This window comes from Rhinichthys klamathensis, unplaced genomic scaffold (genome assembly GCF_029890125.1).
Source record: "Rhinichthys klamathensis goyatoka isolate OS25496 unplaced genomic scaffold, OSU_Roscu_1.1 h1tg000338l_1, whole genome shotgun sequence".
Classification (NCBI taxonomy): domain Eukaryota; kingdom Metazoa; phylum Chordata; class Actinopteri; order Cypriniformes; family Leuciscidae; genus Rhinichthys; species Rhinichthys klamathensis.
In genome coordinates, this window is record NW_026606852.1 from 2495572 (window position 1) to 2567660 (window position 72089).

General features: G+C 41.6%; 1 protein-coding gene across 1 annotated transcript; it reads left to right on the forward strand.

The window, feature by feature from the left end:
* Nucleotides 1–27040: 27040 nt before the first annotated feature.
* Nucleotides 27041–58149, forward strand: sfrp5 (secreted frizzled-related protein 5). The gene is made up of 3 exons (XM_056272432.1): nt 27041–27856; nt 38250–38327; nt 56984–58149. The coding sequence occupies exons 1-3, from the start codon at nt 27331–27333 to the stop codon at nt 57310–57312; spliced, it is 933 nt and encodes a 310-aa protein (XP_056128407.1). The 5' UTR covers nt 27041–27330; the 3' UTR covers nt 57313–58149.
* Nucleotides 58150–72089: the final 13940 nt, after the last annotated feature.

The window sequence follows — 72089 nt, forward strand, 5'->3', positions numbered from 1 at the left end:
CAAGATTCCATACCTGAGCACCTTTGCAAAGGCTTTCTCCTACTCGCTGGAGAGTTAATGCTCTCAGCAGCAGTGACTGATTTTGTGATTTACTGAAGGATCGGAGGCTTCTGTGTGGAGTGAGTGTAAGAATCACTGGATATACTGGAAACTGGAAATCTACAACACTGGAAAACTGAAACATCGAAACAGTGCAACACGGAAAAAGCGACCACTGAAAAACTGGGAACACTGGACCTTTTACGAATGGAAACAGGAAAATCCATTAAAAAAACACCGGGTCCCTAAAACAGTTACTGAAACATTGCAAACATTGGAAACATAAAAATACTGACAGACTGAAAGGCATAAAACATTGATCACTAAGAGACTGAGAACAATCAAATCACGTGAAACAGAAACCGAAAAACACTGGATCATTGAAACACTGGAAACATTCAACTACTGAAACTCTGAGCCTGTGTCCAAAATCGCCGCCCTATACTCTATTCCCACTATTTGAGAGGACAGTCATTTTGTAGCGGTGTCCTAAACCATTGTGGATGTTATCAAGTGCACTCCCATAATGCACAGTAATAACAAGTGTACAACCGATGTACGCTCAACGGCTACAGAATACCCATAATGCACTTTGAGGCTGTTGCTGAATGAATTCCATTTTAATTGATTATTAAATATTTTGAATAGGTTTGTACATGGTAGTTCCCTTTCAAGGGAACTTCGAGCTGCGTCAAACGCTGCGGGAACGCCCCTGCGTTGTGCGTCATGAAGCACGTATGGAATCAGCCCAATGGAGAGATGAAACGTCATAGGCGGGTGACGTCATCGACCAGGAAACTATAAAGCACCCCAAAAACACAAGCGCATTAGCTTCTGTGCTTTCAGTCGCGCTACATGTGAATCTGTCCCTGTGTGATATTGTCTGTCTTTACATACCCTGCACCACACAAACAATTTATCCTTATATTGAGAGATATGGCGGACGAACAACAGTTTAGGAAGTGTGTTCCTCCCTGCTCGCGTTATTTAACGAGCGGGGATACACATGATCTTTGTGTTGTTTGTTTGGGAGCTCAGCATGCCCAGTCTGCTCTCGAGGGGGCAGACTGTGAGCATTGCGAGCGTCTGCCGTTAAGGACGCTCCGCTCCCGCCGAGCGCTCTTTGAGGAGAGCGGTTCGGTGCGTGCTCCCCGCGGTTCGGGTCCCGCTTCTGCCGAGGCAGAGCGGCGGCGCTTATCGTGGGGATCGCAGATGGATCTCACAGCGGGGTTTGAGACGGGCTCTGCCTTATCTCTCCCTTCACCTGTGAGATCCAGTGCCTCAGTCCCGGGTTCGGAAGCACGCGCTGCGGTTTCTTCCGCTCGGGCTGAGGCACCAATGCTGCAGCTATCCAGTTCTGAGGAGCTGGATGTTGTCAGTGTTGAGGGAGATGTGGAGGATTCGCCACCCCACACTCCCGAAAGTGATGAGCTTATGGAGGTTTTAACAAGAGCTGTTGAAAAACTCAATATTGAATGGCCAGTGACTAGACAGGAGTCTGTTTCTAAATCAAAGTTGGATGAGAGATTTTTGCCGTCACGTGTGCAGCCTCCACGCCGGTGCCTGCCGTTTTTCCATGATCTCCACACCGAGGTGTCGAAATCATGGAGAAAACCGGTGTCATATAGAGTGTTTAGTCCCCAGACTTCAACATATGCAAATATAATGGGAGCCAAGGCTCATGGTTATGGTGCTTTGCCTCGTGTGGAAGAGACGCTTGCGAGCCATCTCTCCCCCGAAGCAGCATCATCTTTTAAGGCACCGGCATTACCCACCAAGCCTTTAAGAAACACCTCGGCTTTGGTGGGTAAAGCATATTCGGCAGCAGGTCAGGCTGCGTCATGCCTGCATACTATGTCAATCTTGCAGGCATACCAGGCTGATCTGCTAAGGGACGTGAGTGAGAGTGAGGAGGTCAGTACTGACGTAGTTCGCGAACTGCGTCAGGCTGCTGATCTATCCCTGCGTGCCACCAGAGAATCGGCCAAGCTAGTGGGTCGTTCTATGGCAGCTCTGGTGGCCGCAGAAAGACATTTGTGGTTAAATCAAACCAATATTAAAGAGAAAGAAAAAGCTTTTCTTTTAGATGCTCCTCTCTCTCCCCTGGGTTTGTTTGGTGATGCTGTAAATTCAGTTATCGATAAATTCCAGGAAGAAAAGAAACAAACTGCAGCTTTTAAAAAGTTTCTTCCCCTGAAAGTTCACGTCCCTGGGGCTGCTGGGCGGGAGCAGCCCCGGCCGTCTATGAGCTCATCACATAGAGCGCAGCAGAGGCAGAGTGTCGCGTCTCGTGCTCCCCCTGCTGGACAGTGGGCTCAGCCGCCCTCTCAGCCGAAGCCTTCTAGCAATAGAACTGATCTGAGGACAGTTATATTGGCTAAGAAGGCTTCGGCTAAGAAGAAGTCCTGACGCCAAGGCGTTCAGGATACTGAGGGTGGTCCCCACCGAGGCGGAAAGGTGTTCACCTCTTTTTACGGTGCCCATTCCTCCTCGGTGCCCTCAGGGGCTCGTTCTGCCAACCCCGCCTTTATGCCGGGGCACAGACGATCCCAGCGAGCGCTTTCCCGAGGGACGCTCGCTCCCTCTGAGGAGGGTCTCAGAGCGGTCAAACCAGTTGTTCCCTGCCGGTGCGCCGTTACAGGGCGCTGCGTTTGCTGCTCAAGTTACACCAGAGGCCAGTCTCGAGAGACTGGTACCCTTAGTAGAATTTCTGGCAGAGTGGAAAAGCCTTCCAAAAATATCTCATTGGGTCCTGCAGACAGTAGAAAAGGGTTATGCTATCCAGTTCACGTGTCGTCCACCAAAATTCAGAGGGGTTCTGCACACAGTGGTGGGCCCCGAGCAGGCTCTGGTATTGGAACAAGAGGTGAAAACGCTCCTTCAAAAGGAGGCTATAGAACGGGTTCCTCCTCCCAGTTTGGAGTCAGGTTATTACAGCCGATATTTCATCGTTCCAAAGAAGGATGGGGGGTTGCGCCCAATTTTAGACCTGCGCATATTGAATCGCTCAGTAGGGAAGCTAAAATTCAAGATGCTCACTATCAAGCAGATCGTGTCTCAAATCAGATCCGAGGACTGGTTTGTCACGATAGATCTGAAGGACGCGTACTTCCACGTTTCCATCCTTCCACAACACAGGAAGTTCCTGAGGTTCGCCTTCGGGGGCGAGGCGTACCAGTACAGGGTTCTTCCGTTTGGCCTAGCTTTATCTCCCCGCACTTTCACGAAATGCATGGATGCAGCACTAGTGCCTCTGAGGCTTCAGGGCATTCGTATTCTCAATTACATCGACGATTGGTTGATTTTAGCTCAGACGGAGCAGATGGCGGTTCGGCATCGAGATGTCGTCCTCGCTCATATCAGAAAGTTGGGGTTGAGGCTGAACGCAAAGAAAAGTGTATTATCTCCTTCCCAGAAGACCACTTTTCTGGGTGTCGTTTGGGATTCGGTCTCGATGCGGGCGCGACTCTCTCCGACCCGCATCGCTTCGATTCTCTCAGCTGTGAAACAAGTGAAGCTAGGCCAGCTACTCACTGTGAAGCAGTTTCAGAGACTGTTGGGTCTGATGGCAGCAGCGTCCAACGTTATACCTTGCGGCCTGTTGTACATGAGACCGCTACAGTGGTGGCTCAGGACCAAGGGATTCTCCCCGAGGGGAAATCCGCTCCGCACGTTCAAAGTCACGCGGCGCTGCCTTCGTGCTCTGGTCATGTGGAGAGAAACTTGGTTCCTATCCAAAGGTCCTGTGCTGGGGGCTCTTTGTCGTCGCATAACGCTAACGACGGATGCTTCCCTCACAGGGTGGGGGGCGGTCATGAGTGGTCGCCCAGCCCAAGGTCTGTGGCAGGATCATCATCTATCGTGGCACATAAATTGTCTAGAGATGTTGGCTGTGTTTCAGGCTCTGAAATACTTCCTAACAGACCTGAGAGGCCATCATGTGTTAGTTCAATCAGACAACACGTCGGTGGTCTCTTATATAAATCATCAGGGGGGCCTGCGGTCTCGCCGGCTTTACAAGTTGGCCCGTCAGATCCTCCTGTGGTCCCAAGGGAAGCTACTATCTCTGAGAGCAATGTATCTTCCTGGGTATTTGAATGTGGTAGCAGACTCCCTGTCGAGGCAGGGGCCGAGGCCAGGGGAATGGAGACTCCACCCCGAGGTGGTGGAGCTCCTTTGGTTGAGTTTCGGTCGCGCCGAGGTGGACCTATTCGCTTCCAAGGAGACCACGCATTGTCATCGGTGGTTCTCCATCACTCATCCAGCCCCCCTGGGGTTGGATGCTATGGTGCAGCCGTGGCCGAGGTCACGTCTGTACGCCTTTCCCCCGATTGCTCTGTTACCAGGAGTTCTGGAGAGGGTCCGCCGGGACGGGGTCAGTCTACTACTAGTAGCCCCGTTCTGGCCGGCCCGAGTATGGTTTGCGGACCTGATTTCTCTCCTGGACGGTTCTCCTTTGGAGCTCCCGGTCAGGAGGGATCTACTCTCCCAGGCGGGCGGCACGATACTTCACCCCCGCCCAGAATTGTGGAAACTGTGGGCTTGGCCTCTGAGGGGGCCCAGCTCATAGACTCCGGTCTCTCAACCGAGGTTGTTGAGACCATTCTTAACTCCAGAGCTCCATCCACGAGGAAGCTTTATGCCTTGAAGTGGAAACTTTTCACTTCTTGGTGTGGAGAACACCTGCAGGACCCAGTTAACTGCCCAGTGGGTGCAGTGCTGGAATTCCTGCAGGAGCGCTTCTCCACAGGGTTATCCCCCTCCACACTAAAGGTGTATGTGGCGGCACTAGCTGCTTACCACGTCCCTTTCAGTGGAGTTTCTCTTGGGAGACACCCGCTTATAACTCGTTTCCTCCGTGGCACTTTGAGGCTGAGGCCAGCAGTTCGTACGAGGGTGCCGACTTGGGATCTGGCCATTGTATTAGAAGGTCTTTCCCTAGCTCCTTTTGAACCTATCGAAGAAGTTCCCGAGAAGTTTCTCACTTTTAAGACTATCTTTTTACTTGCTATCTCTTCACTAAAAAGAATCGGAGATTTGCAGGCTCTGTCGGTTTCACCCTCGTGCCTGGAATTTGCACCTGGCATGGTTAAAGCTTTTCTGCATCCTAGACCAGGTTACGTTCCTAAGGTCCCTACTAATATCGTTAGACCTACGGTTCTGCAGGCTTTCTGTCCTCCTCCATTTATGTCATCGGACCAGGAGAAACTTAATTCACTCTGCCCTGTTAGGGCATTAGACGCTTATGTCCACAGAGCTGCCCTGTGGAGGAAATCAGAACAACTTTTTGTATGTTTCGGGCCACCCAGGAAAGGGTGTCCTGCGTCTAAACAGAGAATGAGCAAGTGGGTGGTCGAGGCTATCTCACTTGCTTATGAGTCGGCTGGCCAGCCTTCACCTTTGGTTGTCCGAGCTCACTCTACCAGGAGTATGGCTGCTTCTAAAGCTCTTTTGTCGGGGTTTCCCTGAGTGATGTTTGTGATGCGGCTGGATGGTCTTCACCGCATACTTTTATTAAGTTCTATGACCTAGACTTAAGCTCTACCCCTGGGGCACAGGTGCTCTCGTCCTCTGTGCGCTAGTCTCACATGACGGTCATTTGGTCCTATGGCGACGTGGGTATTCGCGTTCCCGCAGCGTTTGACGCAGCTCGAAGTTCCCTTGAAAGGGAACGTCTCGGTTACGTATGTAACCCTAGTTCCCTGACAGGGAACGAGACGCTGCGTCGCTCCGCCATACTCCCGGCACTCCCGTTAGCGCTTCCTTCAAGCCTATCAGAAGCTAATGCGCTTGTGTTTTTGGGGTGCTTTATAGTTTCCTGGTCGATGACGTCACCCGCCTATGACGTTTCATCTCTCCATTGGGCTGATTCCATACGTGCTTCATGACGCACAACGCAGGGGCGTTCCCGCAGCGTTTGACGCAGCGTCTCGTTCCCTATCAAGGAACTAGGGTTACATACGTAACCGAGACGTTTCCATTACAGAGTTCCAGATATATCTTTTCATAACTAATGGAGCTGCTAGTTTGCTAAGTTTCAGATGATTATTAAACAGCAAGCAGTGTCCAGATTCACTCACTCATTTTCATTCTCTCCTTCAAGTGGACTATATTAAGAAATAGTGAATCTATAGTAGAGTAAAGGGGGAGATTTCTAACACAGCCTGATCATACATTATTTCAGGACAACTTGTGATACATTAACATTTTGACAACTTCCAACTATAAAACATGATTAACTAACCAGTAGAATTAGCAAACTGAAGACCAAAATGGTTTATCTCAGCTAATCAATAATCTCTGAATCATGTTTGCCTCTTGAGAAACTACTTATGTGTCTCATTAAAAAAAAAAATCACTGGCAATTAATTACAGTAATCAATCACTATAATAACGTACTCGGTTACTAACGTAACCTCGGTTCTCTCTAGAGAGGGAACGAGTACTGCGTAATAGCTTACGCTAGGGGAAAAACTCTTTTCCACGAGATATTGAAGCCAAAAATTATCCTTAATTTTTCATTAATGTAAAACGCTTTGCAGCAGCAAGCAGACATAGGCGAAACAGCTCGCGCGCCTATTGGCTGCTCTAGCGGCAAATGCAGCAGCCTATCGAGAGAGACTCTGCGTGACGTAATGACCAATGGGGGCAATTCGCGCCCATATCGTCACGTCCCGCCAGAAAGGGCATGGTCTCACCTTATAAATATGCTCGTTAGGCTGGTACAAGCTGGTTTTCATCGCTGAAGCGAACCAGAGCGTATTCCAAACACGGCAAGATACGCAGTACTCGTTCCCTCTCTAGAGAGAACCGAGGTTACGTTAGTAACCGAGTACGTTCTCTTACGAGAGTATCTCTCGTACTGCGTAATAGCTTACGCTAGGGGAACACAATGCAACACGCCGTGCGTACAGGGATCCGACACCAAAGTCCCAAGGGCCGAAGCCCAGGGCTCATGTAGTGCATAATCACCATAAACTCACATAGAGTGGAGGAAGAGAGGCTGGAAGCGTCATTCCCTATAAAAAAGCACCCAGCGGGGCTATCCTATGACAATAAAACGCGCAGCCAGGGTGAAAGCTTTCAGCCTGATCTGGGTGACCATACGTGTGTCAACACTCATGGAGCTGCAGTAAACTCAGCTTCTGGGCCGCACAGCGGGGCAGATAGCACTGAATTTTAGACCGCCAAAAGCTTAGCTTGTAAGGCGGGTACCTCCAAGTTATAGTATTTTATAAATGTAGACGGCGAGGCCCAGCCCGCGGCCGTACATATATCTTGCAGGGAAACCCCGCTCGACCATGCCCACGAAGAGGCCACGCCTCTCGTGGAGTGCGCTTTGACACCCAAGGGGCACTGTAGGCCCTTTGCAGTGTAAGCGAGCGCAATTGCATCCACTATCCATCTGGATAGGCTCTGTTTTGAGGCGGCAAGTCCCTTGGAACGCCCACCAAACAAAACGAAAAGCTGCTCCGTCTGTCTGAAAACAGACGAGCGCGACACATAAGCTCTCAATGCCCTGACGGGGCAAAGGAGACTCGTGTCCTCCTCCTCACTGAGAACCGGAAGGGCGGACAGGGAAATTACCTGGGCCCTAAACGGTGTATTGAGGGATTTCGGCACATACCCGTGCTTAGGTTTGAGAATGACCTTCGAGTCATTAGGCCCAAACTCCATACATGACGCGCTTACTGAAAGCGCCTGCAAGTCCCCTATGCGCTTCACTGAAGCGAGAGCCATGAGAAACACTGTTTTGAACGACAGGTGTTTCATGTCCACCAGCTGGATTGGCTCGAACGGGGCACCTTTCATGGCCTCCAGGACCGTGGAAAGGTCCCACGTCGGGACTGAAGGGGGCCTGGGAGGGTTCAGCCTCCGAGCTCCCCTAAGGAAATGCACGACTAAGTCGTTTTTCCCCAGCGACTGGCCAGACACCGGTTTTGCAAACGTTGCTATGGCCGCCACATATACTTTGAGCGTGGATGGGGTCCTGCCCTTATCCAGTAGCTCTTGAAGGAAGGAAAGCACTTCCGAAACCCCGCATTCCACTGGTGAAAAGCTCTGGGCTTGACACCATGCAGAGAAAACAGACCATTTCGAGGAGTAGAGCCGCCTGGTAGACGGAGCTCTAGCCTGCGCGATCGTGTTTAACACTCCTTCTGGGAGGCTAGCGGGTACCCGTTGATGGCCCATGCGTGCAGGGACCACAATTCCGGGCGAGGGTGCCGAATCGAGCCCTCCGCCTGAGAGAGGAGGTCTCTCCTCAATGGTACAGGCCATGGGGCAGTGCTGGTCAGCTGCATCAGGGCAGGGAACCACGTCTGGTTTGTCCAGAGCGGAGCTACGAGCAGCACTGGGCATCCGTTCTCCCTGATTCGTTCCAACACCTGAGGCAGGAGCGAGACAGGAGGAAAAGCATATAGGGGGCAGCGGGGCCAAACATGAGCCAGCGCCAAGCAGTTTATGTGAAGGAGCTTTTCCCGTTCTGACCACAGGCCAGCTAGCGGTCTGCCCTCGAGCAGTGCTCCCCACCCCGAGGTGGAGGCGTCCGTAGACACCACCTTCACACTCGAAGCGGTCCCCAGACTCACACCTGACTGGTACCAGTCGGTTATTTTCCAAGGTTCCAGAGCTGAAACACACTGTAGGTCGACCCTGAGGCGAAACAGACCCGCTGTCCATGCCCTGGGTGGAACCCGCGCTTTCAGCCACATCTGCAGTGGGCGCACAGAGTATATAAAAGGATATAGAACGCCGGAAAGCGCAGCAGGTACGGCAGTTGAAGGCGGCGAGGCCAGCGACTCCAGAGCTCGTCCCGCTGAAAGGCTTGCTTCGACGGCGCGGCTTCTCACTCCGGATCCAGCGATGCGTGTGCGTCGCTGAAGAGATGAAAATCAGCTTGTACCAGCCTAACGAGCATATTTATAAGGTGAGACCACGCCCTTTCTGGCGGGACGTGACGATATGGGCGCGAATTGCCCCCATTGGTCATTACGTCACGCAGATTCTCTCTCGATAGGCTGCTGCATTTGCCGCTAGAGCAGCCAATAGGCGCGCGAGCTGTTTCGCCTATGTCTGCTTGCTGCTGCAAAGCGTTTTACATTAATGAAAAATTAAGGATAATTTTTGGCTTCAATATCTCGTGGAAAAGAGTTTTTCCCCTAGCGTAAGCTATTACGTAGTACGAGAGATACTCTCGTAAGAGAACTTAAACTGTGTCTTAATGTAAACAGTTATTTCTCTTTATTTAAAACAAAGATGTATATTCAGATAAGTAGGATAGCATCAGCAAGCTTGTAACAGTAAAATGAACATATTAGTCAATGAATGAGGCATTTATATACATTAGTCAATGCTCAAGTGTTAGAATAAAGTCTGTTTACAGCCAGATTTAATGTCCTGTGTCACTCAGCTCCCCCCACGGCACTGCTATCGATTTCTCCTGTGAATGCAAAATGGCACAGTGACATCAAAATCAACTTTCTATATAATACATTTGAACACTCTTATTTTTCAAAACACATTGGAATGCAGAACCATGTATCTGGAAGACATTTTGCCATGGAAACAAAACATCTCATTAAGTTTCATTGTGTTTGACAGCTTTTGGATGACATGGTTAAATCCCCCTTTTTTGAACAATTATTAAATGGAATTGTAAATGAAGTGCTGAGGAAGACCTAAAGTCTAAATGGAGGTGAAACATAAATATGAGCTTAAAGACTGGATGAACACGGACTCTTGTGCTTATAGAAGTTCAGATTCCCTTCTAATGAGGGTGTCTTTCTTTCAAACAGAAGGCTTATATAATAACTCATGGGTCATTTTAGAAAAAGACAGAATTCAGCAGCATCAGATTTAATAAAATCCTTCTAGAGGGAAAACGTTTGGTTTTACTCTCCAAAAACACTGGACAAGCTTAAGACTAAACTATTCCCTTTTGCCTTTTTAGCTAGTATTAGACCTGATTACTTTTGGACATTTTGTATTCAAACAAGTGATAATTAGTTTAAGAAATCAATCTTCAAAATATATTTTGGATGCTAGAGCGAAACACAGCATTGATCGTCAAAGCCATTCTTGTTGCGCCATAGTCATCCGTCCATGTAGTTTATTTAAATTGGTACTTCTTTCAGGATTCTTTGATGAATAGACAGTTCAATATAACAACATTTATTACAAAAAAAGGCTTTACTATCACTTTTGAATAAATTTAATGAATCCATGTGTATTTTTAAATATTACACTGTAAAAAAAATAAAATCTTTAAAAAACGGTCAATGACTGTCAGCTACGCCTGCCAAACAAAAACCATTAAAACAAGTAAAATATCCTAATTTAAATAAGTGCAAAAAACTTTTACAGAAATTTTCCTCAAATGTTTTACAGAAAAACAGTTATTTTACAGCTATTATCTGAATTATTACGATCAAACACATTAACTGTAAAAAAAAGAAATCCCATAAAAAACTGTCAATGACTGTCAGCAATGGCTGCTATACAAAAAAACATAAAATTAATGTAAAATATCCTAATTTTAATAAGTGCAAAAGATTTTACAGAAATCTTTATTAAGCTTTTTAACAGAAACACGTATTTCACATATATTTCCTGATTTTTTTTTTTACTAAAAAACATGCAGTTAACTACATGCATGATTTACTGTGACTATCCGTCACTGCATCAGCATCTACACCGTTACTATCTGTTAAATAAAGCAACACACAGCATTTCATCAGTGTTTCTCTGCTCAACCTGGACTGAAACACAGTTACTGTCTGTTAAATAAACCAACACAGCATTTCATTAGGGTTTCTCTGCTCATCCTGGACTGAAACACAGTTACTGTCTGTTATATAAAGCAGGCACGTGCACAGGTAGGGCTCAACCTGTGCAGAGCACATGCCCTTTTTGCCGAAGTGCCCTTTTTTTTGGTGATGGTGTTTTTTTATTTTTATTTTTTTTATATATAAATTAATGCTATTGGTCGCCCTTTAAGTCTATCTGTCTGTTTTAAAAATATTTAGCCAATGAAAGATCTTAAAAAGAGCTTGTGTAAATCTTGTTCGATCCTCAAACTGTCAGTAAAGCTGATAACTCCGCCCCCTCTATCGTGACTGAACCGCACAGCAGACAGCAGCTGAACGGAGTTTTGCAAGGGTAAACAAAGATCTTGTTGTTTGAATAAGTACTAAACACGTCGCTATAAAAGCTCATATTTTATTTATTTGACGTCTGACTAAGATATGTGGGACCTGAGAGAGAGGGCTATGCTAGCATTTGCCATAGTCATAGCCAATACATAGCCTACACTTAAATAGCCTGTGCATACAGTAGCATTTCATTTTTTATAAAATGCGATTTTGACCAAATGTATTTTACAACAGGAAAAACTGAGCGCCTATATCAATCTAGTTGGTAAGCTGTTGATGAAAATGTAATGATGCCGCCGGCGCCGTTTCCATCGGAAAATCATAAGCACATGCGCGCCCCCGCGCTGTTCGTACTGGAACTACACAAAGCGACGAGTGATCCTCGTCACCTAGGTAACATATATTAAATTATGGTTAATTCAAGGCTGTTAATATGCACGTATTCGCGGTCTAATTTTTGAATCTATAGTATTTTATACTCTCCGGTCATCCTCACATGTGTAAATGTAGTAAAACGTGGTTTTCACTTCTGATCACTTCTGCAGAATGTTTATCATGCAGAATGTAATTCATGATTTAATTCATTTCAAGGCTTAATATATTTGATCCAAAATAAGCAAAAACAGTAATATTGTGAAATATTTTTAAAATTTAAAATTATATATTAAAATACTATTTTAATATATTTTAAAATGTAATTTATTTCTGTGGTCAAAGCTGACTTCAGTGTCATGTGATCCTTTAGAAATGCTTTTCACTGCAACTGTACTTTGCACACTATTTTATAAATTTTTTCATTGCTGGCTTATTTTATGGGAAGTATAGTGAATAAGATACCTTCAAGAGACCAACATTCCTGATCCTCCACAGTATCAGGTTTTTGCCATCAACTGCAACTGTGGAGAGATCCTTTTCCAAAATGAGGTTAATTAAGAACCAACTCCAAAGCCTTTGCTCAGAGGAGAGACTCTCAGACCTTCTCCTCATAGCCATAGAGAGGGACAGCCCAGTGGATCACAGTGAAGTCATAAACATCTTCAAGCATGGCTCACAGAAGGTTGCTGTTGCAATTAGGTTTAAAGAAGCCCTGAAACCCTGTATATCTATATTATCATTATGGTTGTTATTAATAGTGAATAAATCTAAAGCTTTTGAGACTATTATTTTGTATTGAATTTGTCATGAAGATGTGACCATTTCCTCCTTTTATGTAGGCTTACTAAATAATCTTGATATTAAAAAAAGGGAGGGGGGTGCCCTTTTTCAGTTTCGGCACATGCCCCTCAAAAGGTCTGTGCACGGCCCTGATATAAAGCAACATGCAGCATATCATCAGTGTTTCTCTGCTCATCCTGGACTGAAACACAGGCTCTACTCTTCACCATTCACACAGAAAACAGACAATACAGAAACACTTTACATCCCAACAGAACATTAAACACTAACAGATCTCTCAAGATCTCTGCATCCTCACTTGTTACAATCCAGACTTTATTTATTTCATACTAACATTCTTATTGAGAATTAACAGAGGTTTAGAAGTTGATGTTTTATTGAAAATAATAAAGTTTGATGTCACCATGATGGAGATCAGTGTTTGCTTTGGTTGGGCTCTTGAGCCTATAGTTTTAACATTACTTTTTCTCTGGCTGTTTTAACCGTGTGTCTCTGATACATATTTGTTATGGTAGGAATCCAAGATAAACTCCGATCAGATGAAGTTGGTCACTTTATAGTGATAATAGTCTTCGTAGTTGCCTGCTTTATTGATACCACCTGAAATGTAGTATCTGGTTAAGTTATTAAATATTAGTTAATGTTGCATGCCAATCCTGTTGTAGAGGATTATGCAGTGCTGTGACAGTCAGATTTTATGAAGTCGTTATACAGAATTTTTTTTGATAGGATCATACAGACATCAAGAATCAGCGTATGAATCACAACAATGGTGACAATGAAAGAAATTCTGATCAACTTTGAACTACTATAAAGTCACAAAAAGGCTGTGTTGATTGTCACCATTGTTGAGATTCATATGTTGATTCTTGATGTCTCTATACTCCTAAAAAAATAAACCAGCTCAAAACATTTTCTTTATAATATTTTTTTTTTTTTTCAGTTTGTTATAATACTGATGCCACAATAATTTAAGGGTATGATATTAATCATAGACTTTGTATAAAACTAAAATCCCTCTCTATATAATGTAATCTCAGCTAATATATTCAGAGACTTGATTGTCATATTTTATCCAGCATTTATTGCCATAACAAATGTGAATCAAAACACTGTTAAAGCAACCAGAGATAAACTAAAGTTAAAAACGCAAGGGTCATGAGCCCAACTAAAGCAAATACTGATCTCGATCATGGTGACATCAACTTTCTGTTAAAGTTTTTTGCACTTTATTTAAATTAACATATTTTACTTTAATTTTATGGTTTTTGTTTGGCAGCCGTAGCTGCCAGTCATTTGACCCTTTTTTATGATTTTTCTACAATGAAGGTATTTGATCATAATAATGCAGGAAATACATGTGAAATAACAGTGTTTTTTTTCAGTTTATTTAAATTAGAATATTTTACTTTAATTTTAAGGTTTTTGTTTGGAAGCTGCAGCTGGCAGTCATTTGACCCTTTTTTACGATTTGTTTTTTTAAATGAAGGTATATGATCGTGACAATTCAGGTAATACCTGTAAAATAACAGTTTTTTTCAGTTTATTTAATTTAGGATGTTTAACTTTAATGCTACAGTTTTTTGAGGAGCTGCCAGTCATTTGACCATTTTATCATTTATCAACTGTTTTGTTACTGTTTAATTACATATTATATGTGTAATTTCACATAGATTTTAATGTAATTTAAGAAAACAGAAAAATACTGTATGAAAAATACAATCAATTATCTGTATAAAAAATGTGAATTACTGGAATTTGTCATTAATGTCACAATACCTAAAATAACAGCTGCATTTTTATTTTACAGATATTATTTGTAATTTTACAGTGTTTTGAGTACAATTTAAAATTAAAGAAAATGATCGTCAAAAAAATCACAGTTATTTTCTGTAAAATCTTGATTTTTTTTTTTAGTGTACTTAACACAAAATGTTCAAATGATAGTGTATCGTGGTTTCTAGTTAAGCAGCTCAACTGTTTTCAACATTGATAATAAGAAATGACCACCAAATCAGCATATTTGTGTGATTTCTGAAGAATTATGTGACACTGAAGTCTGGAGTAATGATGCTGAATATTCAGCTATGCCATCACATAAATACATTATATTTTTAAAGATATTAAAATAGAAAACAGTCAAATTATGAATTATTATATGATTGTTTTTCAGGTTTTTTTCATCAAATAAATCCATCCTTAGTTTGTGTAAAATGCTTTCAAAAGCTATTCCAAACTTTTGACCGGTTTTAACCCATCAACACACAAATCCCAAGTGAAAAAAAAAAGAAGAGTGTCAACAAGGACATTGGACATTCTTCTGAGAGTGTCAACAAGGACATTGGATGATCTTTGCGGTCTCTGGGTTAATTCTTTATCTCAAGATATCTCATGGCCTGCACGAGATTTAAGAAGGACATTTTATGGACTATGTGTCCATTCCCACAGGTCAGAGAGAGAGATCTTTGATAAGATAAGCATACTTCCCAAACATGAACTTCTATATGATTACAATGTTGGGCACAGATCCAGCTCTGATGGGGGGGGAAGTGTGTTTAGCTTATATTGCGGTGCTCAAGTAATTTTTTCATGAAGAGCTCTAAATTAGAACTCCGTCTCAGTCATGGTCCTGCTGAGATACGAGACATTGACTGATGCTCTCACTCAACAATAAGAGATTACATTACAGTTTCAAATCCCAGAAATGCTCCATTCTGTTGGGAATATGTTTGAAATTTCATCAGATAAGAGAGACCTCAGACCGAGCAGTATGGAATAACCATGTTATTGTGACGAGTACAAGGCCTCAGCGCAGAGACTAGCTCAGGCTAGAATTCCAAATGTGACACTAAATTTCATCTTGTAGATTTAACAAACTGTCCACAAAATACATTAACATATGTAGGGTCCAAAACAGAACTAGGAACAAATTTAAATGATTTTTTTATTTAATTTTTGTTTTAACTGCATTTCTCAGAAACAAAGCTAAATGTGTTTGTTTGTTTTTCTGAATCTTTGAGTCAGTTCTTTTCAGTGAATTGGTAAAATAGGTTAGCAGAACGTTCTCAATCGGTTCATGATCTTGAGAGGGGTTTCTTACTCCGTAAATCAGTAACAGTATTACAATCCCTGAAAGAAAACCTATGGCTTCCAGTTGATTTTAAGCCCGATTTGCAAATCGTTGAGCTCGCCGACAGGTCAGGGTGTTATCGTGTGCAAATCCCGGGGGATTAGCGGGCGTTGAACGCTCGCCAATCTGTTGGTATGAAAGAGCCAACAACGCTTCAAAGACGCTCGCAGACGCCTCGCAGATGCGTCGCCGAGCCCAGAAAAATATCTAGCATGCTAGATATCCAGAGCTGTCGCACGACTCAAGCTCACGTGATGTCATGAGCTACAGCCAATCAGAGCAAGGCATGTTCGCGCGTGTTGTGTTCTTCTTCATCTTCTTCGCTGGGTATTGGCGCGCGTGCTGTTTCGCGTCATTTCCGGTTCGTTTTATCGCGTGATTTTTCGTGACAATACGTGGTTTGTAGTCAAGATAGAATCGTTGGGTGACAGAGTTGTTGTCAACTCGTGTAGTGTGTTACCTCCTGTTGAGGATCAATCACGTTGTGTCGTGTGGTGTGAACTAGCTCAACAACTTGAACACTCCTGATTTCACAGAGAGCAAGTCATGTAGTGTGAACCGCACAGTTCAGCCCGACGTTTTAAAATCATGTAGTGTGAACTAGGCTTTAGCGGGAGTGAGAACCCCTCTTAAGGCCGGATTCACATATAGCGCCTAAAAACGCGTAGAAAACGCTGGGCGCGCCGCGCCGCATTCTCCTTTTTCCAAAGCGCTAGGACGGTTGCGCTCTGGTTGGTTCTTGTCACGTGACCTACTGTGCGCTTATGGTGCGCTTGCGGCATTCTGAAAAGTTGAGATGTTTTTATCTCGATGCGGCGCGGACACGCATGGAAAAAACGAGCCCGTCGCACCGCGACCATGTCGCTTCCATTATGAGCGCGCATACCGCGCGCCTACATTTGAAATAACGAACTTGAGCGCGCAAAAGACACGATATGTGAGCGTACTCTAATGCAGCTGACTACGCCACCCTGTTAAACAGGGAAATATTAATACTTATAGGCTAACTGCCTACAAAAAGGACACACAGGAACGTGGTTTCAAAAGGAGGGTCTGAGACATGGATACAAAAGTTCAAAAGCTTTATTTCAAAATTTTCAAGCATGAATCTTAAAAGATTATTAAAAGACTGTAGGACTGGGGCTAGGATATGCAAACATTGAAGACACTAGAAAACATGAAAAAGGAGACCGAGGCTTATATGGTAGGTAAACTAGTTTAATGAGCACAAGGCCCCTATCATCACGAAACTCTTACCACCAGGTGCACAGATCTCACTACACCACACTCTAAAAATGCTGGGTTGTTTTAACCCAACTTTGGGTCAAATATGGACAAAACCAAACGTTGGGTTAAAAATGTAATTAAAAAATGTAACCCAAACGGTTAAAACAACCCAGCATTTTTTAGAGTGCACACACACACACACATAAGATCAAGCATGAACACACTGCACTCCGTGACAGTCCCACCACCGCACACAAAGGCCAACTATCGGACTGCCCTGAAGCCTCGGCTCCCTCATGTTGTCGCTCTAGTCGCCAGCACACACACACAAACAAACACACACACACACACACACACGAACACAGAGTAACGTAAACACTCCCATAAGGCACGGAATTACAGGAGAACGCTGCAGGAGAAATGAAGGCAGCCGCCAACCAACCACTGCAACGATTGACCGCAAGGAAGCTGCAAGGCGGAAGGGAGGCAAAAAAAACCCGGAACGGGCGGTCTACAGGCAGTGACGCACAAACGGTGCTCTGACACACAAGCGGTGCCTTAAAATTCCCCTTTTTATACCCACTAAAGATATGTGATTGGACAAATTGCACACCTATGGCATGTTAGAAAACAAACACCACGCTCAATGCACCGTTTATCCCACTACACCAGGAATGAAGAACACTTGCATGTGCAACTAGTGAACAGTGAATATAAAGAAAACTAAAACACAAAAGTACCAAAAATCAACTTTCCAAAATGAATAAATAAATTACAGAATTTGAATTTCAGTTCATTTGAATTATTCCTTACATTCAAATTACTATGCATTCTGTTTGAAATGGAAAAATGTAATTGGATTTTAAAAGGAAATCTCAAATAAATTCTGAATGGCACACAACCCTGTTCTAATTATATATTTTATTTTAAATAGCTTGTTGTCTAAGTATGTACCTACTTTCTCTAAACAATAACCTTTAGCGTAGCCAACTTTTATGTATGGAACAACTAGCTATATATTTTGAATAGCATATTCAAAGCTGACTAGCACATAGCAATAGCTTAAAAGCGTCATTCTTTGGATAATGTCCACTGAAAGTATTTGATTTTACATGTTTACAGATCATAAAGCATGCCTGTGTTTTAAATATTGCTCAGAGTATTCTCCTCTAAAGGTCCATACATCAACCTCTGCAGTTGCTGCTCTTGGAAAGTGCTGCATTTTGAAAAGGAAACCGATCAATGAAACACAACGAAACACAAGGCCACACATCCTGAAGACAAAAACATCATCCTGAAGGTGGCCAGTTTAGCAAAGCAAAGGGAAAAATAAAAGAACATTCACATTTTCATCAATAAGGTCCTGTGTCTTCTGAACAGAAGCTGTCAGAATGGAGCTTAGAACAGCCATTAGAACAGTCTGGTTTGGTTTGAGTCCAGTTTCCTGCTGGTGTTGAAGAAAAACTACACCGAACACTGGCTCTCGGCACAGCAGCTGTGACTGATCAAATGCCGTATGAAAGCATATTCGGTAATTATACGTCAGAGTTCCTATATTAATGTTCAAGGGGACAGATCCTGTTGCACACCCCTGGATTATGTCAAACTGGCTTTAGTCAGTCTTGGGACATAATAGATTCAGTAGAAGTTTATGACTTCATATGCAGTAACCTGTTCTGGAACCTGACAAAATCCAATTTCAACGTATGCAAAATATCTGCCCAGCACATGAACCTTGCCATAAGGAGCAGCCGTCTCTTAGTAATGTCAAGGCCTGCTAAATCCATCCTGTTTGTCTGAATGCTGTTGACCCTCTCTTGTGGTTGGGATGTGTGTTTGATAATCACATATTTTCGTAGTTTGGCCAAAGTGTTCAAGTTGGTTTGAAGACTGCAAGTTTTTAAGACTTTTGTTTACTCAATGGGACACTTAAATTAATAGACAACAGGCTTTGGTGAGTGTGCTTCGTTTTACAAAATACATATAATCTCTACAGTCTCTGCACCAATAAAATGTGCAACAATTTATGTTTTACAACAAAATTCTAAATTAATTTAACTTACACTGGTAAGGCATGTCATGAAATCGGGGCACATAAGTTCCTGAACACAAGGAAAGATGGGATACGTGTGCATTAAGTGTACCTAGAACAGTCAGACCTAGAACAGTTTTGCGCAGTTACTTCCTGTTGCGTGCCTGTGCTCTCAATTGGCCAATACAACAAATGTGGCTATTAGGACAGGCCAATTCCTGTCCAAGAAATGCAATTTACATAACAATTACCAACATGTAGATCACTTTGTTTTCAGTGCAATTTAGGGGCAGGTTTATATAAAATGGTTGATACCAAAATAGACCAAAATTGCACTCAATTGACTCCCCAACTCATTGTCTGCCCAAAAGAATATAGATTATTTCACAGATATAAGTGGATTTTACATTTTACATGGGTTAACTTGAGTGCCTCAAAACTAAATATTGGTCAAACATTTTATGCTAATAATCTGGCAAATCTATCAAAAATAACTTATTGTATAACTTACTAACATTGCTTTTCCAGTCAGACTGGACCTCAATTACCAGAAATTGCATAGATGCCAGCCAATCAAATTGTAACTGCATATTTTCAGATGGTCACCGTGATTTTGCCAAGTAAGACATGGTCCTGGATCAACATATTTTGTTGATCCTGGATCAACATTCCTGTCCCAAAATGTAGTCCTTACCCAATCCCTACCCCTAAATCTAACCCTACCCATAACTTTTCCCTAAAATCAGAGGGTAATGAAAGGTGAATAGCACTGATGTTTAAGTACTTCACCCTGGTTCTAAGCCTAAACTTGACATAAACTGTAAACTTGTCCCTCAAATTTGATTGGTTGATTGGAAAGTTGATCCAGGATCAACAAAGATATTTGATCCCGGAACATGTGGTACTTGGTGAAATCACGTTCACCATTTTGGTCTACTTCTTGCCAGTTTTCTGTAAAATATGCAGAATATGGTTAGTGAACACACTTGTGGGTTTTTCTGTCTGGGGCTGAGTCTATTTGTTCTTGTGTTGAGTGCATGTTTGTGACTTAAAATGAAAGTGCAATTTGAAATCTTCCTCACAGCTGCATTCTGGCTCCTCAACCACACGGGCAACCGCCTGATCTTGTTTCACCTGGCAGCTACAGGAACCCGAAACACTGCACGAAAATTGAGAGTGAAAAAGACGAGGGTGACATTAGTAATACAATAGAATGAAAGACAACATATGAGATCTGGCAGACCTCTGGGAATCTGTAATTGTTCAGCAAACAAGGAGATTTAATTGCATTAGGGCACTTAATGGAATATGGCTGCAAAGTACAGAATGAGCATGTCTCCCTAAAAATGTTGTAACACCTTTCGAACAAGGACATGTGAATTCTGTATGAAAATATAATACTATAAAAAATCCAAGAATTTTTATTTTTTTTTTTCATTCACATTCACATGTCATGATTATGTTCTGTGTTGAGTTTCTTTTGGTGACTTTTTCAGTTTGCTCTGTGTCTTCTTAAAATTGAAAACCTGACTCTCCATTTATTCCACTCCAGAAAGGGGTTAAATACAATTGTTATTTTTTTATTTCTTATCCATGTATGATTATATTAATTCCTTTGAATTACCATTGTATATGAAACGTGCTATTTAAATAAACTTGCCTTGCCTTGCCTTACCTAGTTAATCTTTGTCCAGCTGTTCCTGTTCAGTTCCCTCATTTAATATGTATATACTCCCTGTTCTGTCGTTTATTGTCTCGGATCAAGTGTCGTATTTGTCCTGTTTTTCAGTAAACTCTCTCTGAAGTATTCCCAATCGTTCATATTCCTTATTCCTCAACCAAACGTGACACCATCACTATCAGCAGGCTGCAGGGAAATAAACAATGATGCACATTATAGGGGAGTTGGGGAGTTATGATGTCTCTAAGAAATAAAAAATAGATATACACAAAAATAAAGTCATTTGTTCATATACTTCCAATTTGATATGCCGTATAATGTCTTTGGTGGAACACAAAATTAGTTATTTTGCAGAATGACTTCTGCTGCTGTTTCCCATATAATAACTTTGGACGTTAGCTTTAAAGTTTCAAATTGTCAAAAAAACAATGCATCATGATTAGTGGTTCAATGCTACATATTACATAAAGGACATTTTTTTAACAGCATTTTCAAGCTTATTATTTAATGAAAAATAAATAAATAGCATATTTTCAACTTCTGAATAGACACCTGCACACAGAAAATGTGTTCACCTGAGGAAGAATTGTTTTTATTAATAATGAAATTAACTCTTTATGAAACATGCATCATAAAATGTAATCATTTTATTAAAATGATTCAATAAAGTACTCATGTTCTTCTCCGCTGGAATAGAGGAACGTGTGAAAGTGGTCAGTGTGGATCAGTATGGATATAGGACACATAGGTTACACATAGAGTAAATAATTCACATGGTTTGCACTCTTGTGTGCTGGCATACTCTTAGGAAAACTATGAGTCATATGAGAAGAATCTTGAGGAGATTCATGAAGACGAGTCGCCAAGTTCCTTAACACCTCGTGGAGTCGTTTCTCCACATGGGTAACACCACATACTGAGCAAATACAAACAGAGAAGAAGCTAGCTGCTGATCTAAAGATATTGAATGCTGTATAAGGTCACATGAAGACTACATGCGGAAAGAGAAGAAGAAAATGAAGAAAACTGAATGGATAAATAGCAATAGCCAAATGCCAAAACAAGACTAGAACCATTCAAAAGTTACTGACTCACTCTCCCCCTCTTTGCTTTTTAAAATTTTCATATACATTTGATATACTTTACCTTTATTGATTAAAAATTATTCTGTATGCATATTTTATATAATAGCACAGAGAAATAGCAGAGAAATCTACATATTAACTGACGTATTGGATAAGGTTTGCTGAAATATCACACCTGTCCCTGTGACAGCGATTTGACATATTCTTTGTTCAGCCAGTCAGAGACTTTGAGGCACATTCTGCCAGTCAATCATCTTGTGCGTTTACAGACCAGCTCATATAGGCTACAGAAACCGGTGTTCTGAAATATTCGATGTCTAAGGTTTTCGAAGACACAAAAACAGTTTAAAATATTAGACCCTCGGCTAACTGTTACCTTATTTATGTACAACAGTTTATATGTATTGTGATATAATGTAGGCCACATACTTTTGAGCAAACATGAACAGTAAAAAAAAAAAAAGAACCTGAAACAAATATGTGACCAAAAACAGTTTCTATGTTCTGAGGAGCGTGCACTAGTTAGGCTAGCAATAGCAAGCTAGGTCTGAAAGCATAAGATCCCACTCTCCCTTCAGAGTGTCTCAAAAGCCACGCCTCCTCCAAAACACATAAACGAGTCTGCAAAGCATCAGGAAATGAGAGACTTAAATTACTTCATGTCTCAATCTCTAGTTTTACCAACTGACTGCTGCAGACTCATTTCGACATTGATAGTGTTGATATAAAAACGCATAAATCCGAGTCTGAGGACGTGAACAGCTCCATGTATAACATCACGGGTTGCCATTGTAATGAGGGTTATGACATGGCGTGAACGCAGCATAAGCTCGTTGTTTTGGTTCAGGATGAACTGTAAAAGGGGGCTGCTGTTTGTTTGCAGTGCTCTGTGACTGTCTGTCTACAACTCTGCATAGCATTACGGAGTGCACTGATGATGTGTGATGTCTGTGCGAGCAGGGTGCGCGGAGGTACTATATTCGGTAATATAGTAAAAGGTAATTCACTTGGCGGCCATATTCGCGATGCCTCCCGTCATCTGTTTTGGGCATTCCAAGACCAAGTTCTATCTATTTGAATGAGGTAATCCTGAAATCTCAAAGTCTTAATTAAATAACATATTTCAATTCAGCAACAAAATCTGTAATTACAAAATGGCAACCCGTGACGTTCCACCCAGAGCTGTCCTCAGACACAGATTTCACCTTTTTCAAGACGCGTAAAAGCTTAAACATTTACGAGTGTTGATGGGTTTATGTTTTAGATTTATTTGATAGCATTTATTTTAGACTTTGAACAAAAAAAACTGTTCAAAAAACCCTTTGACTTCAGGACGATGGAACTTGAGGTAAAAAACAAAAACAAAAAAACATTCTCATTTCTGAGTTTTAGGACTCATTCCTGCTGCAGTCTATTGAGCCTAGAGATCAGACTGCGACATGTAAATTCTCATTTGGTTGTATAAATTTGCAAGTCAGAGTTTACCAAACATTGGTACACAGCAGTAGTCAAAGCTTTTCCGCATGTACTTGCATTTTTTGTCTCCCACATTCACATGTTTATGGAAGTGAAGGGAGTACTAAGACTAGAGTTAAAGTCTTTTGGTGGAGTTCCTGAATAGCTAACATCGCTTACACCACCTTTAAAGCCCTCTTCGTTCCCCTGCTGTAATGGACTGTTATGGCAGCTGAGCCACGGGCATCCTTGCAGGGCATATAAGATGATTAAGAAAATCCTCTGGAGGGAATTTGAGTCAGCGTGTTCAAAAGCCACATTCTGCAGAAACATTTTGCCAGCGAGACAGTTGAGGAAAGTCTGAAATTGTCTGAATACCCGTTTTGTTTCAACACTGCTGACAGTTGCCATGTGAAAATAAGGCTGAGACATTCATAATTACACATTAATCAATTGACACATGCTAGACTATTAGATATTAGAGATGTTACCCAACACAAACTGCCATTTGGTTTTCAATAGTTAGTTTGTTTTTATAAGCAGAAGCAACATGCAAACTAGCATTAAAGAGTGATGGATTGATCTGTTGGGACTGGGTGTGTGTTTCCTAAATATCTTTAGCTTATGATATGTCATTTGGAAACCTCATTTAATTATGAGAATATTACATAAATGCTAAATGTGCACAGAAAATAGTGTGATTTAGTACAGTACGGCAATTCTTCCACTATAAGTGCCGACAAAGTAAAACAGATGCCAAGCTGAATTTTGGCATATTTTATTCTATTCAGGAGATATTCCAGAAAAACTCCTTGTGCGAGTCCTCTAAGCCTTTTTATTATTAATTCCTTTGACATATAAAACTCAAAAATACACAGGATTCCATACTTCATTTTCATCTCTTTCATTGTTTTGTTTCTCATGTGGCAGCTCGGGCATGTCAGTGGAAGTTTCACATCATCGCCTGCATGTGCAGACCCCCAGGACTCCCGGACCCCTCCATCCTCTGTAGAACCTGGCTTTGAGGGCCCTTTATTCTCTGATCTGTCCCTTTGAATTCTTCTCCATGACCACAATCTTTTCAAGGGTCTCTTAAAGACCCGCCTGTGATTGGGGGAAGCACAATCCAAACTGAAGTGCGTTTCCCGCAAGCATGCCTGACTCCAAGGCTGCCTTGCAAGTGTGGCGTCCCTTCAGCTGTGCCAGGCAGAGAACCCAATACAGTGAAAATGTGATCTTGCATTTCCAGGGATAATAAATAAATAGTTTCACAGTCCGGTGTGTCCAAGTGGTTTATGTGGAACTCATTTGCCAGCGAAAGTACTTATTTTGGTTCTTTCCCGAGTCAAATCCGCGGTAAGAAATGTACCCCTGTATTTCATCACATTTCAGCGACTAAGTGATTTTATAACAAACTTCCCTTGAAACAGTGTCATTGGACATGCGTTTTGTGATTCAGTCCTTTAACTTTAAGCGAAAATTGTAAAACCAAGAGGCCTACAGGAAATCAAAGAGAAGAAAATTGGATCTTTTAAATCAATTTTTTTTTCTCTCATTTTAAGGCACAGTGTTTCTTTGTTTTTAATTTGTCAAAAGCACAAAATAAAAATGTTTATTTACATGCTTAAATTAGATTTTGAATCCCAGATTTTGAATGTGGACCCCAAAATCTGTTCAATCCCGAAACTCCTATAGTTTTCAGATGTATAAACATGTTATGCTTATCTTCGTCTGAAAATATTTACAATTCTTTGATATCCATAAAACACATTGCATCCTTTGTAAAATTTCCCTCTTGAAATATATATACATGACAAACCAAATGATAAAGTCTCTTGTTAAAGCAGTAATGCATGTGGCATCTGAAGTGCTCCATAAGTTAATGCTTTTATTGGCAGATGTGAACAAACATTCAGCTATCACTGTCATTCTGCCAGGATTGTGTGCCCATCAAAACCAAATGAGATTATAACTCTGTCCAAGAGCAAAGAAATTCCCTCTAAAACAGAAAAACAATCTCCATGGATATTATTGTTCCCATCCTAAATAAATTCAGCCCGGTCTGTACACATATTTCTATTGTGCAGTGAGTTAACATTTACATATTCTTTTAAAATAACATTTACTATGAAGAAATAAACATCCCGTGCCCTCATTTGACCAAAGCATTCTCTCTATTCTTCAGGTTTTCCTTGCCCAGCTTATCAGGAATTTACTGAGCATATCTGGGCAGTGGGCCACCTCTCCAGAACCCTGAAACCCTTTTAATAGTCACTTCAAATCCTTTCTTTAAGCATTTGGCTGAAAGTTCACTTCCAGCGGTGCTTGAACTTAATCTCTAAATGCTGAGCCAATCACAAAGCTGGAGAAAGTTGAAGTGTAGAGTTGAATAGCCAATTAACACAGCCCTGCATGCTGATGAAGCCTGAAGGAGGAGTTTGTCTTTTACTGAACTAAAATAAAAAGCATGTCTATCTAATGAGAACCTGCTCACAAAGCAGTTTCCACTACCTACATCTAAGGATCTATATTCCACTACCCCTCATTATTTATTATTATATTGGAATCAAATCAAGGCCATAACACTTTCATTGACGTTTTACAAAATACCTCATTGACCCCGATAATGGAGAAAGAAAATAAATGGCAATTGATTAAATTGCTACTAAATAATTAAAATAATCCAAATTCCTTGCATATGCAAATATGAAAAATGCCCTCAAATGTATGTATGTAAATAAATAAATACATAATTAAAATACCCAAAATGAAAAACTTAAAGCACTTTCCAACGTTTTTTGGGGATCTCTTGATATCAGTTTTATGTGCTGATTCTCTGAAATGCCTCATGGATACAAAATATCTATCAGAATATTTTCCCCAATAACATTCCTCATCATCACTTTAATCTCATTTCTATCCGCTGTGGTGATTATTGATTTGTAAGGAGCGTAAAATTGTGCCTCTTTCACACAATCTGGGCAACACAAAACAGGACTGAATGAGTTTAAATTTCGAGAGAGAGAGAGAGAGAGAGAGAGAGAGAGAGAGAGAGAGAGAGAGAGAGAGAGAGAGAGAGAGAGAGAGAGAGAGAGAGAGAGAGAGAGAGAGAGAGAGAGAGAGAGATTATTGTTCAGTCCCACAGAGATCAGTCCTGGCTCAAAAATTTGATAAACTTTGTAAAGAATCAACAATGGAGGCCTATAAGATCAAATTTCAACAGACTTTCTACAAAAATAAGGATTTCTGTAATTTTTGCAGCATTTATGCAATGGTGTGGAATCCACTGCCAGCTTGTAAAACTCCAAGAAGTAAACATTCAAAGAGCCTGCTAACTGCATTCTGTTTGCTTTTTAGATTTACCTTAACCACCGTTTGCTATGTCATTTGTATGCCGCCTCTCTGATGGACTAATCTTGGCCTGTTTCCTTTTTCTCTCCACTGCAGCAATGTCTAAAGATAACTCATCAAAACCTGGCTAAGTCGAAAATATATGTAGTTTAATCACAAAATGCGCCCTCACAATATGTATAAATCTTGATAAGTGCTAACAGATAAAGATCTGTCAGGAAGGCTTCTCAATTTGGGCGGCTGTAATATAGCAGTGCGGCCCCCTGCTGCTGGGTGGCTGTTATGGGTTGAATTTTGGGCTCCACGGTGTGACAGCAAATGATATAAGGAGACAGAGAGAAAGCCAGTTTCTATTCACATCCAGCGGCAACATTAGCATATCTCAAACAGCACATCCCGAATGCCCTGACCACCTGTAGATGAATCTTTTTTTTGCCTTCTGATTATTTCCTAATAAAGTAGAATGTGAAAGGCCGGAGCTGATGCTATGTGTGGAAAATCTGTGTGTCCTCAGAGCTAAAGAGAAATTGAATGAGCCCAGCACACTCCACGCATGCATTGTGGTGCAGGACAGCGCGTGGTCTGCCTGGAGAAGTGTCTGCGAGGGGGGTGGGCTACAGGGGTGCCGCCCACTGAGCAGCAGTTGGCTGTTGCTGGGAGGGGGTGGGGCTTATGGTGGACAGGGGAAACCAGTGGGAGGTGGGTGGGCAAGCTTACTCAGGGGTTGTCAGCTCATAGGGCCCTGAGTCCACTGTCTTTTTATACACTAGGTGCACTTGAGTCAAGCTAGAAAAGAGCTCAGCTCTGAGATCTTCCACTATTGCCTGCTAGCAGGAGTTTCTAATAAACTGCAGGACAACCAGAGACGAGAAGGAGGGAAAACCCAGCACAAACCCAGTCTTTTTTTTCCCCTTCTCAAACACAACAAAAAGGATTACAATTTTTCTTTTTGATCTGATTCCCCCCATTCCCCCTCTGAATTACAGCAGAGCTTTAGGAGGATGGCAGAACAGAAGAGGCAGGTGTCTCTGACCCAGGCCGTGACCCTGGCGTTGGTTCTGCTCACCTCAGCTGCTTCGGCAGAGGAGTACGACTACTACAGCTGGCAATCGGACAATTTCCACAACGGCCGCTTCTATGCCAAGCAGCCACAGTGTGTGGATATCCCAACCGACCTGCGGCTCTGCTACAACGTGGGCTATAAAAAGATGCGTCTGCCCAACCTACTGGACCATGAGACCATGCCTGAGGTCAAGCAGCAGGCGGGCAGCTGGGTGCCACTACTGGCAAAGCGATGCCACGCTGACACGCAGGTGTTCCTCTGCTCCCTTTTTGCTCCAGTATGCCTGGACAGGCCCATCTACCCATGCAGGTCTCTGTGCGAGGCGGTGAGGGACAGCTGCGCCCCAGTCATGGAGACCTACGGCTTTCCCTGGCCAGAGATGCTACAGTGCGAGAAGTTCCCCATCGACAACGATCTGTGCATTCCCATGCAGTTCTCGGCGGGTCACGCCACTCAGACTCCAGGTAGGACCTGCAAGAACACTGTGGTTTTAGATATAAAGATGACTGTTATTGATTCATTCAGTGAAAATCCAAAATGAATTTACACAAGAAAGGAATGCAACACAGATGTGACAAAACTGTACCTGTAAACAAAAATTTGGCAAAAATAAGCAAGAAAAAAACAACTACAAATAAAATTTTTACAACAAAATAAATAAATAAATAAATTCACGAGAGATGCATGAAAAATGTCTTTTTTTTTTAAACAGAACTATCTTAAGTTTTTTTTTTAATAAGTGATAACCTATAATAAGCATCAGTTCTTGCTGATTTTAAAACCTCCCCTTTTTGCTTAAAAAGTACAAAAATTATAATCACTAAGTCTCCATAGATCTATACAATAAGGCCCATTGGTGGATTTTCTCTTGCTTTGTTTAGCCTAGAGCTCTGGAGAAAGTAAAATTAGGAAAAGCTCTTGGAAGGACAAAAACCTTTCACTATCTAAAGCAAACATCTCATGTGGAATGTGGAGAGGAGCGTTCCTGCTGCGCCCTGCCTCTCTTTGTTTAATCGTGCATTTAGGTTTCCAATTAGCCAGGCAGCCAAACCCTTTGGATCACTAATTAGTCGGCAAAGTTGTACATTACTTTGTCTGACTGAAACGAGAAGGACTATTGTAATAGAAAGAGGAAGATCAAGTGAAGAGAAATAGCCTGGAGTGTAGTTAATGCTCAGTTTGAGGATGGTGTTAAACCATATATGCAGGACAATGGATTATCAAATGAATTATTTTTTAATAAAAACATGTGGTGCCAAAGAAAAAAATAAATAATAAAAAGAACTCAAACAAATCTTATTCTTTGTCAGTTTGTAAAATACCCTAATTTTCTCAACCATTTGTAAAGATTAATGCAACAAGTGATGCACAAAAGGCAATTCCCTATACAAAACATTAAGACATATAAATGCATTACTGTATGCTGTGTTCAAAACGAATCACATTTACTGTACAATACAGCTTTCCTTTTATTTAAATATGATATATAAATAAAAATTAACATAACACTAGGACTATTACCAAATGGTGTCTAATGACATTTTCATTCAAAAAAGTTGGGTAGAATAGAAAACTTATGTTTACTTAACCGATTTTTGGGAAAATCTGGGGACATCCTGAAATGTAAAACTGTATCAAACATAAATGTTTATTTATTTACATTTTCTAATGGGGTAAGATGAGATGTTTGGGTTAGTCTGTAGTCATAATTACCTTTATATATATATATATATATATATATATATATATATCCATTTACAGTAGTAAACATGCACACACATTCTCTTTTCACTGCTAAGATTTGATGGATAACAATGTTCTCAAAGAAGGAAAAAAAGAGGCTTTTGAAAAAAATGTGACTCCACAATACTGTTTTCATACTTCAGAATTAAGTAGTTTGGCTTCTGTTAGAAAAATAAGCTCCTTAAAATTGCAGCAAGCTCAAGAGCAAGCAGAGTAAGAGTGGGACCTTCGAGACAATATCAATTACAGCCATAGCTGCTCTGAAATTACATGATACTGAGAGTTTGAAAACTAGCAGAACTAAGTAAAAAGCTCTCTGCATCGCAGCTGGATGGGAAAGTAGCTCACGGGCAAGCGTTTACAGCGATGTGTGTTTTGGTGAGCGTGCACATCGACGTGAAACAGGACTCTAGAGATAACATGACAGCACAAACCCTCGTTTGACACGGCAAGTCGCTCCAGCCTGCAGCCGTCAGCTCCGGCACACAGGGACATGAAGAGCTGTTTTTTTCCCCCTGTGGTTTGAGGTGAAATCCTGGGACGGGGCCCGTTCACAGCCAGAGCCACAGACATGTTTGACGGGCTGTTTCTGGAGATACATTCCAGTAAATCACATTGGACAGTGCAACAAAAAGCCTCTTTAAACAATATTGTTCATTCTACAAATAGAAGACTTGTTCTTAATAGACAAATAGCCAAAACAAGAACCCTTTTTATTGGCTCCTCTAAAAAATCCAGCATACATCCTGTTTTATGACATATTTACCGCTTAAAATCTGTGATTATAAAGTTCAAATGAATTTAAACCTGAATTGAAATACTTTAATTGCTAAAATATTTTCTCTCATCCCAGTTTAATATGCAGAGACAACTATGTGGTCATCATGATTTTGCCAAATAAGACATCTGTTGAACCGGGAACAACATTCCTGTCCAAAAACATAGTCTTAACCCTATCCCTAAACCTAACCCTACCCTACCCATAACATCCCTAAAACCAGAGGGAAATGATAGGTGAATATGAACGGTGTAGAAGCCTCTAAATCTTGCTGTAAGACTAAACTTGACATTGAACCCTATCATACACCCCGCGCCACGTTGTTTAAATAGCAAATGCATTTGCGCCCATCGGCGTGCTGGTCTGAAAATGTGTTCAGGCGCATTGTTGGCCCGTAGCTATTTTGAGGCAACTGAAATAGACTGCGCCATTGACCAACTGAAACATGGTGTAAAGTCAATGCCGCAATATTTTTTTACTCGTTGGTAATGTGCGCCTATAGGCGGGTCCACAATGCGCGTACACTCTGGTTATTACACACACAGGGATGGCCAGCGGCACACAAACTAGCCAAATATTAAAAATAAAAGGATTACAATGTAAAAGATTAATATTGTGCACATAGAGATATGGTGGAATCCGGATAATGTCCCGTCGATGGTCTTCTTGCGCTTTAACCTCGTGCACGAGCAGATCCGCTTGCTCTCTGGAGAAGTGTTCAGTCTATCCGCTTGCAAATTCCGCCATGTAAATAGCGAATCCGCCATGGCGCGAGTGCAACTGGCTTTCAAAGGGAATGGGTAATTACACTCTGATTTTTTTTTTTTTTGCACGTTACGCCCAAAACACACCCACTACGCCCCATACACACCCATTACCATTACATTAAGAGAATAGAGACAACCCTTTTAGACCATTTCCTGTCGTTAAACTAGCAAAAGTCAATTCTAAGTGCAATTGTGACCTGCACTTTAGACCATGAGCTTAGATCGTTAAAATAGGGCCCATTAACTGTTAACCTATCCCTCTAATCTGATTGGTTGATTTGAATCATTCCAGGATCAACAAGGATGTTGATGGTGAAATCAGGTTCACCCAACTGCATTCGTTCAGCAGTTTGGGGCGGGGCTATTTGTTAGCTGACCAATGGCAGAGAGGGGGAGTGTCTGTGAAACCTGTTTGAAAATCATTAGTTTTGCTGCTCTAGATTTTTAGAGTCTCGTTTTATTTAAAGAACAGAACTGAGAAGAGACAATTAATTAGGCTAAACATAGAAATGAACAAGATAAAACAATTCTACCAGCTCAGATTAGAGTGAATGTGTAATCCATTGTTTGCAGGGTTCTGTTGAATGCAGAGGCGCTGCTGCCTTAGGGGCGGCTTGGGGAGACATGTAAACCTGTCTCTGTCTCCGCTCACTGCACATTTAAACAGACATAAATCACAGCAGTTTTTCATCCTGATTAATGTTTTATGTCCAAAGTGTTGCTACTCATAACTTCATGGGTCCAAATGAGCCATAAAATTATGACCTGTGCATAGTTTAAACAGAGCATTTTCCCCATAAACTGTGATGCAGAAAGTCAGCGATGCAGAAATCACTCGGATACAGAAATACCTGTAGTCTCTGAGGAAACAGTAAGGACTTAAACATGTACATTCATATCCATGATGACAAACTGTGGGAAGGTCTTAGTGACAGATTGCATCACTTACGGGTTTCTTGTCTTATTAAATATGAGATCTTATTCAAGTACTTTAAATGAATAATAGGGTTGACTGGTGCTAATTGTCTCAATTCACGAAAAACTCTCAATTTGGGTATATTTTTAAACATTAATTTCTGTATAGGTAGACATACATAAACAAACAAGCAAACAAAAAAACTATTGGACATGTTCATCATTACTGCACAGGAAAAAAAAAATCTGTTATTTTTTGTGACAGCATAGTGGGGCATGTTGTCACACTATATGGAGTGTGTAGTCACAACGAAACCTGACAGTCAGCCATTATAGATTTTGTGTCAAATTTCAACAATTTCGTAAACAGCGTAGTGTGGTGTGAAAAATTTAAAAGGTAGTATAAATAATAATTTTAGGTAATCATTTATGAAAAATACCCTTGTTGTGGCTTTCCAGTTTCAAATTATACTTTCATTAAATCATTGACTCTTGCATGAATGTGTGGTTTGAGATACAGCCTTTGTGACAACTTCCTTGTGTGGCCACTATAAAATAATCTGTCTACTCTAAATAAAAAAACTGAGACGGACAGACAGACAATTTGACCCCATACAATCAATAACTTAATTGGCTTTATTCAAGTTTTACCCACAAAATAATGTCAACCTGAGTACAGTAGGTTACATAACTTTTAGGTCATCATTTTTTTGGTCAGTACACTTGAATAAAAAAACAACTGATGTTACCAAATGAACCACATTTTTAGGTTACCTGACAAAAAGATTTACAATGCAGACACTGCTTTAGAACTAAAGCACTCTTGCTTATTAAAAAGAATTCTTTCAGAAGCAGTTCTGTTGAGTCCTTACACATGTTTCAACGAACACAAGAGAGTATTCAACGGGAAATTTAAGGGAATAGATTACAAAAAAGTATTGCTCTGATATCACTCAATCTCTGAATTGGCACTTCTTGCAGAAACTCGGTTTGCAGAATTACCCTCGCTCAGTCTCCTGACACATGCTTTGGCTCAGTTTCTACCAGGCATCATGCCAGCGAGCCACCCTGCAAAACAGAATAAATCGTTCTGCTGTGCAAATAAGACATTTCAGCTTCAAGAATGCAGCTCACGACGGCCTGCGAGTACGAAACAAAAGTTTCCTCCACAGCACGCTCAGTGTGTGCAAGTCACCGTCCACGTCACGTCTCCGTCCCGCTGAATGCTGAATGTATGGGAATTTCTGCTCAGGGACCAAATGACGGTTAAAATGTACAGAGGGGTTCAACTCCCCACGACCTGTGCACTGAAGCCTGGTGAACTTTGACCCCTCCCCTCATTATCTACCGCTATGTCTGTGCTTGAGGCTGGGGTGATAAACTCTGACCCTTGGTTTTTAACCTGGAAGGGGGAGTCTGGAGACGAGCCATGTAAGCTCTTGTTAACAGATGCTTTTGTTTTGTGAGCTCAAGGGAGAACCTGTGCTGAATATATGACAAAATCAAATTCGTCACCTCAGAGATCAGATATAACAAACGTCATTGTGTGGTTGATTTCAGTGGAGAACTTCAAGCTTTAGCCAATCTGGTCATGGTTTGTTCCACCAGACCCACCCCACAGAGTTCGAACAGAGCTTTCTATATTTTTAGCTGTACACATTTTCACATGCCACATCCAGCATTCTTCCTCGGTTAAGCAGATTGATGATGTGATAGAAGCCCAGAAGTTTGGAACTGGACAATGCACCTGACACTTATACCCGAATGTCAAAACAACCATTATCAGACATCAAAGAAGAGATGGGGTAAAATTTTCTTCCAAAATTGAATAATAATAATAGAAAAATCTTTACAAAAATGATTATATATTTTACTGTTCAAACGTTTGGGGTCTTTTGGGGTCTAAGATTTTTTAATAATTCTGAAAGAAGTTGTTCGTGCTCAGCAAGGCTGCATTTTTTTAAAACAGTAATACAGTAATATTGTAAAATCGGTGTCATTAGTGTCACATGATCCTTCAAAAATCCTTCTAATAAACTAATTTCGTGATACATTTTTTTTCAGCATTCTTTGATGAATGTAAAGTTGAAAAGAATAGCATTTATTTGAAATAGATTTTTTTTAAACAATGTAAATGTCTTTACTGTAATTTCTGATCAATTTAATACACACTTGCTTGAACACTTTTAGTTCTTTAAAATAAAATAAAAAAATAAAACACTTACAACTAAAGCAAAATTCAGATTTAAATAATGAATCAATACAAGAGCAATCCATCTTCCAAAACGTGTTCGTCTTACCCTGATTCACTACGGTAAGCCTATTATAAGTGTTTATGTTTTAGACCTGTCGGGGTGGTTTTCGCGGGAAATCGCGTACTTGCATCACTCAACCATGCGTGTCTCGTCATATCCGTAAATAGAGAAAAGTTGCTCCGGCTACTTTGACGCGTGTATGCTGTGGGAGTGGTAGAGGTTAGTTGTTACAATGAGCGAGTAAGGCTGACATGGAGCTGCTATAAATCTCCAATCTCCAGGGAATCACCTGTAAAAAAAAAAAAAAAAAAAAAAAAAAAAAAAAAAACAGAACAGATGACACTCTGCCAGCAAAAAGAGAACATGGCAGAGCTTGTAATAAAACGATAATAAACATTGGCTTGGATTTTACAATAAAGTTGTGTAAACTTCTATAGTGGTGAATGAGAGACTATATTAAATATATGTTTCGTGTTCCCATTTGCTCAAATAGCAAAAGAAAAACTCCACAATAGTGTTTTCACAACTTTCAAAACAGAAAAAAAAAAGAGAGAGATTACCGGTAGCTGCGTTTCCATTACCCTTCAAATTGCGCATTGAACATATGCCCAATGGAGACAAATCAATTTCCCTCCCATATATTGCAACAATTTTTTAAGCTCACACTAGGTGGTTATTCAGGCAATTTGAAAAAATGATTTTTTTTTCTGCATTGAAAACTGCATTGGAAACTTTTTTTTTGCATTTACAGGTCACCTGGCGTACGTAAAAGTCGATCATTCTTTAACGATGGCGCTGTATGTTTGGACAGAAGACAAGACAGCTCTTAATTAAACTCATAAAAGAAAAGAATAACACGAATACTGGATTCTAAACAACAAAGACATACCACAATTTATCAAGACCTCGAATCAGATAGGAGGGAGAAACACCTGGCTTTCCTAGCCATTAAGGGAGCAGAAACTCATTTGCATTTAAAGATACATGCACGGAAACAGCATATCTTTGGCCAACCTTAAAAACATCTCGGTTACGTATGGTAACCCTCGTTCCCTGAGGAGGGAACGGAGACGTCTTGTCGGAGGAGTTCCCGAATGAAAGGGAACTACCATTTCAACATGCTATAATAAATTACCTGTGGGGTATTTTGAGCTAAAACTTTACAGACACATTCTGGGGACATCTGATATTTATATTACTGGAATATATTTATAAAAATGGAAAAAATAGATCCCCTTTAACTAAGTTTAAAACTACATTAATTTTCCCATATGAGCATGTGTACAGGATGTGTGTTATACAGTACTTTAAGCCCACTGAACAGAATCCTAACCCCAGTAGGTGGCACGATAAACATCTGTATCTCTACAGTTAAAAATAAGATCAGCAAATAACTATCAGCTCCAAGAAGGTCATGTAAAGCTGTTTGCATGTTCCAGTGAATATTTTCACTGTCAAACTGCTGAGAAGAATGTTTTCACAGTGTCCTATTAAAAGCTTACCCCTGCATTTGTCTTCGTATGTTTGCAACGAGTGTAAAATATTCTGGTTGACATTCAGACACATCCTGTTGTGGAGAGGCCACAAATATTTTCCCCTTAGACTATAGTCCAGGTATATGTAGGGCATACTGTACACACACTATCTGAAGGGACGTGATTTCACAGTGATGAACCACTGAAAGTTTTAATCTTGTTTTATAACTTCCCTTTCCTCGGTGATGAAATAAAACTAGCAGCTGCCAAACCTCTCCCTCTCATGGCTTCAAACACTGTGGATTAAGGTCCATTAGCACTGGCTTGCTGCCCCTACATGAGTCCAGCATTGAAATGAAACAGAGTTCTACTCGCTGCACTAAACCAAACACCATATCAGAGCTGTTAGGATAAACAATCACATGAGAGTTTAATTTTACCAAACCAATCATTTTAGTAAATGTGAATCATTCCCAGCCTTTATTGGTTTGTTTGAGTCTTCTGTGATTAATTGACTGCACTGAATATTTCAGTAAACTTACTGTATCATTGCTACTGACCTCAGATAACAGTTTATCTCATCAATGACCACCAATACAATCTCAACCAATATGACACAGCAGCACTGACTCAACCAATGACCAAATTTGGGGGCGGGGCTATCTGTTTGTTAGACCAATGGCTGACAAAAATACATGTAGTCAGGTTCATTTAATCATTATACAGGTAAATTATATTTCTGACTAGAATAAATTCAAGTTACCGTCTGAAGCATACAGTATTTTTGTCACAGTCTTCGTCTGCACCTGTCTGTCTTAGTCATCTTCACTACACTACCCAGAATCCTCCTTGTCTCCACACCTGTACTCACTCCCTCATTATCCACCTGTCCCTCGTCATCATCATCTGTGTCACCTGTCTTCACCTCGTTAGTGTTCATTTGTCTCTGTATTTAGTTTGCTTCTGTTCATTCAGTCTTTGTCGGTTGTCGTCGATGTATAGTTGTATTTGTGTGAGTTTTGTTTGCCTGCCTGTACCTGTTTGGAGTTTGTTATCAGTAAATGTTTGCATTGGAGCCTTCTTGCCTCAGACTCTTCTTCAACCCGCACCACAACCCGTGACAGAACGACCGACCAAACAAAAGATGGACTCGGCGGGCCATACCCTAACAGACTACCTCATCAGGATCCTGTTTGAGAGAGGTCTCCGCATCACCATCACCCCAGTGATGCCTCCAACCATCTTCGCCACGCCGTCCATTTTCACCCCGGATCCAGCAGAGCCCGCTGATCCTGCGCCAGAGCCCGCTGATCCTGCGCCAGAGCCCGCTGATCCTGCGCCAGAGCCCGCTGATCCTGCGCCAGAGCCCGCTGATCCTGCGCCAGAGCCCGCTGATCCTGCGCCAGAGCCCGCTGATCCTGCGCCAGAGACGATTCACGTCCAGCCTGCCCAGCCAGAGACGATTCACGTCCAGCCTGCCCAGCCAGAGACGGTTCACGTCATGCCTGCCCAGCCTGAGATGATTCATGTCATGCCTGCCCAGCCTGAGACAGATCCGTCCTGCATCAAGCCTTCGCCGCTGGTCCCGTCCAGCCCAGAGCTTCCTTCGCCGCTGGTCCCGTCCAGCCCTGAGCTTCCTTCGCCGCTGGTCCCGTCCAGCCCTGAGCTTCTTTCGCCGCTGGTCCCGTCCAGCCCTGAGCTTCTTTCGCTGCTGGTCCCGTCCAGCCCTGAGCTTCCTTCGGCGGCTGGTTCCGTCCAGCCCAGAGACCCCTTCACCGCTGGTTCCGTCCAGCCCAGAGACCCCTTCACCGCTGGTTCCGTCCAGCCCAGAGACCCCTTCACCGCTGGTTCCGTCCAGCCCAGAGACCCCTTCACCGCTGGTTCCGTCCAGCCCAGAGACCCCTTCACCGCTGGTTCCGTCCAGCCCAGAGACTAGTAATGACTCTGTCACTCTCCCCATTAAATTTTTTGGGGGGGGCCATAGGGCTCCGCCATGGCCGCCCGAAGGGCCTCCATCGCCATGGCCACCCGAAGGGTCCGCACCGCCATGGCCGCCCGAAGGGCCTCCATCGCCATGGCCGCCCGAAGGGTCCGCACCGCCATGGCCGCCCGAAGGGCCTCCATCGCCATGGCCACCCGAAGGGTCCGCACCGCCATGGCCGCCCGAAGGGTCCGCACCGCCATGGCCGCCCGAAGGGTCTCCACCGCCCTGGCCACGCCCATGTCCTGCTCCGCCCTGGCCACGTCCTGCTCCGCCCTGGCCACGTCCTGCTCCGCCCTGGCCGCCTGCACGTCCTGCCCCGCCCTGGCCGCCTGCACTTCCTGATCCGCCCTGGAGGCTTCCCGTCCCAGTTTGGCCACGCCCTGGCCAGCCTTCAGGGCGCCCGCCCCCCCACCCCATTGATGTTCTACGGCGCGAGGTCGCGCCTTGTTGAAGGGGGGCGTTCTGTCACAGTCTTCGTCTGCACCTGTCTGTCTTAGTCATCTTCACTACACTACCCAGAATCCTCCTTGTCTCCACACCTGTACTCACTCCCTCATTATCCACCTGTCCCTCGTCATCATCATCTGTGTCACCTGTCTTCACCTCGTTAGTGTTCATTTGTCTCTGTATTTAGTTTGCTTCTGTTCATTCAGTCTTTGTCGGTCGTCGTCGATGTATAGTTGTATTTGTGTGAGTTTTGTTTGCCTGCCTGCCTGTACCTGTTTGGAGTTTGTTATCAGTAAATGTTTGCATTGGAGCCTTCTTGCCTCAGACTCTTCTTCAACCCGCGCCACAACCCGTGACAATTTTTAGATTACCTAAACATTAGTCTACTTTAAATACCAAAAATGGTGTACTTATTGTAAATGGCTACATTTTATGTTTAATGGTTCTTTATGAGACACTAATTTTTAACCATCTTTCCTTCTTTACCCTGTAGTTTCAAAAGTGTGTCCACCCTGTGACAACGAATTGAAAGCAGACACCATAATGGAGCACTACTGCGCCAGTGATTTTGGTAAGATATTAACTTTTATTAAGACATCACATTTGACAACTTAAATAACTCTATAGTTGTGATCTCTTCATAATGGTCAAAAATTGTAATGAAAAAAATTTATGAGAAAGTCTGCGGTTTGCTTGTATGGGAAAGCGGCCACTGTAATATTTAGGCTGAACATAAATGTGACATCATGAGAAAAAACAGATACAATATGAGGTTGCTCTGCTATGCATCGCATTAAATATACTATGCAAATATGTATATAGCAACTCAATGCAATTTATATATTGATGTCTTTGTATGTGTAGACATGGGCATCTATATATATAGCATGTTTTTATGGTTTTAGTGGGTGATGCCCAGATCTAGTTAGACTAATGTTGTGCAAAACCAGCCTCAGGTAACTCAGTATCGATACTAAATATCGTAGAAATGAAATAAACTGGCTCAGGAAACTTATTAAATGAAACTAAGAATGTCAATTTTTCAATAATTCAATGTTAATATTTGTCATTCAGAGTTGACCTTACTTTTGTTAAACATCCCATCGTGCTTTATCATTAAATTACAGAAGTAAAGTTAAAATGCAAATTTGACAAATGTATTAAAACATATTTTCAAATTAGAGAAGTTGAATGCAGTTTGAAATATATCAAATTCCACATAAATAATATGCAAAACACCTCAAACATGCAGCAAAGTGACCTGTTTTCAACGCATGGGTCACATACATGAGTTCATATGGAATTGACATCCAGTTTTTAAATGGTGCTGGAGGATTCCTGTTCTAATAGTTTTGGATTTTTTATGGTTCGTATAAAAGTGATGTATTCTGACTAGAGGTCCATTGATCTGTCAAATGTGAATCTCTAGAATGAGTCTCTGGCATTGAATAAAAGAGTTTCAAGGTTAAAAGTCATTTGAAAAGCCTTCCCTATAGAGGGCAGAGGATTATAGCACAGTAGAGTCACACATACGCCTGACTTATCTTTGGCTGTGAGGCCTGTTTCTCTTGGATTTGCATGTATTTTCCTTGATAACTTTGACAGATGACACTAGAAAATATTGTTAGTAGTAGCCTGAGTGTATGTTCTAGATTTTCTACATTAAAGTCAGAAAATGAAGTGCAGACATCACAAAGAGAGTTAAATTTTTTATTTTTTTTTATCCTCTAGAAAAAAGAGGTGCTTTCTTAAAGGTGCTCTAAGCGATGTCGCGCGTTTTTTAGGCCAAAACATTTTTTGTCACATACAGCAAACATCTCCTCACTTACCGCTGGCTGCCTGTCCCCTGAACACACTGTAAAGAAACGCGATCTCTGTAGATAGCCCAGGCTCCACAAACAGCAACAAAAACAAACTGCGGCGACCCGCTCCCCGAAACATAACAAACTGTTCCAGCCAATGACCGACAAGAAGGGTGTGGGGGTGGTGTTTGGGGGGTTAGTGTGCGGATGAGGAGGAGGGAGGGTCTAGCTAGCCTCCGTTTTGTTTGACAATACTTTAAACGTCAACAAGAAGTGACGTCACCCAGGATCGCTTAGAGAACCTTTAAGATACTCCACATACTGAAAGCATAATGCATGACAGGATATTACCGCTTGATTAATTTCTTCCCCTGATCTCCATTTCACTGGTACCTGACGTGACTCCATTTCACATGACTTGTTGTTTGTTAACTAGTGCTGTACAGTTTATTTTGATAGTAAGTTTAATAGTGTGCTCTATTAATCTTAGTTGGATGTTACGGCCAGTTTCCACAATCTAACAGTAATCAGTGTATTCAACACATACTGGACAGCAGCACACATCAAATGATTTAAGGTTTGTGCATGTGCAGATCGCTGCTGAGAAACCTCTCCATTAGAGTCTATTCACTGGCTCTGGATACAATTAATTTTAATATTTTATGTAGCGCTAAGGAAATCCATTGTTTTTAAGTTTGGTTTGGGGATTTTAAATGGCTTAGTTTTGTTTATATCTGATTTGTCATTCTCCTTTCTGAAGAACCTTTTGGGAACGAAGTCATATGAGACTCTTCTGGGAGGGAATTAAAGAAAATAAGTTTTATGACAGACATTGGCTCAGGCATTTCAGAATGATCAAACCAACATTTAAGATGCTGTGCGATGAAACTGATCCGCTGGTTAGTCCAGTTATCCAATCACTTCCACTGCAAAGTCATGTGAGTTTTTTGTTGCGCATTGAGGGATTTATTTGGTAAATGTGTTGCCATCGTAGTTTATGCGCATGTCTTGTCGGATTGAAAGGAATGTATCTGCCTCAATGGACCGCATATGTTTTTTTAATGCACATTTATAGAATTCATGTGCATCTTGGCCTTTTCAAGCATTTTTTATGCAATATCCTGATTATGCTCCTAAAAATAGGTGGATGGAAATATTTAATGATTTTTATTTCTTCTCTTGAAAACAAGAAAAATATATTTAAAAAAAATATGTGTGTCCATTGTGGTCCAAATCCACCCAACATTCTCTGAACATCATAATCTGTGTTCTGAAAAAGAAAGAAAGTCATACATGTCAGGTTAAAGTCGGCATGAAACAGAAGTTGAGATTTTTTCCTTGTTGTGACGTATATCCGAGTGAAACGGCTTCTGAAATTAGAAAAAAATGTAGGGCGGGGCTTGATTTCGTCCTTCGGGAATTGATTGGATCGTTGGAGGTTGGGCGTTGCAAACAAAATGGAGGCAGATTTGAATGCTGGTTTACATTCAGTTGTGGAGGATTTCTCTCTACCGGACTCCCCACCGTTACCCTCCCATGAAGGATTTTTTATTGAGGAGCCCGGCTAAAGAGACAGTTATCACACGCGAGTCCTGCGGATATAAAGGAATAAGGACATTTAATTCTACCGAACTACCCGCACCGATAGCCGCACCCTTTCGCCATGGCACGTGACCGAAAGAGAAGAGAGGTCGTTTTGAGGGGGGAGGGAAGGGTAATGTATTTGATTAAAGATTATAAGGGTACATGAATTTAAAAAAAAATAATGAAGTGCACAGATAAATCATTTATAATAAACACTACAATATTACATATAAAAAGAAGATTTGTGAAATTTGATTTCATGCCAACTTTAAGAACAACATTTTCATAGAATTTTACATTTTGGGGTGAACTGTCTCTTGAAGGTCAGTTCAAAGTAATTTGTATTCCAGTTCAGGAAATCGACTCGGGTTACGACTGTAACCCTTGTTCCCTGAGAAAGGGAACGAGAACTGCGTTGATATGACACTTTGGGGAATCGCCCCTTAGCGTATTGCGTCTGAAGTATGAATGAAACTAGTCCAATCCTATTTGTGTTGCGTGATGATGTAGAGTGTGACGGGACCCCCGGAAGCTACAAAGGGACGCCGTCACACAACAGCGTTAGCTTCGCGATGAAGCAAGTAGCTCCCAGGCAGGAGGAGGCGTGGCGGAGAAACGCAGTTCTCATTCCCTTTCTCAGTGAACAAGGGTTACAGTCGTAACCCGGCACGTTCCCTTTCAAGGGAACTCAAACTGCGTCGATATGACACTTTGGGGAACGAGTACCCACTATGCCACAATGACACCTGCCTATCCCAGTGTGAAGCTGTCTCAGGCACAACTAGGACAAGAGCACTTGTGCACCAGGAGGTCGATGGGAGGTCAAGACTATACAATCTTGTGAATGTGTGCGGAGTGGCCCAGCCAGCCGCATCACATATCTCATGAATTGGTACCCCTGAACGGAGGGCTCTATAGGGCACCATACCTCTGGTAGAGTGAGCAATCACAGCCAAAGGTGTAGGCAAACTGCTCACCTGATAGGCCAGGGAAATAGCCTGAACAATCCAGTTACTGATGGTCTGCTTGGATGCGGGGAGCCCCTTCCTGGGCGACCCGAAACACACCAGCAACTGGTCCGCTTTTCTCCACTGAGATCTCTGAACATATATGTCAAATGCTCTAACAGGGCAGAGCAGATGAAGACTACCCTCCTCCGCCGTCACATGAGGTGGGGGATGAAATGCCTGTAGAACTGTCGACCTCGCCAAATTAGACGCCACCTTCGGGACGTAGCCTGGTCTAGGGTGCAAGATGGCCTTAACTCTACCAGGAGCAAACTCCAGGCACTGAGGAGATATGGAGAGCGCCTGGAGATCTCCTACTCTCTTAAGAGAAGTAATGGCAAGGAGAAAGACCACCTTAAGTGACAGGTTCTTAGCCTCAGCCAACTCCAGTGGTTCGAAGGGGGCCTTAACCAGCCCTTCGAGAACCACTGCCAGGTCCCATGTGGGAACTCTGGTCCGAGTTGCAGGTCTCATCCTCCAAGCCCCACTGAGGAAACGTACGACCAGCTGATGTCTTCCCAGAGGCCCATCACTCAGAGGAGTGTGGAAAGCCGCAATGGCAGCCACATACACCTTGAGTGTAGATGGGGTAAGACCAGCAGAGAAGCGATCTTGGAGGAACTCCAACACTGAAGCCATAGGGCAGTTAACTGGGTCCACCTCACTCTCTCTACACCAAACGGTGAAAACATTCCATTTTAGGCCGTACAATTTCCTCGTGGAGGGAGCTCTAGAGCTGGGTATGGTCTCTACTACTCCAGCCGACAGGCCAGCCTCCAGGTACTGTGCCCCCTCAGGGGCCAGACCCAAAGCTTCCACAGCTCTGGGCGAGGGTGGAATATTGAGCCCTCTGCTTATGTCAGCAGGTCCCTCCTGATCTGATAGGGGTGATTCTACGTTTTTGGGGTCCATATAGTGATTTTATTGCATCGTAGAAGGCTTGAGAGTTGTTGGTGTCCGCATAGCCTTGGATTTCATGGGCTTTCCTAAGCCACCAATCATTCTCCATTATGCGAAGCCGGCGTTGCACCTCAGCACGGATATTACTCCAGTGTGAGCGCAAAGAGGGAGATTGTGGATTGGAGAGGTGAGCGGTGAAGGCTTTACGCTTCTCCTCCAGAAGGACCAATATTTCGGGGCAGCTATCGTCAAACCAGTCCTGGTGACGCTTAAAAGTGAAACCAATTGTGTCAGTAGCGGCTTGTTGTATAGCTGAGCTAAAATTAGCCCATACGCTTTCCGCTGTATTGTGTAGGGGATGAGTGAAAACAGAAACAGAAACAGAAAACAGAAACAGAAAACAGAATCACCCCTATCAGATCTGCAGATGGTACAATTCTGCACAAGGACAAACAAGAAATTCTTGTGCGTTGGGCTGAGCATTTTAACACCCTTCTCAATCAAAATAATCCGACTGACCCCACTGTCCTGCAGCGCCTCCCAATGCTTCCACTTGTACATGAGCTTGACGACCCACCCGAGTTCTCAGAAGTCCTCACAGCAGTACGAAGCCTCAAGGACAATAAGTCTGCTGGTCCTGATGGAATCCCTGCAGAAGCTCTAAAGAAAGGCGGGTACCTGCTCACCAAAACCCTCCACCAACTTATCCAGATAGTATGGGCACAAAAAACTGTTCCTCAAGGCTGGAAAGACTCACACATTGTTACCATTCACAAGAAAAAAGGTGACAAGTCCATCTGTGGTAACAGTCGTGGCATATCCCTGCTCTCTGTGGCAGGGAAAGTATTAACGAGGGTCATGCTGTCCCGTCTTACCAAGAGCATCACAGAAAGGATCCTTCCTGAGTCACAGTGCGGCTTCAGGAAGGATCGCTCCACCACCGACATGATCTTTGTCCTGCGCCAAATGCAAGAGAAGGCCAGAGAACAGAACAAAGACCTGTTCATTGCCTTCATCGACCTGGCAAAGGCTTTTGACACCATTGACCGTCAAGTCCTTTGGGTCATTCTGGAGAAGTTTGGGGTGCCACCAAGATTTCTGTACATTCTACAACAGTTTCATTTTGGCATGCAGGCTTGTGTGACTATGGGTACATCTCAATCTCCCTCCTTTCCTGTGCAGGTAGGAGTGAAACAGGGGTGTGTACTGGCTCCAGTGATCTTCAACCTCTTCCTGGCAGCAGTCACCCTCCTCTCCCGCAGTTCCCTCAGCCCCGATGAGGGTGTTTGCCTGCAGTTTCGTCTGGACAGGAACCTCTTTGACCTTCGCCGCCTGCAAGCCATCACCAAGTGCACTACTCTCTCAATTCATGAACTGCAATATGCCGATGACTGTGCCCTCCTAGCCCACAGCCCTACCGCAATGCAGCACACACTGGATGTTGTATGCGCAGTCTATCAAGCTTGTGGCCTACAAGTTAACATTCAAAAGACAGAAATCATTGTACAGACCATGGTCCCTACCCCCACACCCCCTGGATTCTATATTCATGGTTCACCAGTAAAGGTTGTTCAGCACTTCAGCTACCTTGGAAGCATTCTAACACCCACCTGCCTCATAGACAGCGAGATCCAGGCACGCATTAATCTCGCCTCCTCTGCCTTTGGCAGACTTCGAGCTAGAGTCTTTGGTAATAAAGATCTCCGTATTTTCACCAAAGCGGCCGTTTACCAGGCAGTCTGCGTTTCTACCCTGCTGTTTGGTGCTGAAGCATGGACTCCCTACCGCAGGCATATTCGGTGTCTTGAGGGTTTTCATATCAGATGTTTGCAACGTATACTAGGGGTCACATGGAAAGACAAAATCTCCCACACGGACATCCTCCAGCGCACCAACTCCAGCTGCATGGAGGCAATCCTTGCTAAGCGGCAACTGCGATGGATTGGTCACGTTATCCGCATGCCCTCCCACCGCCTTCCCCGGCAAGTCCTCTATGGACAGATACATGCAGCCAACAGGAGACCTGGGGGTCAGAAGCGTCGATACAAGGATCATCTCAAGGAGACCCTGAAAAGCTGTGGAATAAGCCCTGGAGTTCTGGAAACAAAAGCTGCCAACCGTCAGGCATGGAGTTCTGCATGTGATCTGGGGGCCCAACAGATCGAATTAAAGCGCGCTCAACATAGAACCGAGCTACATCAGCGCAGACTCCAACGCGCACAGCCACAACTATATGCACACCCAGACTCAGTATTCACTTGTCCTTACTGCAGTAGGACATGTGGCTCTCGGATTGGGCTTCACAGTCACCTTCAATGGCACCGCCGTCAGCAGCGGTTGCACCAACACTCCAATAATGCATCCTAGAAGTGACGTCATCTTCGAAATCGATGGACAGCATAAGAAGAAGAAGATGGGAATCTCCCATGGAGGGCCGTCCAGGAGCGATATTATATCTGAGAACCATACTCGGGCCGGCCACAACGGGGCTACTAACAGTAGGGTGGCCCCGTCGCGACGGACCCTCTCTAGAACTCCCGGGAGCAGAGCGATCGGGGGAAATGCGTACAGATGCAGCCTCGCCCACGTCTGCACCATGGCGGGCTGGATGTGTGAGGGAGAACCACAGTGGACAGTGTGTCGGAAACAGATCCACTTCCACTGGGCTGAACCTCTTGCATATCAACTCCACCATGTCCGGGTGAAGTCTCTGCTCTGAGAGACAACAGTTTCCCTTGGGACCAGAGGAGAATTTGATGCACCAGTCTGCATAGAGGGTGCAATCTCAGACCCCCTTGATGGCTTAAATAGGATACCACTGACGTGTTGTCTGTTCTCACAAGAACGTGGTGACCTTTGAGGTTTGGGAGGAAGCTCCTCAGAGGCAGTCTCTAGGCAGTTTATGTGCCAGGAAGAATGCTGGTCCTGCCACAGACCTCTTGTAAAGTGGCCGTTCGTGACTGCGCCCCAGCCCGTGAGGGATGCGTCTGTCGAAACGGCTTTCCGGCGACATGATGCTCCCAACAGACACCAAGGTTTCTTCCACATTGATAGGTAACGAAGGCATCTGCATGTAACCCTTATTATGCGGAATGGATTTCCCCTCGGAGAAAAGGGTATCGAAGGGTATCACGGTGGACGCTGCTGCCATGAGCCCTAACACTCTTTGAAAATGTTTCACAGTGATGGCTTGGCCTAGCTTTATCCTGGTCACCGTGGCCAGGATGGACTCGATCCGTGGCAACACGCTCTTTTTTGTGTTGAGTCTCAACCCCAAGCTCTGAATATGGCCAAGGACGACATCTCGATTACGAACTGCCAGATCTCGAGACTGGGCCAGCATGAGCCAGTCGTCGATGTAGTTTAGCTCAGCGGGGCCAGAGCTGCATCCATGCACTTGGTGAATGTTCGAGGGGAGAGTGCTAGGCCGAATGGAAGAACCCAATACTGGTATGCTTTGCCCCCAAAGGCGAACCTCAGGAACTTCCTGTGAGAGGGAAGGATGGAGACGTCGAAGTATGCGTCCTTCAGATCTATCGTGACAAACCAGTCCTCCGACCTGATTTGGTTCACGATAATGGGAGTGGTGAGCATCTTGAACCTGAACCTCCTCAGAGACCGATTCAGATGCCTTGGGTCTAGAATAGGACGCAACCCTCCATCCTTCTTTGGAACTATGAAGTACCGGCTGTTCCTAACACTCGACCCTGCTCTGGGTCCACTGCAGTTCAAACCACCCTATTGAACTTCAGTGGGCAAACATGGAACTGCAGTCTGTACCCCTTCTCTACAGTGCACAGGACCCATGGCGATATATTGGAGAGGCTTTGCCATGCCTCGGCAGAATTCACCAAGGGAACCCTCGGGGCTGGTGTCGAGTGTTTTGTGAAAGCCCTTGATGATACCCTGAAGCGGAGGATCGGCAGGGAATAATCGAAAACGACTCTCGTTGTGCGGACGCGAACGCTGCCAGACCACCAGCCTGTGGGGTGGACAGAGCAGCGTGCGTTCACTGGAAACTGATGTGTCCGCTTCTCAAATCCGCTTTCTCAGGAGGCTGCGGGTGGGAGCGCTCCAAGCTCTTTGAGGGGGAGCTCTAGAGGCAACACTCTCCTTTTGGACCTGCCGATATGAGGAGCTTGATGACGGCTGAGGCTGCCCACCGGCGGAAGCCTTCCTGGACCTTGAGCGGCGAGGGATATATTGCTTGTAAGCTGCGCTCTGTTTCTTTGCTTCCTGGAACCTATCGACGGCCGTATTAACCACATCGCCGAACTGCGAACCGCGGCCAGTCGTAGAAAAGAACAGCAAGTCTGGAAAGAACCGTAAAGCCCGGCGTGGAGGCTGTGATCTGTGTTGCAGAAAGCGCTCATCAAGCTTACTTGCAGACCGCACTTCTTGTCTCTCTTGCGGCCAACTAATATTCAACTTGGCCACAGCATGCATCACAACCTCCTCATATTTTACAGATGCAGATTGAGATGGCACAATATGTGGCAACTGTTCATTAAAATCCGCTTCTACGATGCTGAGTACGTCTAATTCCTCAGAATCAGAGAGCAGCAGCATGGGATCCTCGACCCGAGCAGAAGAAGCCATACTTCAGACGTGTTACGCTAAGAAGGGTTCCCCAAAGTGTCATATCGACGCAGTTCGAGTTCCCTCGAAAGGGAACATTTCATTGGAAGAAAATTAAAGGGGCACTTGGCAACTATTTCAACTAAATAAAACCGTTTAGAACTCATTTGGATGGTTTAATAACCTGTTCTGGAGAGAATGGTGACTTTCCCCGGTCCCCCCAGCATTCCCAGGCGGAAAACCATCCTTGCAACATGGGGACTAACGTCCCGGTAAGTTGGAAATAGGAAGTCTCATGAGAAGCGAGAACGAGGGAGAAACATGAACTGCTTTATGGCAATTCTACAATTCTATGATACTGTGTATGATGTATTACCCACCTTGGTAGACATAGCTCCACACGATAAAGTTGGCCGGCTCCGATAATAACAACTGCACATAAGCAGCGGTAGAAAGCGGGAGGAAGCTGAGCAAGTCAGTTTTTTATTACAGTGTTGTGAAAATATACGCCACACAGCTGTAGGGGGCGCTCGATGAGAAAACATGCGACAACAAAAGTGAAAATCAGCAAAGAAATCACTAGAGTTGCCAAGTGCCCCTTTAAAGTACAAAAAAAGGCCAAATTCTATTTTATACTATTTTTAACACCATTTTATTTTATTTTTATTTTTTTTAATCTTCTTTCCAATTTTCAGCATCAGTGTTGGCAAAAACTCTTTTCATTTTACAGGATTAAAGACAGATAAAAAAAAACAAAAAACTATTTGACCTCATGGGTTTTGACTCACGTTTTTCCTCCTTTTAATTGTGATTTTGAGCAGCCTGAATGATCTTTAATCACCATTATATAAGGAAGGCCGATTAGGGTAAAGTTCAACAAAATAGACTATTTTCTTTAAAGATTCATCATAGCTCTGCAGTTTGAAGTTTTCAGTTTAACATAATCCAACAATAATCACAGCATTACCATGGAATGGCTAATTATATAAACGGTCTATATTTCAGAATTACTTCAGTGTGTATGTTGGTTTGCCATATTAATAGTTTCCACTGGCTAGGCTAAAAAGTTGATGCAGTTCAATTATAAAATAGAGTAGAAATTATTGTAAAATCATAATGTGCATTGTTGTTTTAGATGCTACTTGCCATTCAGAATATTTTAAACACAACATTCTCTATTGATAAAATCTCCCAAAGCCTTATGGAGATATAAGTTTTGGTTTCATAATTATTGAAAGAAGGCTGCAAATACTCAGGGCGACACTTTTCCTCATTGCCTTACTTCATCTGCTGTCAGACCTACTGCCAGCAATTTAAAGCAGCTCTTGTGGTTTCGGCTTGTCACCACGATATTGCCCAGGCGTGTTCACTCCTCACAAGCATTATGGGTCATGAGCGATCACCTGAATCAGAGAGAAAAACCCCATGTGTATGGAAGCTTATGTGTAGCAATATTCAATTTGAAATGTAATATGCAAAATGATAATGAAATATGTGAAATGACAATGCAATATGTAAAATGGCAATGCATTTCTGTATTTAAATTTAAATTTTCCATTACATTTGTGCAACGTTTGGTGCAAAATGAAAATGATAATTCAATTATATAATTTACATTTGCCATTTTATACATATGTTTTAATATGTAAATTGAATATATATTTTAACGCTTTATAAGTTGCAAAATTAAAATGAAAATATATTAAAGAAATTATTAGATCTGTTTAAAATGTTCAAGCAAAACCTGTAGCAAAATGATCATTTAAATGTTATTTTTCTTAATTGCATTTACATTCACAGTTAAGACACTTGCAATTGCATTTTCATTAAATGTCCCGCAATGAATGTAGCAAAATTCAATGTGCAAATTGAAAATGCATTCCGAGCCGATCACGCCCCTGCCCCGCCCCCTCCCACTCTTGTCAATCACTGCGTGAAGTTGGCCCCGCCCCCAACCAATGCAAAACGTTGGCAAAATAGGCTCAATCGTTTTTACTTCATTTGTGCTGTTACTTTGCTTTATTGTTTGTGCTGCTTCGATTTTTTAGATATTTAAAGAATATTTATAGGTCATTCTGAGGTCACCCAGCCCCCCACATGCTCCAAATAAAATAGTCTCGTTCGTTTGTGCCGGTTAAAGTTTTGTTTGTGCGGCTTCGGTTTTTAAAATATTAGACCAATTATAGACGATGACATCAAAACCCGGCAGATTCCGTGATGAGTGATGATGACCCTATATATTTATAAATATCTGACGAATATGCTTTATAAAATAGAAAAGGGAGATGGTTAAACATCACATGAGTCACTTTATTGAAAATTACAGTCAGTTATGAAGAAATAAAGAGCGGTCAAATTTTTTGGTAGCTATGAATTTGACCCGTCATATTCTGTGATTTTAGAGTAGGTGCATTTGTAAAGAAAACCTGTAGGATCTCCAACATTATTGGGTAATTATAGTTAATAGTAATAAGAATAAATTTAAGCATATGTGTATCAGACAATGAGAATATTTAATACAAAACGAAACCATCATTAACAGAGTCCTGCATCAGATAACAACAGCGCAGCATAATGTTGACATCAAACGGGTGATAAGGCAGAACATTCTCCCAGACCGTCCAACAACGCACTTGTTCTATCACCTGCAGACGCGTAATAATCTTCGGAAACACTACAATTTCTCTGTTAGTGTTCACGCTCCCCTTCATCTGCCAGTAAATTTACGCTCGTACCAGCTCTGCCGCCGCCATGTTTCCTTCCAACACCTCAAAATGTTGCCGAGCCCCGCCTTGATGCAGTGATTGACAAGAGCGGGAGGGGGCGGGGCAGGGGCGTGATCGGCTCGGAATGCATTTTCAATAGCTGGGTTTCAGTCACGTGATTATGATGACGTGCGAAATTCAGATGGAGGGCAGGGAGTGAAGAGCGCAATGGACGAGATGGAGGAAAGTCCGTACTGTACTACTTTACACGCTATTACAAGAGAAAGAAATAAACAAAAAATCTAACATATGTTGGACGTGATCCTTACGTTATGAAGAGGAGCGATTTTTCAACTGAATTTAAAGATTTTCCTGCTATCGAGGCGGTAGATATCAGCAACTACCTCGTCTTACAGACATACTTTGACTTTACAAAGTTCGGAAACGTTACACGTTACACAAACATAGCCACTTAAGTTGTATTAACTCACCTTTGACGAAGTGATCACTGCACACACGGGTATTTTCCCATTCGGCTCCTCCCGACCGCAGACGTAGGTTTGCAAGCCGTTTTTCCGGAGTTTTTCGGTCAATTTCTTGCATTTTCCCCCCTTATGAACAACAACTTTTGGTACACGATAAAAACTCATCGTAGTTTGATCGATTTAAGTAACCATAAACGACGCAAAACATAGGCATTTTGAGTTTGTTATAGTGCTTTCTAAATACAGCAAATCACTTCCTGCCCTCCATTTGCATTTCACGCCATGGCAACGCAGTGGCGTGACGTCATATGAAAACAAGCTATTTGCACATTGAATTTTGCTACATTCATTGCGGGACATTTAATGAAAATGCAATCGCAAGTGTCTTAACTGTGAGTGTAAATGCAATTAAGAAAAATAACATTTAAATGATCATTTTGCTACAGTTTTTGCTTGAACATTTTAAACAGATCTAGTAATTTCTTTAATACATTTTCATTTTAATTTTGCAACTTATAAACCGTTAAAATATGTATTCAATTTACATATTAAAACATATGTATGAAATGGCAAATGAAAATTATATAATTGAATTATCATTTTCATTTTGCACCAAACGTTGCACAAATGTAATGAAAAATGTAAATTTAAATACAGAAACGCATTGCCATTTTACATATTGCATTGTCATTTTACATATTTCATTATCATTTTGCATATTACATTTCAAATTGAATATTGCTACACATAAGCTTCCATACATGTGTAGCTGAACTACAGTTAGGTATGTTAACTGTATGGTTTTGTAGTTTTGCAAAATCACTTAAAATATATTAAATCTATCTGATATGTAAAGAGAGACAATGTTATTCGAAAGCTGATTTCCCCAAAAAGTGTAAATAAACACTGTGGCTCTGGGAGCCTTCGAAATTGTGTACTGACACAGTAACAGTACTATATTTTTAAGCAACAAGACTTCACATGGACTTAAATGAGGTACCCACACCATCATTTAGAAATTATTTATAAACTTGACACTTTTGACTTGGACCACTAAGCAACCACCAAGCAATGCTCTATCAACCATCTAACACCCTGGCAACTGCCCACAATATGTCTGCAACCATATTGCATTGGCCTAGCTACCACATTCAATAAATTAAATACTTCTTATAATTGTGGCATACTCACATTTTCTTCCGATCTTTCCTTCCCTCATTCTCTCAGATTGAGTATTGGCCTATTCATTTTTCAGTGACTGTGGGATTACACATTCATCATACACACTCTTTTTAATTGGATTTTCTTTTTGATATTTGATTCTTCCAGTAAGAAATATTATAGGATCTCAATTAATATTTATGCCAACACCAAATATCTCCATGCAAGTGAACTGAAACAGTTATCAGTGAAACCATTTAAACATTCCTGCCCTTTCAGAGATGCATGAATGTTTATGATAGTAGACAAGGAGCCTAGCTCACACTGAAGATGCAGGACAAATGTTGTCACTGATTAATTTGCTCTCAGCACGTTTGGATAAGTTCTGTTTCAGAGCATCAATTACAGATCGCTACTTCCATGTTTTCAAATGTAACTTAGAAACAAGAGAACATGGGAATGTGGATAACTTTATTATCCACTTTGTTTGAATGTCCATAACTTTGACACTTTTTTTTAAGCAGGCTTGCTGCTTTATGGTTTCTAAAGGAGAAACCAGACCTGATCCAAACATAAATTGTGGAGATGGAAGCTGAAATTTCTGTACAAGAGCAGTGAAAATTCAGGAAAAAGTGAAATTTAGCCATGCACCACCACCAAAAAAAAAAAAAAAAAAAAAAACACAATAATGTAAAGGCTATGATATATATAGGCATTTCCTAAGCATGCATAATGTTTATCTATGAGAATAATTATGAATAATTTAATTAATTTGAGTATCCTGTTTATCAATCATTTATTAATCATTTGACAGCCTTAATACAGAAAGTAACCAAAAAATGACATGAATTTTTAAAAGAATTTAATAATTTGAATAAATATCAAATTATATACAAAAAAAAAAAAAAAACAGATGAGAAAAGCCACAACCATAAAAGTGTGTAAAGAGTATCCGGGGGTCAAATTGACCCGGCATTCTGTTATTTAATATATATATATATATATATATATATTTATCAATAAAACCATTTATTTATTTGATATTCCATGAATTCTTAAAAAAAAAACAGTTTTTCTCATCAATTTCAATTTCATATTTTGTGGTCATAGGATGAAAAGTAAATAAATAATAATACATTTTGCATCACTATACCGCTAAGAGTGCATAAAGGAGAATTTAGACTCAACAGTATTTTTGAACATATTTTTGTCAATATTTATTTTCTTGAAACTTTGTGGATTACTTAAAAACTCTGTTGTGAATTTTTTTTTTTTTTTGCGGTGAGCCAATAATTTGCTTTAGACACCAAGCTGAATACACATATCTCTGGTATAGTAGGTTAAAAGCAGTATTTGAAATGAGTAGCATGTCTGAATTCACAGTATTCATAACACAATAGACAAATGACTTACTACTTCTGCCATGATTCTGAAGTTCACATCCAATGGACACTTTACTATAGATAGACCATAGGAGAGGTGTCTTGAATAACAGGGAAATGACACGACTCACTCTATAGCTCACATGACAATGTTAAAATGATGGCCGATGCAGTACAGTACAGATAGCATTCATAGTACCCATCTACATGCTTGATAATACTTTATTCATACCATACATATGCATACTTTTTTAACAGTCATGAAATTCTCAAATGTAGAACCTTACACAATGCAAATTCAGACAGCTGGAGGCCTAAACAAAGGAAAAGGTGCAATCTCTGAGAAATGTTCTGTCTCTGTCTGCAAAGATCTTTACAGTAGCTCTAAATTATGTTTCTTAGAAAACATACAACTGCATTTTAAAAATAATAAAAGTGGACAATAGGTTTGATATATTAAAACATTTGCTCAACATCAATTGTGTAAATTATTTCATCAATAGGACACTTTTTTTAAGACAAATATTAATTCCAGTATGGGTCATTTTGACCCCTTTTATGCTTTCGTGTACTTTTTTGGTTCACATATTCATATGAAATGAGGTCTCAGGATAAACTTGTTGAACTTGTTGAAATTCTCCACAAAAAAACAAACAAAAACAACAGACTTCCAGAATAATGGTTTGGGTGAAAAGTCTTGAAAAAAATATGTAATATTAAAATTTCAAAAAAACATTCAAAAGAGGTGGACAGGCTACCGAAGGTGTGTTCACTTTTCACATCTGTCTTTAAAACTTTCCGCTCCACTCTCCGTCCTCTCCCGGGTGAGAGCAATTAGTGCCGTCCATGTTTAAATGATGCTCCTCCGGGGAGGTGTAAACTATTCCAGCGCTCTGGATAGCCTTGGTTCTTCCTGTGTGCTCGTTCTGAAAGGTCTTGTTGCTTGAGACAGCAAAAATATATGGGAGAACCAGAGTGTGACCAAGAGTCCCACGAGAAGATTTCCCATGTTTTCCAATGGATAAAGTTAAATGATAACACGTAGTACTCAGACCTTTTTTTCCAAAGGGTCTTTCTGGTCTTTCCTTGGTGTGTTTAAAGAGATAGTTCGCTCGTAAATGAAAATTCTGTCATTATTTACTCACCCTCATGTCTTTCCAAACCCGTATACTGTTGTTCTGCAAAAAAAAGATCTGACACTAATAAATATTAATGACATTTTGGGTGAACATTTCGGGTTTCGCAAACCTCTGGGAGTTTACGAAGGTATTGCAGTTGGTTTGTGAGTTGATGAAAAGCTAATAATTAATAAAAAATGATAAAAAATTAAAATTGAAATAATAAAAATATATATATATACAGTGCTGGTCAGAATTATTTGCCCCCTTGGTAAATATCAAAGATGGCTGTAAAAAATAAATCTGCATTGTTAATCCTTTTGATATTTTATAAAAAAAAAAAAAAGCAAAAATCTAACCTTTCATTGAAGTAAAAGAATTGAAAGTGGGGAGAAAATCACATTATGAAATAAGCGTTTTCCTCCAAAACACGTTTGGTTTGTGAGTTGATGAAAAGCTAATAATTAATAAAAAATGATAAAAAATTAAAATTGAAATAATAAAAATATATATATATACAGTGCTGGTCAGAATTATTTGCCCCCTTGGTAAATATCAAAGATGGCTGTAAAAAATAAATCTGCATTGTTAATCCTTTTGATATTTTATAAAAAAAAAAAAAAGCAAAAATCTAACCTTTCATTGAAGTAAAAGAATTGAAAGTGGGGAGAAAATCACATTATGAAATAAGCGTTTTCCTCCAAAACACGTTGGGAACAATTATTTGCCCCCTTTTATGAAATACTTTTTCATGTTGGCGCTTCTTCTCTTCAGTTCAGCCCACTCATTTTCAGCCCATTCTCATCCCTTGGCGTCATGAAACTGACGCCTTGGGAATCATTTTGACCATGCTTCAATATTCGACGCTTTAGGCACCCTTTAGCGTCAGTTACATGACGCGATCCTAGGGCGTCATCTTACTGACGCTTTACCTTTAACGTCAGTTAGATGACGCTATCTAATCCTAACCTAGTCTCAGCCTCAGACGTCACGCCCACGTAACGTTGGCTAATCGTCTGATGCATATGGTACACTTAACTGGAAACACTTCAGCAATGTCGAAGTCGTCATCTGATTGGTTGAATGTTATCGGATTTCCGGGGGGTGCGAGTGTCGCGTTTATTTTCGGTCCGCAGGGAAACAAAGCGCAGACGTGTGATTGCGGAAGAAAAACTAACGTTGTGTTTACATGAGTGACAATGAGCATTTATCAAGATCAGCTAAACGTAGGATTCTCAAAAGTATGCGAGGTTCACGGCATAGACTCTTGAAGTTTTCTTCTCCTTCTTTGATTTTCTATGCTGACTGACTTGTTGCACGCTGGTCTGTTGTTGTGGGGACATTTCCACGCACCGAAACGTGACGCTGAACGAAACGAACTGTAATTGGTTGTTTGACATGTCGGTCAAACGGCCTTATGGGCGGGCCTTGGCCAAAGAAAGCTGCTATGAATTCCAGACCTTCAGCCGTCAGTCTGAAGGTCTGGCTACGCGAGACTAATCCTAACCCTACCCCAGACCTAAACCTACCCGCGTCATCTAACTGACGCTTAGGTAAAGCGTCAGTAAGATGACGCCCTAGGATCGCGTCATGTAACTGACGCTAAAGGGTGCCTAAAGCGTCGAATATTGAAGCATGGTCAAAATTGTCATTTTAGTGACGCCTTGGGGTGAGAATGCGTTGTCATTTTCTATAGGGTTCAGGTCTGGGACTGGGATGGCCATTGCAGATGCTTGGTTTTGTGCTAAATGACTCATTTTTGTTTTGATTTTGATATTTGTTTTTAGATCAATATCCTGTTGGAAGATCGAAACATGGCCCATTATAAGATTTCTAGCACATGCTGTCAGGTTTTGATTTTTTATCTGTTGGTATTTGATCGAATCCATGATGCCATGTCCAGGACCTCTGGCAGAAAATTAGGCCTGAGCACAAAACCAAGCATCTGCAATGGCCATCCCAGTCCTGAACCCTTGAAAATGAGTGGGCTGAACTGAAGAGAAGCAGCGCCAACATGGATCTGGGAATCTGAAGGATCTGGAGAGATTCTGTATGGAGGAATGGTCTCTGATCTCTCGTCAGGTGTTCTACAAACTCATCAGGCATTAGGAGAAGACTCAGATCTGTCATCTTGGAGAAAGGAGGCTGCAAAAAGTATTTAATAGAAGGGGGTAAATATGTGTTATGTGTAATAATGTGATTTCCCCCCCACTCTCAATTATTTTACTTCAATAAAAGGTTAGATTTTTGTATTGTTTTTAAAATAAAATATCAAAAGGATAAACAATGCAGATTTATTTTTTACAGCCATCTTTGATCATATTTACCAAAGGGGCAAACAATTCTGACCAGCACTGTATAAAAAAAGTTATATGAACTATTGAAACATTAACTAAAAATGTCAAGGGGTATTTCAAGTAAGTATTTTACGTCAAATTTTGGCTGAACAAAAATATTTTGGGAATTCCTGCTCTAAGTTTCTTTCTTTCTAAATTTGATCTACAGCAATCAAGATGAAGATTAAAGAGGTGAAAAAGGAAAAAGGCGACCGCAAGCTTATCGCAGCACAAAAGAAGAAGAAGGTTCTGAAGATGGGAATACTGAGGAAGAAAGACCTAAAGAAGCTCGCGCTATACATCAAGAATGGAGCAAACTGTCCCTGCTCACAACTGGACAATCTCGGGAGCAACTTCCTCATCATGGGCCGCAAAGTGGACCAACAGTTACTGCTCATGTCCATCCACAAGTGGGACAAAAAGAGCAAGGAACTCAAGTTTGCCATTAAATACATGAAATCTCATCAGTGTCCCACCTATCACACTGTCTTCCAGTGATCAATGACTCTTCTGTCTGCGTCTTCCAATAACTCTTTCAGAGACCGTATCCATGCCTAATTCCAACCATTAGTACAGATGTATTTTATTACTCAAGAAATGGCTTTTGGAAACTGCTTAGGACTTAATTCATCATCAAGTACAGCTACATTTTGTTGGCAACTGTATCTACATAAAATGTATTTTTTATGAAGCAATCAGCACATTTACGATGTTCATGCATATTTTAGTGAAATTTTCCTGGTTCCCTCATTCAGAGCACAAGCTCTGAGACTTTTCGGAAAGACACTGACAACCCTTTCAATCAATGTGAGAAAAAGAGAATTGTGAACAAGAGCTTTAAAAAGTGCACTCATACTTGATTTCAATGGCGATATTCCACAAAGCAAACGAAACAGAACAAGCATAGTGCCAACTGGTTTTTATTTGTATCTTTCATTTTGTAGATAAGGAATAAAAAGTTTTTATTATGTACTACGAAGATACAATCGTGATCATTAGCACCAGAATGTGACACGACTCCAGTTAGGGCTTGAAACTTGGGAGGTAATAAAACTGATGGATTGAAAAGTGTTAGTCAGAATGGTGGCCCAGATACGTCAACCGCAGCCCGGACCATTTCTCTGCTCTAAGAGCGCACATCATTTCAGCTAAGCTTATGACAGACTCTGGACTCTGGACTGGTAATTTTGGTTGGTGAGGTGTTTTTCATGCTTTCTATACAGTATGCAACATTATTTTTTACTAAAATTATTATATATTGCTATAAATATGCAGACATGGTATGGAAAGAGCCTTCCGACTTTACATCTCACTGTAATAAAAGTTAAAATCTAACTGTGCTAGTTCTGTTTAATCAGCCATCACCTTTTAATGATATTGTAATATTGTTGATCACATCACAAGGATTTCGTCAGTTTGTTATTTATCTTCAGGAATTAGCAGTAGTTCAGCCAAAAAAGCCTTCTTGTCATTTTAAACCTCTACGAATTTCTTTCTTCTGTGGAACGCAATACGATATTTTTTCATTCAGTCTCATAATTTGTATTTCTTGTTTGTAATTTCACTACTTTAACACCATAACATATTACTGAGGTCAGAACTACCTCTTCCCCAAATCTGCTGATGTTACAACTGTTCAGAAAACTGTTCTAACTTGAGGGGATACAGAATGGCAGGGAGAGGCAAATTCCATAGCCGAAGACTTTTGCCTCCATTGGTAAAAAGAAAAAGAAAGAAAGAAAGAAAGCCAATCACTAATTTCACATTCAGCGGTTAGGGTGTTGATAAAAAAAAAAAAAAAAACATCGCAGAGAAGGCTAGCTTCCCTTGGTAAATCAACCAACCATCGTAGAGACATAAATTATGTGATATTAGTTTGAACTGCTAATGCTGATAATGTACCAACTACCTAAATTATAGAGAGTAGAGATATTGATCAGAAAATATTTGATCGCCATCAAATTTACCGACACAATTCGAACTGCAGATTAAAAATAAAAGAAGCCCCCATGCCTGATTTGTCAATCAGCTTCACTAAATGGCAGGACGTGAACATTTTTTTACAACGGACATTTAAAGGGACAGAAGGATGGATTTTTGCTTCAATGATGGGCTAGGCGAGTGAAATTATATTTATATTGTATTGCTGCAAATCTTCTGTCTAAAAGTGACCAAAAAAAGCCAGTTTAAAGAAGTTAAGCAAAAAAAAACAATCAACCAATCCTTGCGAGAGCATCTCCAGACTGCTACAATTTAGTGTGCCTTCTTTATTTTAAAACCCACAAGCCACCACTGGTCCTGTCTGGCTTTAGAAGACTTTGAATATAGCATAACATTTGTACAAACCACTTTAATGATTGTTTTTGGTGCCTTATGGTCATGTTTGGAGTTTGACAGCATATTTACAGCATTCACTTTCAATGAATGAAACAGAGCATTCCCAAAACATTCCCTTTTGCATTCCAACGAAGAAAGAAACAAATACAAGTTTGGAATGACATAATGGTGAGTAATGTTGACATTTTGTTTTTCTTTTTGGCTGAACTAACCCTATAAGGCAAGCCACTATTCATTTAAAATAATGACACTGCACAACATACCAAAACCACAAATGGAGATGCTATGAGCTAAGTCTAAAGCAGGAAATATTTATCAGATATCTAAATCACCAAAATCATATCAAGACTGACTCTACTGTACATGTGTTTCCACTTGCCAACAGTTACTCTTAAGAACAAATCTATGTACCCACCTGTTTAAACAAGAAAGGAAAAGATCAAAAGAGCAAATGACCAATTCAGTGCCAATCTCTGTAAATTTGAATATGAAAAAAGCAGTGGAATTTATCTGAGATCAAGGAGCAAATGGCTCTCTTCCTGTAGATGCTGGCATTGTGGATCATGGATAAGCAACCCCTCATTACTGGCCTATTGTCTACAGGGATCTGCCAGCTCATGCCACCCCCACTCTCACATTCAAACAATCTCCACACAGCTTACATCAGACAGATCCAAACATCACAGTCTGATCTGGGCTCTCTCACAGGTTCTACAGTGTCACAGTACCATCTCAAACATCAGCTGATCACCATAGGTGTTACAGACAGATGCCTGCTGTCCCATTACAGGATGTTCACCAACACGCAACTCACACACTCCTCTTTGCAGACTCTTACCATCTTTAATTAGGTTCCCATTTATACATGTACTTGTATTTCTGGTTTAACACTCAAGGATGATATAGAAATATGTACATTTACACAACATGCTTTTATATGATTTGGCTACATCTGCTATGCATCTTCTAAACCATTTTAAAATAATTTAAATTAAAATAAATTAGCATGAAGTGAAGATTCAATCCCATTCTATATTTTTTAAATGCATGTAATATATCTTATTGTGAAGAATTCATCAATGCTTGTGTTTAAAAAAAAATTTGTTTTCATTGTTTTGACCTATTATTTAATAAAATGTCATAGCTGGAGTTTCCTGGTGAAAAAGATAGATCTCTCTCTCTGGTATGCAGGACTTCTCAAATTATTTAATCCGCTGAAACCCCAACCGGTTAAACTCATGTTCATCTGTCTCCATTTTGATTGCAATGCCCAAAATCAAGCTTGGTGTATATCAAGATTTTCTAGTGAAAGACCTTAAATTTTGTCGCTCACATAAAGTTATAGGATGCCTTTATAAGACTTGGAATATAGAACACATGTTGTTTTCTTGTAATTTTGAAGCTTGATCTAGTCAAGGGTTAGACGTCGGTCCTGGAGAGCCACTGTCCTCCAACCCTGAAAAAAACGAACCTGCCTGTAGCCTTAGTAATCATGAAGACATTGATTAGCTTGTTCAGTTTGAATAGGGTTAGAGCTAAACTCTGGAGGACAGTTGCTCTCTAGGACAGATGTTGCCTACACCTGATATAGTCACAGTCCCCATCCACTTTAATTCTAATGAAAAAAAAAAACAGGTCCAAACTAACATGTTTTTTTTTTTTTTTTTTTTTGACAAACAAATTCAAAAACAGCTGCATACAACATTGAATCAGATATACAAACTATGTTCAAATTTGAAAGTAACGGACACATGCTCAATTACTCTGGAGAGGAGGAGAGGAAAGATTCAGTGAGACATGAACATGAGATAACAGTGCTGGAGAAAGAGAGAGGACACCAGAAGAGAAAGAGTCTTCTCATATAAGCTTATCAGACGGACAGTCCTGGCCCCTCCTTCTCATCGTTCTGTCAGCATCACCGCAAAGGTCACTTACCATGATTAAAAAAGGCCTGACGGCCGCAGACAGGGGGAACAGGGCTCCGCTTTGTGCCAGATGACCGGTGATATAAACAGCCCACCACACCAGCAATCAAAAGATAATTTAGACCCTCTGTCAGCTTCTGTGTCATACTGATTTCCCTGAAAGGTTAATATCACGGGGAATGCAGGGTCCAGCCAAGAGCGGCCCCCAACCCCTCACTCTCTCTGGTTTTATCTCACCCCAGTAACCTCGGATCCATCAGCAGGGATGGAGAATGGCGCCTTTGTGTTGTTCAATTGCTGCTACTGTGCTTGCAGGCGCGTTGTAGTAGGTTGATTAAAAACTGGCTGAGAGACCAGCAGACCCTCCAGTGTCTATGTAGAAATGGAGGGACGAATTCACCGGACCTGTTGTGCCACTTTTTTGGTACTTCAGAGTGCAAAAACCTACGTTTTAATCACAAACCCTCCACAATCATTGCAGGCACTAAATGCAACCCAGGCTCACTGGAAACACTTTCCTGAGATGACAGTTTAAAAAAAAAAAAATTACATTGCTTCTTGAACATATTGCAACACTTTTAAAGTGAAATGTACAGTGAGTGGTATTAAAAGCATGTACAGCTTTATATGAAACATTGTGACAGTTTGGAAATGGCACGTCCAGTGAGTGATGCTAAAAGGTTAATCTTCTATAATTTTTGAAAATAACGTACCACCTTCACCAAACCCTAACCTCAACCTAAACGATAGTGTGAACAAAAGCAAACGTGAGATATTAATGCATTTGCTGAAGTAACCATGCCATTGAGCACTTTTATCGTGACTCGTAGTTCACAGGACTCGTACTTAATGCTTTACATTGGGAGTGCAACGTTGTATCAACTGAGTTTACTAAGTTTACTACGTCAGAAAAGCCATACAAATGGAGCTGGATATGTGATGTAAACATCAACATGTATTAGTTTACAGATCATGAACTATGGCAAAAGTGTTTTGTCTATGTTGAGCTAATGCGCAAACGCATCGCTGGCCAACTATGATCGCAATTTCCATTGAACTCTATTGGTAACAACGGAACTTGCGATCATAGTTGGCTTTGGGAAACGCACCCCTGTTTAGCTCACATGCTCTTATTAAGAAAATGACAAAAAAAAAAAAAAGACTAGAATGAAACATTTAGGAGACAGATGGCAACATAAAGTATCCCTCAATAAAGACGGTTGTTCCATGAGATTCATCAAAACTTGTTTCGTCTGACTTGCTTCTGGAAAAAAAAAACATGACCAAACAAACAAAAACAGGTCAGCATCAGGTTCTGAAGCAATGACAGCTTTTAGTAATGAATTAAATATGCTTAAATACGCAGCACACACACATTGAGCCTCATTCATGAAAGACAAGCAGAACTAATTTCCTTGCAAATTGTTCATAAATCCATTCTTACATAAATTATTTTGAATTGAATGCAACAATTTATGTAAGAATGATTTGCACAGAAATTCGTTCAGCTCGTGTTTCATGAATGAGGCCTGATGATTACATGTAAGACAAGGAATTACTGACAGGATGCTTTTGAATTCTGGCAGCTGATTTAAGATGAAAAAACCTCAAGAAACACTGAGATCAGACTGTTCTTTCCATCAAACGTTTCAACACAGCATGTTTTGCTATCTTTAAAAAAGTCATAATTTACCATCTGGCTAAGCTAAAATGTCTTTTTAGGAGGTTCAAAGAGAGTTAATCTATTGCATAAAGCTAGAAGCATCCCTCATAGCACTATTTGGTCAGTATTGGGGATTAACAAACCCAAAAAAAAAAAAAAAAAACAATACTACTAACTTTTTCCAGCAGCATGGATGCAGTGTACCGGTTTTCACATGGCATGCAATGCACTTGACGTAACAATGTGATAAATGAATCAGAATTAATATCAGCCAACAATTTTTTATTTATTTCAATATTGCATTATTACACATTACGTTAAGACATATTTACACAAAATTGAATTAAAAATATATTTTTATTTCTAAGAAGATAACAGGAGGTCACCGGATACAATCATGTGGCACACGGCCGTAAAATCATGACATATGACCATTTGAAACATTAAATATAGCATTTTCACTTTCTGTTTATATATATATATATATGAAGAGTTCAGATGCAAAAGCCTCTAAATGCCATCTGAAATTTTCTTCTAAAATTATAATTTTTATCGAGCTCGTATATTTAAATTCAGTAATTTCACTTAAATGACAACTAATGGGTAATTTTTCTTGCCATTCAAGTGAAATTATTGAACTTAAATATACGAGCTTGATAAAAATGATAATTTTAGAAGAAAATTTCAGATGGCTTTTAGAGGCTTTTGCATCTGAACTCTTCATATATATACATATACATACATATATTATAATTAATAAAAAGCATTACACAGTGTGGGTAATAAAATGTTTTTTTTTTTTATGTTTCTCAGCATTCTGATGAATACATGCAGAAAAAAACAAATATGGAGACTTCAGTGAAAATTTTTGATTTTGCAAACAAATAATTCACTCAAGATTTCTGAACTGATTCACTTAAATTAATCACACTCGTCAACTTTTATACTTTTGAATCTGAATTAGTACAATGACACCTGTTTTAGGAAACTTAATGGGAAAATAAAATTACATGAAAAACTATTATAAACTATGTTGCTTAATTTTATATATATTTATGAATACTTGATACATACTACTGAGAAGGCAGGACCTTTCATTATAGAGACATGAGCATGTCTGCATTGGACAAACGGGATGTGCGGTGAGACAGCTCTGCTTTGAGAGATGGGTGTTAGTGGGAGCTCTGTTCCACAGGATACAGCGAGACCCTCCGCAGTGTAAGCGCTCATGGCTTCTGACTTGAAAAATCATTTGAGGCAGACCATCGGTCGACTCTCATCAGCAGCGAAGAATTAATTGCGAGCACGGGAGCTCATAATTTAAGAGCACAGCATCTGTAAAGTCCATCATGCCGCTACAGTCCCACCAACTGCCTCGCAGAACAAACACGTCCACCGGAGAGATTTATGCCACTATGGAAAAAACAACAGAATCTGATAAATAAATCCATTTCCCCTGCGAATTGACTCCTCTGTCACCGCTTTGTGAGAGGAACCAACGCGGGGGCCCCTGAGGGGTCAATGTTGTTGGAAAGGTCATATGGAGCGACAAACCTCAGTGTTTTGGCAGAGGGGTCACAAACTTTGACCTCTGGGCCCTGAGAGCCCTAGCCTGGGAGGGCCGCACAGGCAAGAGTTAAACGAGGACCTCCATCTCTTGCTAATTGACATAATCTGTAAACTCCAGTATCTGCCCCCGTTTCTCAGTCGAGCGGGTGGGTTAATCAATAGAGCTGAGACAGTGGAGGGTGAAAGTGGGCCAGCGGTCTGAAGCTATTCAGCCTTTCCAAAAGCTCTTCTATATACGGCTTGAAGAAACCTTGACAAATAAAGCTATTCTCTGGCATTGTTCATTGGGAATGGCCAACTGCCATGTCTGGCTCTTGCGACCCACTCCTTACAGCACACACTCAAAGTAAGTTCCCATGAGGCAAGTGGAGGGAAAGCACAAAGCCCCTTTAGCAGGAGAAATACGGGTTTCTATCAGGGTGGTAGAATTGGGGTCATTAGGGTTGTGCCACCCCCTCACTAACCTTTACCTCCCTCATTGCTGTAGTCGAGCCCACCCTCTTTCCTCCAGAGGTCTCTCATTCATATGCATAAGTGTCTTGTGAAAAGCTGCTGGGGAGCTCAGCCACTGATGACCTGCCAATCACTCTGTCACTCACAACTGTCGAATAGCATGTATATGATGGGCTATTGGACTAAATCACTATGCTGGAACCAATGTTGGGCAGTAGCATCACTACAATTAGATTAACTGTGTTTCTTAGTGTCAAAGTGCTATCATCACTATTTTTTAACCCTCATACTCTTTTGAAGTTGATTATGTTTGGGATCCCAAAGACCCCAAAGATGTAGGTGTACAAATGATATTAGTCATTTTGAAAAGAACTTCCTTTCAAATTTCCCTTCGAATTATTTAATCTTCATACACTACAGTTCAAAAGTTTAAGGTCTCACTAAGGCTGGATTTATTTGATCAAAACCAAGGTAAAACAGTAATATGTGAAATATTATTACAATTTAAAATAACAGTTTCTATGTTTGCACATTTTAGTGCACATCATTACTTCAGTCTTCAGTGTCACATGATCCTTCAAATATCATTCTAATTTGCTGGTTTGGTGCTTTAAAAACATTTCCTTTTGTTATCAATGTTGAAAACAGTTGTGCAACTGAATATTTTTGTGGAAACCGTGATACAGTGCATCATTTTTTCAGGATTATTTTCAGGATAAATTATTTTTTGTATTGTAAAAGTCTTTGCTGTTACTTTTGTTTAATTAAATTGCTGAATAAAATAATTAATTTATTTACAACTTCTGAATCAGGTTGATCCCTGCAAGAAAAAAACAACAATATTTAAAATAACAATAAAAAGTTGATGCATGGATCTGTACCTACAATTGAAACAAACCTTGGATATCTTATTTCTAGCCAGCGACAAAGATTGTTATGAAAATGACCATCTGCATGTACAACTTGTGATTGAGCGCTTCAGGTGAAGACTCTCTACAAAAATATGAAGTAGCTTACCAGTTTACCAGGCTCACATTGTAACTAAATACTTTCTAGCTTTTTTTTTCTTCCTGTAATGTATTTGTTAGCGTAGTTACCTACACTTTTTGACCAGCTTGCCCAACACTGGCTGGCACTAATCTATGCCTACTGTCTGAACCATGAATTCAATGTCAAAGAAAATCTAAAGGAACATACTGAGGATGGCAATGAATCAAACAGACGGTCTAGTTTTAGCCAGACACAAAGCTGTAACACATTGAATCTGTGGAAAAATTACGATGTGAGTGACACCATCTAACATAACTGGAAATAGAAGGTAAAACCAACAAAAATATAACTTGTATTATTTTGTATTATTACGGTCTTCCCCAGAAAAGACAAATCACAAATGAGGTCTGTTCAAATATATTTATCCTAGACAGTAATGAGATTATTGGGATTTTTTCCTAAATTGCTTATAAGGAGCTTTCTCATGAGAACAATATAATGACCCTAATTTCATGAGTCTCCACTTGTATGGCTAAAATTGCGCAAGAGATACAAAACACTGAAAAAAAGTTTTCACTTTATTTTGATGAATTAACACATTCTGTTGACTATAAGTAACGTTGCACCTACATGTCTACTAACTCACATTAGAGTGTTAGTAGAGTATTAATAGACTGGTAGGGTTAGGGTTTGTACATGTAGTTGCAAAGTTACTGATAGTCAGTAGAATGTCTGTTGTGGAATCATCACAAAAAAGAGTTAACAGATATTAAGCAGAGAGTCTACTAATAATCTACTTAGTTGACATGTAGTTGCAAAGTTACTTATTGTCAACAAAATGGTAAAAAAAGAACCATCAAAATAAAGTGTTACCGAAATAAAAAGTCACCCATTGCAATTAAAAAAGAAAAAGAAAAGAATTGGCCATTGAAAAACACATCTAGGTCAACCACTCATTAATTGATATATTTTCTGTGTATTATAGACTTAATTGCATGAATGTCTCTTACTTTTTTAACCCATTTCCTCAAACCGCCTACCTCTATTCCAGCATATAACGACCATGTTTAATTGTCCAATCAATTGCCAATGGACCAAAGTCCCAGCCTACTTTATTTTTCTCATTGAATATCCTGTTTCACTCAAAAATACATCAGATTACGTAAGTAAAATTACTTGCGAACAGCGTGACTTTCATTTTATAGCTCTATACTCTTACCATATGCCAACAATTGTCTAATGTATTAAAGGATTAAAGGATTTCCATGAGATTCTCTGTGAGCACCTGGTTCTGTGGGACCAGCATGGATCTGTCCACTCACCCCAGAGAGAGGAAAGCAAATCCACCTGGCTCTCACCCAAAAACACTCCTCAATGCCTGCATTCAAGTGCAGAGCTGAACATAACTAACAGAACCGCTATAATGCTGTCATTCCACACTTCACATACTGTGGGTGTTTCCCTGGACTCCATCTGTAGCACAGAGCTCAGGTTGCCCATGCTCACAGGAAACAGGTTGACAAACACGAAGAGCGCTTTAAAGAACTTTTCATTGAGGCAAACTACACTATGGCCATGTACACACAGCTGCTAAATTTGTTTGTCAGTTTACCTTTAGTACTTAATCCTGTTCACTAGTTGTTTATGACGTATTTTAACGTGCATCAGGACATGTCTCTTTTTGTGGTGTAAGAAATCACAGGGAAAGAGATACGAGTGTTTACTTACTCGTGTTGCCAGATCTTGCAAGAAAATAATATAAACAAGCGAACATAAACAAGCCCATAGTAAACTAAAATAAATCCAAATGCTTTCAATTGAAAATAAGACTGAAATATTGCGACTCGCACCTGCCCCTTTAATAACTTGGGCCCTGTTTACACCAATATGCGTTTTGGTTGATTGGATCACAAGTAGACTCATACCCGTTTACACCTGGTGTTTTAAACCGTCTCTTTTGTCAATTTTCAACCATGTCTGTTCGGATTTCTTCGAGGGAAGGGTCTATGGGTGGGTAAATGTATGGGTTTTTTCAGATCTTTTGATCTAATGGACAAATTAAGCTTGCACAATTTACATATGAATGTGCCCAGAGACAACAGAAAAACAAAGAGAGCTCAGTAATCCGGTCGAATGCATTTTCTACTACCTCTGGAAGTGGTCGAAAGTGGACAAGCTCAAAACATTTTAGACCCCATTTACACCTGCATTAAGTGTCGTCCAATTTCTATACAATCAACCAAAACACTTCTTAATACCAGTGTAAACAGCGTGATTTTTTTTCCCAAACCACTTCAGTGGAAATCCCGCCCTGCAGCCGATTCTAAAGTTTTCATTGGTCATGTCAATCACTGTACTGATTGCCTACACCAAACACTGCGGGATAAGCTGAGGTGACGGGACGGCTAACAGACAGCAGACAAACGGCTAGTAGTGACAGCAGCGGCAATCCACCTGTCACTCAAGTGGCCACGCCCTTAATTATGCAGAACTTTAACCCTCTGGGGTCTAAGGTGTTTTTGGGGTCCTTGAGATGTTTTGACATTGCCCTGACATTTGTGCTTTGTTCAGTTGCTTACAAACATATTAATGGCAAAGGTGCCATTGCACTCTATTCAGCACAAATATGGCTACCATAATATGTGAGCAACATGTATGTACATGTTTGTATTTTTGAGAGAATAATGTTTATGGATGGTTAAATGATTTACATTTTGTAAGGCACTTTTTGTTTAGAAAAGCAATATCTGTGGGGGCGTGAATGATCATGAATAATGCTGTGATTCACACTTGAGAAGACAATGACCAGCATAATGAGCTGCATAATGAGCCTTTCAGTCAGGTATGTTCAGACCAGGAAAAGAATAATCTGCTATGTCCAATTAGGGTACTAGATGCTTATGTCCACAGAGCTGCCCTGTGGTATAAATCTGAACAACTGTTAATTTGTTTTGGACCCCCTAACAAAGGGTTTCTAGCATCAAAGCAGAGGATGAGGCCTCTAAGGCTCTTGTGTCAGGAGTTTCTCTTCAAGACATTTGTGATGCGGCAGGCTGGTCCTCTCCGCACACTTTCGTGAGGTTTTACTCTTTGAACCTGGACTCTACACCAGGTTTCCATGTTCTCTTGTCCTAGTGCTGCTCTTCACATTTTCATACTGGACAGACATTTTCTTTATGGTGGCGTTGGTATAAATGTCCCCATAGCGTCAATCGACACTTGAAAGGGAACACCTCGGTTACGACTGTACCCTTGGTTCCCTGAAGAGGGAACGAGACGCTGTGTCGCCCTGCCACACCTCCTACATGCGTGTCAGCGACTTACTTCAGCCTATTAGGAGCTAGCGTTGCACTGTTTGGGCAGGCTTTATAGTTTCCTGGTTTAAGACATCACCTGCCTCTGATGTCCCGCCATACCATTGGACTGGTTTCACACGTGCTTCACGACGCAATAACGCAGAACGTTCCCATAGCTTCAATCGATGCAGCGTCTCGTTCCCACTTCAGAGAATCATGGTTGCCATTCAGTAAGTCACTACGAGTTACGTCAGTAACGTCACTGCGAAGTGAGCAGAGAGACACTCACCAAGCTTTCGCTTCGTAACCGAGCGTTTCCTTCAGTGATTCAGCTCTGCTTTCATCTACGAGTGTGGTCTCCAGAACCTGGAAGAGTTTCCTGTGTTTGTGTGATGGTGCTTCAGCAGTGATCACCTTTGTGAGAAACTCTAAACAGAAAGAACACTTCTCTGCACGCTGTGCAGGCATTCTTCCCCTGTGCACTTCAGCACACTACAGTACATCATCACATCCTGAGATGGGCATGGCACGCTCCGAGTGATCATCACTCTGACCTGTCGCCAAGCTTTCAGCCTGTGGTTAGACCTTGCATTTCTAAGTGTCTAGGCATGTTGTTGTCTCAACAGATGCCCCCACCACCAGCTGGGGTGCCATGTGCAACCAGGCATGCTGCCTCGAGCTCCTGGACAGGACCTTGACTGCATTGGCATATCAATTGCTTCGAGTTGCTAGCAGTGTTCCTTGTTCCGACAAGCATATACTGGTCCAGACAGACAACACATAGACCGTTGCAAACATAAACCATCAAGGGGGTCTACACTCCCATTGCATGTTGCAATGCGCCCACCATCTCCTCCTGTGGAGTCGGAAGCGACTCAGGTTGCTTCATGCCATTCATAGTCCAAGCAAGCTCGATCATGCAGCCGACGTGCTCTCACGATAGCTCACACTCCCAGGAGAGTGGAGACTCAACCCCCAGTTGGTCCGGCTGATTTGGAGGTGCTTTGGAGTCGCTCAGGTAGACCTGTTTTCCACTCCGAACATGTCCCACTACCAGTTGTTCCATTCTCTGACCGAGGGGACCCTCGGCACTGATGCACTGGCATACAGCTGGCCCCGGGGCCTACGCAAGTATGTGTTTCCCCCAGTGAGTTTACTCGCACAAACCATGTGCAAGGTCAGGGAGTACAAAGAGCAGGTCTTGCTGGTTGCGCTGTACTGGTCCACCCGGACCTGATTATACATACATATGTATATATATATTTATATTCCCGGAATTTATGCTTCTCGCGACAGCCCCTCCCTGGCGGATTTCCCTGAGGAAGGGCCTGCTTTCTCAGGGATAGGCCAACCCATGGCACCCACGTCCAGACCTCTGGAACCTCCACATGTGGTCTCTGGATGGGACGCAGAGGACTTAAGTGCCCTACCTCCAGTGGTAGTTGACACAATCACTTCAGCAAGAGCCCCCTCTCAGGGCGCGCTTACACTTTGAAATGGAGCCTGTTCGTTGAAGGTTCTTATCACTGAGAAGACCCCCGTAAATTCCAGATCAGAGTCAGCCTGAATCATGACGAACATTGTGTTGTTTGTTGGCCACAGGAGAACTGGCCCCCTGACTGAGCCGGGGTTCTACCAAGGTTTTTTTCTGTCCATTAGATGGAGATTTTTTCCTTGCCTCTGTCGCCTTGCTTGGTTGGGGACACCTAAATTTCAACAAAAATTGTTGATCTGATTTCCTAAAGTGCATTTTTGGTCAACGAAGTGTGCCTGAAATTCGGGCTGGCCTACTCTCACGTTGATCCTGAGACTCCGGCCTGGATATGTGCCCAAAGTTCCCACCACTTCTTTCAAGGACCAGGTTGATGAACTTGCAAGCACTGCCCCTGGAGAAGGCAGACCTAGCCCTTGCGTCTCTGTGGCTGGTGCGCACTCTACGTCTCTATGTAGACTACACACAGAGTTTCAAGACCACAGATCAGCTCTTGTCTGTTATGGAGGCCAGCAGAAAGGAAAGGATGTCCCTAAGCAGAGGGTTGGCTGACTGGATACTGGATGCTATCGTCTTGGTGTACCAATCACAACGCGATCCGTACCCCCTGGGGGGTGAGGGATCATTCCACTTGTAGTGTTGCCTCCTCCTGGGCATTGGTGCACGGTGCCTTGCTGGCAGAGGCAAACATTTCAGAGCTGCGGGCTGGGCGACACCTAATACGTTCTACAACCACAGAGTAGAGCCTGTTTCTTCCCGTTTGTTGTCTGCGAACAGGTGATGTACAGGTGGGCTGGCTCGGGGTCCCGCTTGCAGTACCATTCCCTTCCCAGGACAGGATGAGTGCGCTTATCTTGCTCCTCAGGCGAGTTCCCCAACGTGAACCCTGCTTATAGATCCTCCAGCACCTGCTGCAGTCAGACACAGCGGAGGCATTATTATGAGGGCATTATTTGTTGTCCGAGGGGAGTCCTTGCGGTTCTCCCAGTAAGTCCCACAGGCCGCAAATTTTTGCTCATGGAGAGCCCTGAAGAGCTTGGGGCTAGAACAAAAATTGTCCATGTAAATGTGGTAGCCCGTGCCAAGGTAACCTGGTTGTACCAGGGACATCACAACATCATAGGAAAGGCCATGTCCAGAGGGGATGTCTTTTTTGACGGTGTAAATGGAAAAGTCCACTGTATAGCCATTCCGTGAGTCTGCCAAGACAAACAACTTGAATCCCCACTTTATCGGCTTTGCCTTCATGTACTGCGTCATCCCAGTTTTGGCCTTTGATGCAACCATTCTTTCATCCACAGCCACATCTCTGTGAGGATAATAAAATGACTTGCAGGCATTTTTGATGGTGTTCATCAGGGGTTTCAGTCTGAAAAGTTTGTCATGGTCGGCTGTGCCCTTTTTTTGTCGTTCTGGACATCCTCTTCAGGGCCGCTAAGGTGAAGGTTCCAAGAAAGTGCTCTGTATCTGTCCCGTGCCATTTATTTAGCAGCCTGCTTGTTTGTGTTTTGGTACAGTGTTTGTATGGTTTGTACAGGGAAGAAAAGTTT

Coding starts and splice junctions, on each gene's coding strand:
- sfrp5 (XM_056272432.1), top strand. CDS start 27,331: ATGGCAGAACAGAAGAGGCAGGTGTCTCTGACCCAGGCCGTGACCCTG. Junction 27,857..38,249: donor TCACGCCACTCAGACTCCAG/GTAGGACCTGCA, acceptor TTTACCCTGTAG/TTTCAAAAGTGTGTCCACCC. Junction 38,328..56,983: donor CTACTGCGCCAGTGATTTTG/GTAAGATATTAA, acceptor TTTGATCTACAG/CAATCAAGATGAAGATTAAA.